The sequence below is a fragment of the Salmo salar genome, chromosome 01, assembly GCF_965601325.2.
Source record: "Salmo salar chromosome 01, fSalSal1, whole genome shotgun sequence".
Classification (NCBI taxonomy): Eukaryota; Metazoa; Chordata; class Actinopteri; order Salmoniformes; family Salmonidae; genus Salmo; species Salmo salar.
The window spans coordinates 18,332,887-18,393,834 of NC_138291.1; the positions used below are offsets into that span (position 1 = coordinate 18,332,887).

General features: G+C 44.2%; 2 protein-coding genes across 3 annotated transcripts in view; both read right to left on the minus strand.

The window, feature by feature from the left end:
- Positions 1 to 11,216, minus strand: part of LOC106569455 (GTPase IMAP family member 9-like) — a 13,655-nt gene extending 2,439 nt beyond the window's left edge. Inside the window, exons 1-2 of the mRNA XM_014140862.3 lie at positions 11,126 to 11,216; positions 2,139 to 2,222 (exon numbers count right to left, since the gene is read on the minus strand). Coding sequence (XP_013996337.3) covers positions 2,139 to 2,169 — 31 coding nt within the window. The 5' untranslated portion in view covers positions 2,170 to 2,222; positions 11,126 to 11,216. The remainder of the gene's footprint in view (positions 1 to 2,138; positions 2,223 to 11,125) is intronic.
- A 7,909-nt stretch (positions 11,217 to 19,125) lies between these two features.
- On the minus strand, positions 19,126 to 60,516 carry LOC106570052 (phosphatidate phosphatase LPIN1). Of its 2 annotated transcripts, none has more exons than XM_045714780.2 (21): positions 59,788 to 60,516; positions 54,492 to 54,692; positions 51,640 to 51,735; positions 39,227 to 39,540; positions 38,523 to 38,639; positions 36,556 to 36,648; positions 36,098 to 36,209; positions 35,325 to 35,691; positions 34,663 to 34,756; positions 32,561 to 32,748; positions 31,865 to 31,958; positions 31,511 to 31,580; positions 30,390 to 30,482; positions 30,135 to 30,202; positions 27,925 to 28,063; positions 27,549 to 27,697; positions 27,343 to 27,429; positions 26,609 to 26,761; positions 26,286 to 26,400; positions 25,951 to 26,054; positions 19,126 to 25,770 (listed from the first exon to the last, which is right to left on the minus strand). In XM_045714780.2, exons 2-21 carry the CDS (start codon positions 54,681 to 54,683, stop codon positions 25,509 to 25,511), a joined length of 2,907 nt encoding a protein of 968 aa, XP_045570736.2. In that variant the 5' UTR covers positions 54,684 to 54,692; positions 59,788 to 60,516; the 3' UTR covers positions 19,126 to 25,508. The 2 variants fall into 2 exon arrangements, with proteins under 2 accessions (XP_045570736.2, XP_045570734.2); XM_045714778.2 differs by having other exon boundaries at positions 36,098 to 36,212.
- Between the last annotated feature and the right edge of the window lie 432 nt (positions 60,517 to 60,948).

Consider the following 60,948-nt stretch of genomic DNA (forward strand, 5'->3'; position numbering starts at 1 on the left):
TTGAAAGAAAAGCACATTGGTCCATTAAAATAACATCAAATTGATCAGAAATACAGTGTAGACACTGTTAATGTTGTAAATGACTATTGTAGCTGGAAACGGCAGATTTTTTATGGAATATCTACATTGGCGTACAGAGGCGCATTATCAGCAACCATCACTCCTGTGTTCCAATGGCATGTTATGTTAGCTAATCCAAGTTTATCATTTTAAAAGGCTAACTGATCATTAGAAAATCATTTTGCAATTATGTTAGCACAGCTGAAAACTGTTGTTCTGATTAAAGAAGCAATAAAACTGTCCTTTAGACTAGTTGAGTATCTGGAGCATCAGCATTTGTGGGTTCGATTACAGGCTCAAAATGGCCAGAAACAAAGACCTTTCTTCTGATACTCGTCAGTCTATTCTTGTTCTGAGAATTGAAGGCTATTCCATGCGAGAAATTATCAAGAAACGGAATATCTCGTACAACGCTGTGTACTACTCTCTTCACAGAAGAGTTTGAGTGTCTAGTTTGTGTCTAGTTTGAGAAACCGACGCCTCACAAGTCCTCAACTGGAAACTTCATTAAATAGTACCCGCAAAACACCAGTCTCAACGTCAACAGTGAAGAGGTGACTCTGGGATGCTGACCTAGGCAGATGAGAACAAAATTGAATATTTGTCCTGAACGCAAAACAATGTCTGGCGAAAATCCAATACATCTTTCCACCCAAAGAACACCATGCCTACAGTAAATCACAGTGGTGGCAGCATCCTTTTGTGGGGGTGTTTCTCTTCAGCAGGGACAGGAGCACTTGTCAGGATAGAAGGGAAAATGAACAGTGCAAAATACCCACAGAGTCTTGAGGAGAACCTGCAGCCCTCTGCCACGAAGTTAAAAATAAGAAGATGGTTCACATTTCAACATAACAATGACCCAAAGCACACCGCCAAAGCAACTGTACAGTGGCTGAAGAACAAGAAGGTGAATTTCCTTGAGTGGCCTTGTCAGAGCCCCGACCTAAATCCCCTCGAGAATCAATGGAATGACTTGAAGAGTGCAGTCCATGAGCGGTCACCATGCAATTTGACTGAGCTTGAACAATTCTGAAAGGAAGAATTGGCAAATATTGCACAGTCTAGGTCTGAAAAGCTAGTAGACATATTCAAAGAGACTCATGCATGTAATTCAAGCAAAAGGTGGTTCCACTTGATATTGTGGGTTACTGTGTGTAAATAAAGCCGGAAAAAGTCTGATTTTATGTGTTTTCATTTCAGGCTGTAAGGCAACAAAAGGTGAACATTTTGAAAGGGGTGGTGACTTTCTATATCCACTGTAGACTTGGAATCACTGGCCACTTTAATAATGGAACACTAGTCACTTTAATAATGTTTACATATTGTTTACATACTGCTTTACTCATCTCATATGTATATACTGTATTCTATTGTAATGTATTTTAGTCAATGCCACTCCGACATTGCTCTATCTAATATTTATATATTTCTTAATTCCATTCTTTTACTTTTAGATTAGTGTGTATTGTTGTGAATTGTTAGATACTACTGCACTGTTGGAGTTAGGAACACAAGCATTTCGCCACACCCGCAATAACATCTGCTAAATATGTGTATGTGACCAATAAAATTTGATTTGATGTGATGTACTGCTACGAGGCCGGTTGGACGTTGGAGGCGGCTCATGGTAGAGAAATTAACATTACAATCTCTGGCAACAGCTCGGGTGGACATTCCTGCAGACAGCATGACAATTGCATGTGCCCTCAAATCTGTGGCATTTCTGTCTGTAATAAAGTCCTATTGTGGGGAAAAATTCATTCTGATTGGCTGGGCCTGGCTCCCCAGTGGTCTCCCCAGTCCCACCCATGACTGCGCCCCTGCTCATTCATGTCAATTCAATAGATTAGGGCCTAATTCATTTATTTAAATTGACTGACTTCCTTATGAACTGTAACTCAGTAAAATCATTGAAATTGTTGCATGTTGCGTTTATATTTTGTAAGCTGTTCTGGCTGGTGAAGCCCAATGTCCTATTGATATTTTCTTTATTTTGTCAGTTACATTTAGATAATTTGCATACAGGGTTATGATGGGTACAGATGAAAAATGATTTAGATTTAATTTGTAGAAATTACCTGACGACGTGTTTAATCCACTTGCAGCCATTGTGGCATCCTCAGACTCTCTTTCTCTCCTTCTTCTTCCCCCGTTATTCACTCCTGCAGTGGATCAGATAGAAAATAATTGACTTTCTCATGTTAAAAACACTTTGAGAACATAGGTGTCTAGTACATCATCATGAGGACACAGTAGTTTATCACACAGGAAGAGAGCCTACAGATTTGTCCTGTCACCTGTCAGCACATGACAGAAAATAAGGCATAGACTATTGTATATGAAGGGGCTTGTTTATCTGGCCCGGGTTACCTCGGTGGAAGGAGTTTGAACTGGGTGAAAAGTGATTGCATTCCTTTTGGAACTGGGCTGCCTCCCAGGCGTGAGCTCAATTCCCCACTCTGACCAATGGTGAAGTCCACTCAAAACAAATTGATGTAATTAAGCATGTTGAGTACTGAGTCAAATTCTGTGTTTTCACATGCAAAAGTGATTCCTTTTGATAAAAACACTTTATCTGCCTACCCAATGAAAATTAGTTTGAAAAATCAAACATTTATTTTATGGAAAAGAGATGTACGTTTCTAATTGAAGCACCTAGCTGCCTTTGTTAAGAACATGACCGAGTGGCGCGGATTACTGTTTGATTTGAGAAGGGCGCTCCTCCTTCACAGCTTTAAGCCTGATGACGTGACGGACCGTTGCCCGATTCAACCCGGGCCAGCGTTAATAGATCTCCCTCTATGACACAAGGCAGGGTGCTATATGGAGAGTCTACCTGGTGGTGAAATGTATGGGATTATATATCAATGACAGAACTCTACAAGCTTATATTTAGAATTCCCTGGTCGTACATTGAGATTCGTGGTTGCAAGCACGATTAGCAAATTCGTAATTACATATTGCAAGCTTGTATCATGATGTGTAAATAAATGTAACAATGGTTGCAAATTTATAACTTGACATTGGAATAAATTCAATAAGATTTACAAGCATACATTTTAAGAATCCATTTAGGACAATGAATATTCTGCTGTGAATCAAAAATACACTTGCATTTTGTATCAGTTCTATCAAGTACCAAGTGAAAACTTGTACATTTATAGACAGATTTGCAAGGTTGTAGAAAGATATGCGCACAGAAAAAAGTGGGTTGAACAGCTCTGGGGGAAGGACCTTTTACTCCTGACCAATCAGTTCCCTCTGCAAAAAACACAGCGAAGCATAGAGGGAGTTCGATTAAGATGACCTGCATTGCACTGGGCTATGGCCAGTGACGTGAACGGGCAAAATCTGTGAGGGTGGAGGGCCCTTCTCAAATGAACAGTAATCTGTTCCGCTCAGTCATGTCAACAAGGTAGCATGGTGCATTGTTCAGAAACATCTATTTTCCATAAAAGCGTTTTATCAAAAGCAATCACTTTTGCATGTGCAAACACATAATCCTACTCATTACTCCACATCCATCACTTTTGTTTTGAGCAGACTTCGATGTCGGCCAGAACGGGGCACCTGGTCCCAAAGAAACGTGAAAAAACGTGTTTCTTTACACACCACCCCTTGTTACTGTTGCCGAGCCCATCAAGGCCCTGATGATCCATTCATCGCTCTTTGTGTGTTAGCAAGGTTAGGGACACCTCCACACACAAAAAAACTGTGCTTTTAACATACAATTTTTTCAATGTACATGATTATATTGTGAATGTTAATTTATACAGTTTTTATTATTTCACAAGTCTTCATTGGGATTTGAACTCACAACCTCTTGGTTCACAACATTCCAATCTTCCTGCTATGCCCCCATGTCTGTGTCACTTAAGTTAATCTGACTATTCTTTCATCATTGATTTGATTTACTTATTTGAGCAATTTTACGGTTTTCTGTGTAGTTGTCTCATGTTGGTTGGGCATATTACTCTGTTTCAATGTTACTCCTTAAATTAGAAATCAAATCGTTTTTCTTTGGGAGAATGTTACTTTGGGACCATCAGGCAACATCTTAAAAACAAGCTGGGAACTAGACAAAAAACTCCAGGGGAATGTCCTATGTTTTAAATGTACTTGGACACAGGAATGTTCTTGCAACGTCCCATGGAACGTGTCTAGAACATTAATATCTTTATTCTGAGAACATGGCAACCATGTTGTGTATGTTTGGTGTTCATGGAATATTCTCCTAACCCTCAGAAAACAGGACACATGAATGTTCTTGCAACGTCCAATGAAACGTGTCTAGAACATTAATATTGGATATTGTAAGAACATGGTAACCACGTTCTGGGTAAATATGTTAAAATATGTTCTCAGGAGATTTTGCTAACATACTGTACATAGAATGTTTCCCTAACTAACAGAAAACTGGACACTGAAACATCAGGTCGAACATTACAAAAACATTCTCTCTCCCTATAATTGTTAACTGGGCATCCTCTGGAGACAAACAACTAACGTTGTTGTTGAGGCAGGAAGGCAACTTTAGGGATCATGGTGGAAGTGCATAGTCACGGGAAGTAGGGGCGCTGAGGGTGCTGCAGCAACCCCACCTGAAAATTCTGAAGTCAACAAAACCACAGTCCAATTGTACAGCGGCATTACCAGTGTTAACATATGGGTATATTTCCTTTAGAAGTCCATTCCTAATTGTATCATGAAGATCACGCCTAGCTTGTGTGTGTGTGCGCTAATGTGTGTTGGTGACCAAGAGCCAATAAAACTCTGGATATAGTTACAGCCTGTAGCGAGTCAGAATCGTAACAATCAGCATTAAGTGCTAGGGGGTGAGGGCATTCACACAGCTCAAACGAGCTCCAGCTCGCCGTTTTTTCATCCACAAACCACTACAATGCAAAAACTGTAAAGGATTTGGCAATGTTGCAAATGTTTGTACACGGATGGAGTATATTGAAAATCGATGTGAAGAAGGTCAGTGTTGCAACTGTGGTGGGGATCATGATCCAGAGTTCTTGGAGTGCCCTGTAAGGTAGCTACAGAATGTAACAGTGGATAATGTGATTTAACCAAAACATTTTGGTATCCATTATACTGTTTGGTGTAGCCCTTGATCATGAGTCTCAGTTCCATTACATTACACACAAGAGTCATTGGAAGAAGGCGTCTTCTGTACAGGGGAGTTTGTTAAACCTCTCTGGGGTAGGGGGCAGTATTTTGAAGTTTGGATGACAAACGTGCCCAAAGTAAATTGCCTGTTACTCAGGCCCAGAAGCTAGGATATGCATATAACTGGAACCATTAGATAGAAAACACTGACATTTCTAAAACTTTTCAAATATTGTCTGTGGGTATAACAAAACTGATTTGGCAGGCAAAAACTCGAGGTCAATCCATCCAGGAAATATATATATATATATATATATATTTTTTTTTTTAGGTCATTGGACTTTTCTATGATTTTCTATGGAGAAAGTCAAATTATTAGGACCCAGGTTGCAGTTCCTATGGCTTCCACTAGATGTCAACAGTCTTTAGAAATTGTTTCATGCTTGTTTTCTGAAAAATGAAGAAGTAGTCGTATTCTTTCTAAGTGTCACTCAGAAGGACTCTATTCTTTTGGTGCGCGTGAATGAGTGCGCTTTCCTGGTTCTTTTTCCTCCGGTGTTGGACACAGTTTATTCCGTCTTAAATTTCAGAGATTATTTACATATTAGGGTACCTGAGGTTGGATTAGAAATGTTATTTGAATTGTTTGGACAATGTTTACAGGTAACTTTTTAGATTCGTTTGTAGGCATGTTGGGCGAGTTGGAACAGGTGGATTTCTGAATCAAACGCGCCAAATAAACTGACATTTTTAGGATATAAAGGACTTTATCGAACAAAAGGACCATTCATTGTGTAACTGGGACCCATTGGATTGCAAAAAGATGAACATCTTCAAAGGTAAGTGATTTATTTTAGCGCTATTTTTGAGTTTTGTGAAACCTGTGCAGGTTATGAATTTATGTTAATGCAGGACGTATGTGAGGCAAGTATTTTGCATTTGTGAAATTATTTTGATGTGATATGAAAGTAAAAGTCTTTAGGTTTCTATAACCGCATCTAATCAATTCACATTTAGACAGAGTATTTGGCTGTTTTGGCTGCCAGAGCAAGTCTACCTCAAAGTAAAATTAAAGGTCCTTGGACGTTAAGGAGTAATGGTAGGCTTGCACTAGCCACTGTGTAACTCAAATGAACTGATAGCTAACTAGCTAACTAACTTTACTTGGAGAACTCTTGCCCAATAAAGAACCTGAGTTATGTGTGGGGTCCTTGACATGGCATCAATGGTTCTTCAGAATACTAACAGGTTCCTGAAATGTATGGAAGCCTCCAGATGTGTCCCTTTCATAGCACACACAGCAAATTGGCCAGTGTAAACTAGTGTTGATTTTTCAGTGTAAGATTTCTAGTGTTGATTCAAGAGTTAAATTAACACCATAAAAGTTAAAATAACACTGTGGTAAAATAACCACAATGTTGGTGATAAAAACCAGAGTTGAACCAAAACCATGCCCATCATTATTATATTTCCCACCATGCTCTATTGCAGGTTTATTTTTAGAACTGTTTGTGTCAATATCTATGTTTGTGCATGCATATTGATTGATTCATGTTATGCTACTTAAATATAAATAATATAAATGTTTCTCAACTATTCCAATTTGTTACTTGGACTTATTGCACCTGTTACTGAAATGGTTGTTTCAGTTTAGATGTTTACGGTAGTCTACTATCTTCCCAACCCTGGCAGTCATTCTGAATGCAGGTTGCAGGTGAATAACAATTCAGAAAATTCCACTTTGGCTGGATTCCAATAGGAATTACACAAACTATGAGTTTCAGACCACTGTATTAGGGAAATACAGTACCAGTCATACAGTTTGGACACACCTACTCATTCAAGGGATATTCTTTATGGAATCATGTAGTAACCAAAATAGTGTTCAACAAATCAAAATATATTTTATACTTGAGATTCTTCAAAGTAGCCACGCTTTGACTTGATGATAGCTTCGCACACTCTTGGCAGTCTCTCAACCAGCTTCAACTGGAATGCTTTTCCAACAGTCTTGAAGGAATTCCCACATATGCTGAGCACTTGTTGGCTGCTTTTCCTTCACTCTGTGGTCCAACTCATCCAAAACATCTCAATTGGTTTGAGGTTGGGTGAATGTCGAGGCCATGTCATCTGATACAGCACTCCATCACTCTTCTTCTTGGCCAAATAGCCCTTACAAAGCCTGGAGGCATGTTGGGTCATTGTCCTGTTGAAAAACAAATGATAGTCCCACTAAGCCCAAACCAAATGGGATGGGGTATCGCTGCAGAATGCTGTGGTAGCCATGCTGGTTAAGTGTACCTTGAATTGTAAATAAATCACAGACATTGTCACAAGCAAAGCACCCCCACACCATCACACCTCCTCCGTGCTTCACAGTGGGAACCACACATGCAGAGATCATCTGTTCGCATCTCACAAAGACACGGCGGTTGGAACTCATCAGACAAAAGGACAGATTTCCACCGGTCTAATGTCCATTGCTCATGTTTCTTGGCACAAGCAAGTCTCTTCTTATTATTGGTGTCCTTTATTAGTGGTTTCTTTGCAGCAATTTGACCATGAAGGCCTGATTCACCCAGTCTCCTCTGAACAGTTGTTGTTGAGATGTGTCTGTTACTTGAACTCTGTGAAGCATTTATTTGGGCTTACATTTCTGAGGCTGGTAACTCCAATGTACTTATCCACTGCAGCAGAGGGAACTCTGGGTCTTCCTTTCCTGTGGCGGTCCTCATGAGAGCACGTTTCATCATTGCGCTTGATGGTTTTTGCGACTGCACTTGAAGAAACGTTCAAAGTTCTTGAAATTTTCCGGATTGACTGACCTTCATGTTTTAAAGTAATGATGGACTGTCGTTTCTCTTTGCTTATTTGAGCTGTTCTTGCCATAATATGGAGTTGGTATTTTACCAAATAGGGCTATCTTCCGTATACCACCCCTACCTTGTCATAACGCAACTGATTGGCTCAAATGCATCAAGAAGGAAATAAATTCCACAAATGAACTTTTAACAAGGCACACCTGTTAATTGAAAAGCATTCCAGGTGACTACCTCATGAAGCTGGTTGAGAGAATGCCAAGAGTGTGCAAAGCTGTCATCAAGGCAAACGGTGGCGACTTTGAAGAATCTCAAATATAAAATATATTTTGATTTGTTTAACAGTTTATTGGTTGCTACCCTTGAATGAGTTGTGTACAAACTTTTGACTAGTACTGCATTAATTTGTGGATGTCCATCATCCATTTCATATGATATGTTATTAATTTGCAAAACATAAAAATATGTTATACGCACACCCATCCATACCGACCAACCACCCTCCTTTAGTTTTTGCCTTAATTAACCATCTGTCCGATGTAACCATACCAAACGTGACATATCATACTAATTTGTGTGTCCCGGATCTACTTTTACTATACTAAATCTAGTCTATGTGTCAGCGATTGCTAGGAGTGGTGGTAGGAGTCAGGCGCAGAGAGCAGAGGTAAGGAAAAATGTGTTTATTCCTTAATACGAAAACGGTCGACGCCAACACAACCGGCGTGAATAACGAAGTGCCCAAATACAACGGGTCCACAGTACGCATATAAAACAACACATGCAGATCGCCAGCACATCCAACAAAAAAAGCACTTTGACGAAAATAATCCCACACAAACCTGGGCGGGCTAAACAGGCCTAAATAACCATAAATCAAGAGACACAAATAAGGAACAGGTGCAAACAATAAGACATACCAACCGAAAAGGAAAAAGGGATCAGCGGCGGCTAGTAGGCCGGCGACGACGACCGCCGAGCGCCGCCCGAGCAGGCAGGGGAGCCACCTTCGGTGGGATTCGTGACACTATGAGACAAAGCTGCCCCCCTACACACACTGCAGTGTGCCCTTTCCATTGCGCTGACACAGACCATATACACGACCATTCAAAAGTTTGGGGTCGTTTAAAAATGTCCTTGTTTTTGAAAGAAAAGCTAAAATTTTTGTCGATTAAATTGACATCAGAATGATCAGAAATACAGTGTAGACATTGTTAATGTTGTAAATGACTATTGTAGCCTGGAAACAGCAGATTTTTTTATGGAATATCTACATAGGCGTACAGAGGCCCATTATCAGCAACCATCACTCGTGTGTTCCAATGGTACATTGTGTTAGCTAATCCAGGTTTATCATTTTAAAATGCTAATTGATCATTAGAAAACACTTTTGCAATTATGTTAGCACAGCTGAAAACTGTTGTCCTGATTAAAGAAGCAATAAAACTGTCCTTCTTTAGACCAGTTGAGTATCTGGGTTCGATTACAGGCTCAAAATGGCCAGAAAAAAAATAACTTTCTTCCGAAACTCGTCAGTCTATTCTTGTTCTGAGAAATGAAGGCTAGTCCATGCAAGAAATTGCCAAGAAACTGAAGATCTCGCACAACGCTGTGTACTACTCCCTTCACAGAACAGCGCAAACTGTCTCTAACCAGAATAGAAAGAGGAGTGGGAGGCCCCGGTGCACAACTGAGCAAGAGGACAAGTACATTAGAGTGTCTAGTTTGAGAAACGGATGCCTCACAAGTCCTCAACTGGCAGCTTGATTAAATAGTACCCGCAAAATACCAGTCTCAACGTCAACAGTGAAAAAGTGACTCTTCATGATAAACTTGGATTAGCTAACACAATGTGCCATTGGAACACAGGAGTGATGGTTGCTGATAATGGGCCTCTGTACGCCTATGTAGATATTCCATAAAAACTCAGCCATTTCCAGGCTACAATAGTCATAAACAACATTAACGATGTCTACACGGTATTTCCGATCAATTTGATGTTATTTTAATGGACAAAATTTTTAGCTTTTCTTTAAAAAATAAGGACATTTCTTAGTGACCCTACATTTTTGAACGGTAGTGTATATTACCAAGTATTACCTCTGGGGTGTAAAGACATATGCAATCAAGACATCTTCATATTTTCATTTTTATAACTTTCACTTTGAAAATGTGGAGTATGTTGTGTAGATCTATAGGGAAAAAAGATATTTAATCCCTTTTAAGACGGTGCAAGTGGAGTGTAGACTTTCACTAGGCACTGTAATAGAAAATAATATTCAGTGCTGTCTAATTTGAGTATAATGTTGCCTTTTTCTTTTTATGTTTTCTATCCTCAGATATGAATGTCCCAAGAGACTGTTACGATGTTATTAAATGTTGTGTACAAAAATACAGTTATCAAGATACAAGTAATGTACTAACACACCTGATTCAACCTAGGCTATTTCAAGTTTAGTCAGATGTGCTACTGTTGGGCTGGAACAGAATGCTGCTCACCCATTAGATCATGGATCAGTGAGCAGGGTTGGCCCGACTGAAATTATGCTTATCATCAGTAATAACAGGAGCATACTTCTCTATTATATTATTGTTGTTTGGACTAAGACAGGTATTCTCAGTAGGCTACATCTGCAAGATGTCCTGCCAATTGGCAATAGATGTCTAAACTGCATCTTCCCGACATTTCCTCATAGAAGATGGTGTGACGTTTAACTGAGACATCTCATTGGCTGAGCTAGCCAATCACCTGTTTACTTGTCGTGAATATTTTTATTGACAGGTATACACTCACACCATTCTGTTCACTCAATGTAATTCATTATAGGTCACACTTCAAATAAATCTGGAAACACTAAACAGCTGCTTTCATTTATATTCTCATCATTCCTAATGAAAACAATTAACAGGAGAATCTAATTCAATGTGGACGAAAAAAAATGTCCATTGCCAGGGAATGTATACAATGGGAAAGACACCGTCCTACATTGAGTGGAAATAGGGAACTAATGTATTTCGTTTATTTGTCTAAAATATATTTGATTGTTTTTTATAAAGATAATTGTCTGGAGATAATATTCTGCTGATTCCAACTAGAACAAAACTATAAAGAAAAATAATAGGTTACATACCTTTTATCACGCACAGGTCAGAAAACGACAGTGAAAGTAAAAATGCAGCTCTTTCCTCTGGAACCCCTCCTTCCTCTGGAGCCCGTCCTATCCAAACGTATGGCCAAATATGGAATGCCGTTTGGGTCTTAAAGCACGTGGTCAAAACGCGATCTTTTTAATGCTACATGTGTAAAGTAATCAGGTGCAGGCGCTAAATTAACGTCTTCACGCGCTAAATTAACGCCTACACGCGTCAAATAAGCGCATACAAATGTGCTTGCAGGCGGTTCAACATGTGCTAAATAAACGGCTGCAAGTGGTCCTGCACACATCAAGTTAACGCCTGCAGCTGCTAAATATACACATACGCTAATTTAACGCGTTCTGTAATATGCTAATTTTACTAGCCAATTTCCCTAGCTCCTCCTTTCACCCAGTTTTCAATAATCAGTGTAGTCAGTTTGATGCAACAACACCTCAATTGAAGATGGCGAGAAGAAACTTCCTTATCCGCTGCAGACCTGTCACGCCCTGACCTGAGAGAGCCGTTTTTCTCTGGTTAGGTCACGCTGCGCCTTGGTCTCCTAACGACGAATGTCACAAGACCCTAAATGACTGCACTCGGCTACTGCTCTCCGATAATCCTGGACTTGATGCCCTTGAGTCCACATTAACAAGGTTGAATATTTCTAAATACTATTATTAATCCTAAAGTTGATCCGCACACCCCGGCCATCGCCGCAGTGAACGGCGCAGTCTTGTAACATTTTTACAGCCCTGCTAACTACATAAAGGTGATTTATTGTCGAGGAGTACTGACGTGAAACATGTATTTTTTATTTTTAGGCATTTTTTTGTATTTTTAGGCTCGCTAGCCATAATAGCAATACCACCTAGCCTCAGCCACGCTAGCTCGCGATTAGCATGAAAACATTTACAAAACTCACAAAGCTCATTTGACCTAAGACAACCCTGTAAAAACTTTGCTAATATCTACAACATACCAGCTTTCCAACAGCACATATATTACTTTTGAATACCCTCTGAAATTGTAATATTTCATTTTAAGCCTATGATGTAGAAATTAACAACTTCAGAACCAGGAACGTTAACGTTAGTACTATGGCACTGTTTTAACAGGAATCGCAGTCCTATGGTCTCTACTTTCACAACTGTCGTCTTGCAGAAGGAAACCATGCAGAGGAGCCTTGACTGGGCTAGGGGGAGGCTGATAAATGTTGCTTCAGCAGATGCTCTCATTGCTCAAGTATCTCAGTTCATTCAGGAGATTCATTCCTCTGGCTGGCATGCACAACAAGGTAAGCAGCATTGTAGTGGGTGTGGTTGGGTTTACTGTTTTTTTTTTCACTCTTCCTTCTCCTGCTGCCCATTGTATTTGTTCTTGGTCAACATTTCTATTTATGTCCTGGCTTTAAAATCCAATATTATAAAAACATTACTTGGCCACAATTTATGACAGTTACTATAATTTAAAAGTGATTTTTGGAATGAGGGGGGTGGACGGTGTGACAATACACTAAGTAGCCTAAACGCAGTGTGTTATTGTTACAGCCAGTTCCGGTTACCGGGCTCCTCGGACATGGAGAGGAGCTAGAGGTGTACCTTGTCATGCCATCACTCAAGAGCAACTGAGGTTTCTGATGTCCTGTGCTTTCAGTGTGTTTCAGATAGCAGATATTCTACACGTGTCCCGATCAACACTCAAACGTCGTCTAAGGTCAGTTGTTCTTGGGCGTAATGCTATAAACTACAGACTTTAGATGCATGGTTTCCAGTTTCTTACCAATCAAACAATTTAGAATGACTACAGTCAAGACAGGACTTTAAAATGAATATGATATACATTACCTCATCCCTGTCCATTGTTACAATTTTTTTCCCAGACACTTCAATCTGTCACATGCACCATTATATTCTGACATGTCAGACTTGGCTCTGGATGAAAAGATTAAGGACTTGGTGGCTGGGAATGTCAAACTTGGACCGGAGGCTGTTCGAGCACAATTAAGGGCATTGGGAATCCGGGTGCAGAGACGCAGAGTGAGGGACAGCATGATTCGTGTTAACTCGAGGGCGGCTGCCCTCAGAACCATGTCGCAGAGGCTGCATAGGTCATACCGTGTTGCTGGACCAAACTCGTTATGGCACCTTGATGGAAACCACAAACTGATAAGGTAGATGTATCTTTGTGATAGACACAATTATCTATATCACTGGTGAGAAGTTGTAGATCTCAACTTGTTCATCAACAACTAACAGTTCAGTTTAGCAAGCAATGGCCCAATATGTCAATCATGTGGATAATTGTTTTATTGTGATTCTGCTACTTCTGTGCTCGATAGAATATCTGCATCATGAAATTAACAAACATCCTTATGAGGACATACTGAGGCAAAAACGGTTGGAACAAAGTATTTGTGCCCAAAAGTGAACAGGAGTCTGTCCTCTTGACTCACTAACTTGATTCATTAACATTGTTCCACATTTTGGATGTTAATTTAATATCTGGTCTGCTGCTTTGTTAGATGCTGCATCAGGTTCCTGCAGTATATAAGTGGTAAAAGAGGAGGGTGATGTTTGTGTATTTCATGTGTTCAGCTTTTGTATCAACCAGTGCTATGTTTTCTGATTTAGGTGGAGGATAGTCATACATGGTGGCATTGATGGGTACAGCCGCCTCGTTGTGTTTCTCCGTGCTTCCAGCAACAATCGCAGCAGTACTGTAATGGATTGCTTCGTGAATGCTGTCTCCAGATATGGCGTTCCCTCCAGAGTTAGGACGGACCATGGAGGCGAAAACAACACCGTCTGATTGTTGAATGTAATACATATTGAAAATATTATTTAGAAAATAGAGCTACATGCATCCTTAAAATGTCTTCTTGACCTACACATTGATTACATTCTATAGTGAGTGATGCATGCGGCTACCTTTTACATTCGTTCAAACATGTCAAATCTTTAGGACCTTTTTCAACCAGAGCTTCAATAATATAGAAGGCGGACGAATGCATTGACTTACTAAACGTTTTGGAACAAAAGGTTTCCCATGGGCGCCCGCGTCATAGTAGTAATAGCCCTCCCCCTGTGACCAACTTCCCAAGCCTCTCTTTGGGTCAGTTTCTACCATAGGAGACTCAAACCACTTTGTAAAGACTGTCGACATCTAGTGGAAGCCTTAGGAAGTGCTAAATGATTAATAAGTCCCTGTGTGTTTCAATGGCAAAGTTTTGAAGTGATTCCACACATCAGATTTCCATTTCCTGTTAGGATTTGTCTCAGGGTTTTGACTGCCATATGAGTTCTGTTATACTCACAGACACCATTCAAACAGTTTTATAAACTATAGAGTGTTTTCTATCCAAATATACTAATTATATGCATATTCTAGTTACTGGGCAGGAGTAGTAACCAGATTAAATCGGGTACGTCCTGACCAGTAAAAGCGGTTGTTGTCACAGGTGTTGTAAGGATTGGACCAAAATGCAGCAGGAATATGTATACTCATCTTTTTATTTAGAAGGAGAAACAAATACGTATACAAAAAAAGAACAAAACGAAACAGTCCTGTCAGGTGCACAAACACTAAAAAAAGGAACAACTACCCACAAACACCCCTCTTAAATAGGACCTTCAATTAGAAGCAACTAGGAGCAGCTGCTTCCAATTGAAGGTCAACCCCATTAACTAAACAGAACTAGATAAACATAGCCCAACAAACCCCGAAACTCTAAACAAACGCCACGCCCTGACCAAACTACAATAGAAACTGTCACATCCTGACCAGTAAAGAGGTTATTGTAGTTTGGTCAGGACGTGGCAGGGGTGTGTTTGTTTAGTGTTTTGGGGTTTGTTGGGCTATGTTCTTGTTAGTCTATGTTAGTTCTAGTATTTCTGTGGTGTTTATTGGGTTGACCTTCAATTAGAAGCAGCTGCTCCTCGTTGCTTCTAATTGAAGGTCCTATTTAAGAGGGGTGTTTTTTCTATGGGATTTGTGGGTAGTTATTTCCTGTTTTGTGTTCGTGCACCTGACCGGACTGTTTAGTGTCGTTATTTTTATATACGTGTTTTTTTTCTTTTCCTCCTTTAATAAAATAAGATGAGTTTACACGTTCCTGCTGCGTTTTGGTCTAATCCCTACGACACCCGTGACAGAACTACCCACCACCAACGGGCCAAGCAGCGGAGGAAGGAGCAGCAGCAGAGCTATAGGGAGTTTTGGACTTGGGAGCAGATACTAGCGGGAGGACCATGGGGGAAGGCTGAAGAGGACCGGGGACGCTATGCGGGAACACGGCTCGCAAGGAAGCCTGCGAGGCACCCCCAAGACAATTTTTTTTTTGGGGGGGGGGCACACGGGTAGTTTGGCTGGGCCAAGGGTGAGCCCTAAGCCAACTCCCCGTGCTTATTATGGGGGGCGTGTGGAGAGGAGAGCGCTGGTGTATGCGGAAGTGCGCACGATCTCGCCCATGCGCACGCACAGTCCGGTGCGAGCGATCCCAGCCCCTCGCAAGTGCTGTGCTAGAGTGGGCATCCAGCCTGGAAGGAGGATGCCTGCGCAGCACATCTGGCCTCCAGTGCGCCTCCTAGGCCCAGGCTACCCTACACCTGCTCTACGCACGGCAGCCATCAGGCCTCTGCACAGCCCAGTTCGCCCTGTGCCAGCACTCCGCTCGTGCAGGGCTACTATTACCATCCAGCCAGGACGGGGTGTGCTCCAGATCTCAAGGCCCGGTGTATCCAGTTCCTGCTCCTCGCACTTGCCCTGAGGTGCGTGTCTCTAGTCTGGCGCCTCCTAAGCCAGCACCAGGCCTCCAGTGCGTCCTGTTCCCGCTCCTCGCACTAGCCTTGGGGTGCGTGTCTCCAGTCTGGTACCTCCAGTACCAGCCCCACGCACTAGGCCTCCAGTGCATCAGTCCAGTTCGTCCTGCTTCTGCTCCTCGCACTAGCCCTGTGGTGTGAAATAGTCTGGTGCCTCCTAAGCCAGCCCCACGCATCAGGCATTCAGTGCGCAGCTCCAGTCTAGAGCTTCGGGCGACAGTGCCCCGTCTAGAGCTTCCAGAGTCGTCCTCCAGTCCGAGGTCTCCAGGGACGCGCCTGAGCCTTCAGCAGGGGTGGACAGGTTAGGTTGGGGACTAAGGCTTGAGCCACCTCCGTGGTAGGAGGATTGGGGAGGGGGGGTGTTGCACAAGAACCGTCAGTGACGGTGGCCACCCTCCCTTCCCTCCCCTGTAGTTTTGGGATTATTTTTTGTTGTGGGTTATCGTTTTGTTCGTTTTTGTTTCAGGTGCATCCAGGGTCTGCACCTTCGGGGGGGAGGGGGGGTGTACTGTCACGTCCTGACCAGTATAAGGGGTTATTTGTTATTGTAGTTTGGTCAGGGCGTGGCAGGGGGGTTTTATTTTTTTTGGGGTATTGTTCTATGTTTTGTATTTCTTTGTGTTAGCCTGTTATGGCTCTCAATCAGGAACAGCTGTACATCGTTGTTGCTGATTGGGAGTCATACTTAGGTAGCCCTTTTTTCACCTGTCTTTTGTGGGAAGTTGTTTTTGCACTGCTATGGTTAGCGTGCAATACTGTTTAGCTGTCGTTCGTTTTTGTGTAAATGTTCTAATAAGTATTATGAGCATTCACGTACCCGCTGCATTTTGGTCCAATCCTTACGACGGCCGTGACACAATTCCAACCCTCCTTTATCCGGGCTTTGGACCGGCAAAAGTGACCCAAAAGAGACATTCTGGCGGAATTCTATAGATTTTTTTTTTTTTTGTTTAGTCTTAATTTGGTTTGGTTTTTAACCTTATGGTCCACTTAGGAGCCTACAACAAGTCACAGTAAAACATGAACATTTTTAACCATTACATTTTTTTTGTATACAATCTAAATGGACCAAAAAGAGACAATAGAAAACTGGCAATGTGAGAAAATGATGGTAACTAGTCTTGCCCTAATTCAGGTTAATAGTTTTTTCCAGACCTCCACACACACCACACACACACACACACACACAGGCTGTGCTGGCTCACAGAAAGAGTGGGTCATCGTCATTTTGGTCGAGGCTCTCTATGGCAGGTTCAGCAACTGAGGGAGCTGACTTAACCTGTTGGGGGTAGGGGGCAGTATTGACACGGCCGGATAAAAAACGTACCCGATTTAATCTGGTTACTACTCCTGCCCAGTAACTAGAATATGCATATAATTATTGGCTTTGGATAGAAAACACCCTAAAGTTTCTAAAACTGTTTGAATGGTGTCTGTGAGTATAACAGAACTCATATGGCAGGCAAAAACCTGAAGATTTCATGCAGGAAGTGGCCTGTCTGACAAGGTGTCGTTCTTGTGTCTCCGGCGCGGCCCACGCTTGGATTGCGTCCTACCTGACAGGTCGCTCCTACCAGGTGGCGTGGCGAGAATCTGTCTCTGCACCATGCGTTCTCACCACTGGTGTCCCCCAGGGCTCTGTTCTAGGCCCTCTCCTATTCTCGCTATACACCAAGTCACTTGGCTCTGTCATATCCTCACATGGTCTCTCCTATCATTGCTATGCAGACGACACACAATTAATCTTCTCCTTTCCCCCTTCTGATAACCAGGCGGCGAATCGCATCTCTGCATGTCTGTCAGACATATCAGTGTGGATGACGGATCACCAGCTCAAGCTGAACCTCGGCAAGACGGAGCTGTTCTTCCTCCCGGGGAAGGACTGCCCGTTCCATGATCTCGCCATCACGGTTGACAACTCCCTTGTGTCCTCCTCCCAGAGTGCTAAGAACCTTGGCGTGATCCTGGACAACACCCTGTCGTTCTCCACTAACATCAAGGCGGTGACCCGATCCTGTAGGTTCATGCTCTACAACATTCGCAGAGTACGACCCTGCCTCACACAGGAAGCGGCGCAGGTCCTAATCCAGGCACTTGTCATCTCCCGTCTGGATTACTGCAACTCGCTGTTGGCTGGGCTCCCTGCCTGTGCCATTAAACCCCTACAACTCATCCAGAACGCCGCAGCCCGTCTGGTGTTCAACCTTCCCAAGTTCTCTCACGTCACCCCGCTCCTCCGCTCTCTCCACTGGCTTCCAGTTGAAGCTCGCATCCGCTACAAGACCATGGTGATTGCCTACGGAGCTGTGAAGGGAACGGCACCTCCATACCTTCAGGCTCTGATCAGGCCCTACACCCAAACAAGGGCACTCCGTTCATCCACCTCTGGCCTGCTCGCCTCCCTACCTCTGAGGAAGCACAGTTCCCGCTCAGCCCAGTCAAAACTGTTCGCTGCTCTGGCACCCCAATGGTGGAACAAGCTCCCTCACGACGCCAGGACAGCGGAGTCAATCACCACCTTCCGGAGACACCTGAAACCCCACCTCTTTAAGGAATACCTAGGATAGGATAAAGTAATCCTTCTAACCCCCCCCCCCCCCCCCCCCCTTAAAAGATTTAGATGCACTATTGTAAAGTGGTTGTTCCACTGGATATCATAAGGTGAATGCACCAATTTGTAAGTCGCTCTGGATAAGAGCGTCTGCTAAATGACTTAAATGTAAATGTTCTTCTTGTTTCTGTTTATTGAATGTACTATTAAAATGTACTATTAAAATTATAGACTGATCATTTCTTTGTAAGTGGGCAAACGTACAAAATCAGCAGTGGATCAAATACTTTTTTCCCCCACTATACATGGACAGCAATGGGGGTTAGTTCTGATACCATGGTATACATGGACAGTATGGGGGTTAGTTCTGATACCATGGTATACATGGACAGTAATACGTGTTAGTTCTGATACCATGGTATACATGGGCAGTAATAGGTGTTAGTTCTGATACCATGGTATACATGGGCAGTAATAGGTGTTAGTTCTGCTCTGCAGAGTGGAGTCATGTTACTTTTTAGTAATGTGGTCAGGAAAAACTCGTGAAACCAGATTAGTATTTCCTTAGTTTCAATCATGACATGTTCACTTCAGAGAGGAGATATGAGACACATGCACATCCATCAACAATCATCTTAACATTTATTGAAATAATTATTTTCAATATACAGTTATTTTTAAACCAGATTGTTTACCTATACAACATGACACCGTGCTAGAGTAATGGACTGTACATCTCAGAAACAAACTAAAGAAGGCAGACAACCAAGACATAAGACAAAATCACTTTGTTCATATGGATCTTTCACAGAAAGAACACAGTCAGTCTGCTTAACCAGAATACACAGTAGTAATTCAACATACTTGGACCAAATTGTGTGACAATACAGTAAGGAGACAAGAGGAACCAAAGACAACATCATATGCCTCCTTTCGCTCATCCTTCCATCCATCCATGCTTCCATCCATCCGTTACGGCTCCTCCAAATACCAAGACACCTCTTAGGTCGATGGTGAGTCCAACAGCTCACGTTAGTCTCTGTCTCAATATTCTGAAATACCTCTATTTCATTTAATCCTGGAAACCTGACCCATGACCAGAGGAATGGCAATGGATGTTTTAACCAGCCCATGAAAGACATCTAGCCAATAAATTCAAACGTATTGATATCAATATGGTCCATAGGGACAGTGAGAGTCTTCTGTCCTTCACAGTGATGTGATCAGGTTTGTATTGGTCATCAATATGATCAAACGAAAAAGAGAGAAATACCACAGTGTTAGTATTCATTCAGGTAGTACAGGACGTCTTGCATTTTGGGTGTTGAACTCATCCATCTATATAAAGGATAACATTGGAAATTGCCCCATATACACATTAGATACACATTACATGGCTGCCACTCCTAGAAACCTACTGCCACCTGCTCTGATAACAACAGAGATAAGATGGACTGACTGACGGTGCTTTTTGCTTTTAACCCTTTGAGGGGGTTTAGAATATTCAAGGATATTGGGCCTTCTAATGGCTGAAATTACAAGGAACATCAGTGTTGTAATTTATATAAGTTATTTGTATCTTAGTAATAGATTCTAGAATTCAGTAGAATATTGCATTTTTACTGTTGTAGAACTCCTCAATGGCTTTGCTTCAGTGGACACTATAGTCAATGCAAAATGTTGTTAACCATTTTAGATCAAACTACTGTAGTCCAGAAGCCAGCCAATGACTGACAAAATCAATGTTTCTGAATTAGATCACTAAAAAACATTGCATTATATACAAAAGTGAGAATAAACACCAATACTCTGTTCATATTCAATCATGTAAACAATATATACAATGAAATAAAATCAAAGGCCAAAGCTGCTTCTTAAAAATGATAGATAAATGAAATAGCTCATAAATTAGTAGGTTTCTCTTATCTCGCAGTTACAGAGTTTAAGATGATGGACAACCAAAGCAAATGACAGAATACGTTTTCTATTGTCTGCAACATAATACCCCCCCAAAAAGAGCTCAGTCACACCTGACTGATGTGACAGGACTAGAAGGCTATTCAGTGACCATAATGGTAGCCAAGACAATCTCTCTGCACAGCGCACGCAGTGAGAATATGATATGTTATATGTGTCATTGTCCATAGAAACAGAGTGAAACAACCTGAGTTTCCTTGCGTTGCTTATTATCAGAGTAATGCCAGTTTTAGATGGTCTATTCTGAAGTGTTAAATTAGCATTAAAGGACTATTGATGACTATGGGTGAGAGACATCAATGAGAGAGGAAACCCCCCTCTGTGCCTTGTTAATAAACTGAAGTGAAGAGCTACACTGGTTACCTGGTTTAGTTCAGCTGATCAGTAACATATTTACCTAACATAGAACATGACAAGAAACTGAAGAATAAAACCCTAATATGGAATGCTACTACAATCTTAGGAAAAAGGTGCTATCTAGAACCAAAAAGGGTTCTTCAGCTGTCCCCATAGGAGAACCCTTTGAAGAACCCCTTTTGGTTCTAGATAGAACCATTTTTGGTTTCAGGTACAACCCTCTGTGGGAAGGGTTCTACATGGAACCCAAAAGGAAACATGATTTAAAACTTCTTATAAACTGGGTGGTTTGAGCCCTGAATGCTGATTGGCTGACAGCCGTGGTATATCAGACCACGGGTATGACAAAACATTTTATTTTTACTGCTCTAATTACGTTGCTAACCAGTTTATAACAGCAATAAGGCACCTTGGGGGTTTGTGGTATATGGCCAATAAACCACGGGTAAGGGCTGTATCTGAGCTCTCCGCGTTGCGTAGTGCATAAGAACAGCCCTTGGCTATATACCACACCCCTTATTGCTTAATTATAATGACAAGTTTGGAGCTCACAGGTGAACTGCATTATCGTCATGTGCTATAATATTTTCATTGATAGTTAAAACCTCTTGAGGATACCGTAGGATAGGGGGCGCCACAGCGCATTTTGAAAAAAAATCGTTCCCATTTTCAACGGCCTACTAATCAAACTCAGAAGATAGGGCATGCATATACTTATTATATATGGATAGAAAACACTCTAAAGTTTCTAAAACTGTTTGAATGGTGTCTGTGAGTATAACAGAACTCATATGGCAGTCAAAACCCCGAGACCGATTGAAACAGGAAGTGTAATTCTGAATTGTGGACTCGACTTCATCACTTTGCCTATTAATCACACCGTGAGCAATGGTTCACTGAGCACTTCCTATTGCTTCCACTAGATGTCGCCAGTCCTTTCACAGTGGTTTGAGCCTTATAGAGTCAAAACTCAGTGAATGACACGAGTTTGAAATTGGTCACAGGGGATGGGCCATCACCATTATGACGCCGGCGGCCATGTCTGCCCCCACCTTTGGATACGGTTTTAAAGGCCATGACATCATCCCCCTCGAATCTTATTGGCTCTCTTGGTGTTAGAGGCCCTGAAGATTTATTTTATACAACGTTTGACATGTTTGAACGAACCTACATGCGCGAGCATTGCTTTTATTCTGAACTTCAGAGCTGCGCTTGGAGAGAGCCATAGGACGCGCTACCAACATCAGGCTAATGGAACGTGAAGTATGGACTTTTTGACCGAAAATACATCTGTTGTGGACCTGGGATGCTTTCTGATGAAGACAACTAAAGGTAGGCGATTATTGACAATATTATACAAGATGAGATGGTTCATGCTATTGCGTCCAAGATGGCGCCGAGCTCTGTATATTAGCTCATTTTCTGAGTATCGCATCTCCTTTTATCGCAAAGTGTGATTACCCAGTAAAGTTAATTTAAAATCTGGTATGACGGGTGTTCTCAAGAGATATTCATCTATAAATGTTAGATTGACAATATACATTTCAAAAATCGTTATAGTGTAGTAATTTATTGAAATGCAGCATTGTTTACCGGGACGCTTTTGAGGGGAAATAATGAAGTCAACGTCAGACAGAGATGTAAAATGCTGTTTTTATATATAAATATGACCTTTATTGAACAAAAGAATGCATGCATTGTATAACATGATGTCCTAGGGGTGCCATCTGATGAAGTTTGTAAAAGGTTAGTGCTGCATTTAGCTGTTTTTTGATTATATGTGATGCAAGTGGTTGGTCGGAAAATGGCTATGAAGCTGCTTTTTACGATGGACTCATCTAATATAATCTAATGATTTGCTTTTCCTGTAAAACCTTTTTGAAATCGGACGACGTGGGTCGATTCAGGAGAGGTGTATCTATAAAAAAAAAAAATATATATTATTTATTTTTTTTTTAAATTATGATTTTTTTTTAATGCTAATTGGCGATATGATTTTTCGCTGGATTTTGATCCCGCTAACGGGATCAGATGCTGAAGAGGTTTTAATAATAATATTGTATTGCTGAGCATTTATTACATTAGCGCTTAAAATGTATGTGAACATTAGATCTGAATATGTAGGAGAACATTACATCTGAAAATGTAGGAGAACATTAGATCTGAAAATGTAGGAAAACATTAGATCTGAAAATGTAGGAGATTCAATCAAAAGCAATGTCATTAATCAGACAACGTTATCTGGGTGAAACTCAGCTGTTTCAATGATAGGCTCTACTTCACAGTGATTTTTCCAGGTAGACTGTACTTCACAGGTTTTTTTCCAGGTAGACTACTTCACAGTGATTTTCCCAGGTAGTCTGTACTTCACAGTGATTTTTTTCAGGTAGACTACATCACGGTGAATTTTTCAGGTAGACTGTACATCACAGTGATTTTTCCAGGTAGACTGTACTTCAGTGATTTTTCCCAGTAGGCTGTACTTTTATCAGTTGTCTGGTTACCCAAACTCCTTGCTCTGGCTAAACACTACGCAACGCCGTTAGTTTCTTCTCTGCAATGAGTCTGGATCTGAGTAACTTCCTGACAATTTCTAGAACTCAATCACATTTTAACCATTCTGATTGGTCCCAGAAACCGATGGGTTGGGTCAGAGCCAGAACACACGTGGGTAAAGCGGTGTTTTAAAAATGTGTCATTGGCTTTGATACTCTGATTGTTTAGAGATGATCCAATCGCTGATTACTTTGTTTTGTACAACACCCCGCATTTTGACGTCACCACAAATGATTTCAACGATGGCAGTCTCAGACTGAAGTATGTAGCGAACATAGAGCAGAGGAAGAATTCAGATTGAGTCGTCAGGCAACTGAATCAGTGCTTCTTTTATCTAAAAGTAGTACCTACAGTGGCTTGCGAAAGTAATCCCCCCCTTGGCATTAATCCTATTTTGTTGCCATACAACCTGGAATTAAAATAGATTTTTGGGGGGTTTGTATCATTTGATTTACACAACATGCCTACCACTTTGAAGATGCCAAATATTTTTCATTGTGAAATAAACAAGAAATAAGACAAAAAAACTGAACTTGAGCGTGCATAACTATTCACCCTAAGCAGTATGCTTAGGGTCATTGTCCTGCTGGAAGGTGAACCTCAGTCCCAGTCTCAAATCTCTGGAAGACTGAAACAGGTGTCCCTCAAGAATTTCCCTGTATTTAGCGCTATCCATCATTCCTTCAATTCTGACCAGTTTCCCAGTCCCTGCAGATGAAAAACATCCTCACAGCATGATGCTGCCACTACTATGCTTCACTGTGGGGATGATGTTCTCGGGGTGATGAGAGATGTTGGGTTTGCGCCAGACATAGTGTTTTAATTGATGGCCAAAGAGCGCAATTTTAGTCTGACCAGAGTACCTTCTTTCATATGTTTGGGGAGTCTCCCACATGCCTTTTGGCGAACAGCAAACATGTTTGCTTATTTTTTTTTAAGCAATGGCTTTTTTTCTGGCCACTCTTCCGTCAAGCCCAGCTCTGTGGAGTGTATGGCTTAAAGTGGTTCTATGGACAGATACTCCAATCTCCGCTATGGAGCTTTGCAGCTCCTTCAGGCTTATCTTTGGTCTCTTTGTTGCCTCTCTGATTAATGCCCTCCTTGCCTGGCCCGTGAGTTTTGGTTGGCGGCCCTCTCTTGGCAGGTTTGTTGTGGTGCCATATCCTTTCCATTCTTTAATAATGGATTTAATGGTGCTCAGTGGGATGTTCAAAATTTCAGATATTTTTTTATAACCCAACCCTAATCTGTACTTCTCCACAACTTCGTCCCTGACCTGTTTGGAGAGCTCCTTGGTCTTCATGGTGCCGCTTGCTTGGTGGTGCCCCTTGATTAGTGGTGTTGCAGACTCTGGGGCCTTTCAGAACAGGTGTATATATACTGAGATCATGTGACAGATCATGTGACACTTAGATTGCACACAGGTGGACTTTATTTAACTAATTATGTGACTTCTAAAGGTAATTGGTTGCACCAGATCTTATTTAGGGGCTTCATAGCACACGTTTCAGTTTTTTTTTTTTTTTTTTATATTTTGAAATAAGTAATTTTTTTCATTTCACTTCACCAATTTGGACTATTTTGTGTATGTCCATTACATGAAATCCAAATAAAAATCTATTTAAATTGCAGGTTGTAATGCAACAAAATAGGAAAAACGCCAAGGGGGGTGAATACATTTGCAAGGCACTGTATTTCACCTGATGAACAGTAAGCTCTGTATGACTAGGCTAGGTATTGTACCTATTTCACCTGATGAACAGTAAGCCGTGTATGAGTAGACTAGGTATTGTACCTATTTCACCTGATGAACAGTAGGCCGTGTATGAGTAGACTAGGTAATGCAGAGAAAACAACACTGAAGAGTAAAACATAAATATAAATGATGACTACATATAAATACCACTCAGTGCTAACATGCCTGTTGTAGCAAGTACACTTTGACTAGTGCAAGGTCTGCCTCTGCATAGCTGTGTGTGTGTGTGTGTGTGGCATTAGAGCAGATACATGCTTCTTGCATTTGCATGCCTGCATCATCATGAGTTTGAGCGTTGTCTCTCCCTTCCATGATTGCACACAGCTCACTCCTGGGGTGGTCTGATGTGGTGTGGGGTCTCCTCAGCTGTTGTCCAGGGGCTGGTCGGCGCTGTGGACTTGGCTGGTCTGGGCTGTGGACTTGGGGCTGTGGACCTGTGGGTGGTCTGGGCTGTGGACCTGGTCAGGGATGTGGACTTGGGGCTGGTCTGGGCTGTGGACCTGGGGCAGCTGTTCTCTCCAGTAGGTGAATTGGCTGAAGGTGTCAGGGCAGGAGACGTCAGAGACGTGGCCTCTGATCAACAGGGGAAAGACGTGGTCCACCACCTCACACAGACCACCATACCTGGCAGGGACACAAACAGAAACATAATTCACTTCATTGTTCATAGACAGACACAAAGACAGAGAGAGGATGAGAGAGCTACTGAGGGAGAGAGAAACAGAGACAGACAAACACAGATGAAGAAAGATACGAGGGAGAAAGATAGAGGGATGAAGAGAAAGAGAGAGATGTCTGACTTACGATGAGATGTTGGTCTTAGCGTGTTCCTGTATCAGCTCTCCCTTGGGGTTGACTGTGAAGATCCTGTTTAGGGGAACGCCCACCTCCTTATAGGAATACACATCCTAAACAACAACAACAACAACAACTTTAACAACAACCGACATACTATCCAAAAACACGCATACAACACCAACTGCAACAGTAGCAAACAGAATATTCAGGTTGCAAAAAGCCTTTTGGCTGAATCTGTCCCATTTACAGATCGGTTAATTACTGTGCATGATTCCAGTCAAATGAATCTAAAAAGTAGCCTAAGGTAATGTGTGCGGTGATGGAGGGAACAAGGCTCTCACCGTGGCTCTGTTGCCAAAGGCTGCGTAGAAAGGCTCAGTGTTGGGGTAGAACAGCTGCTTGATGTCAGTCAGACACTGGATCTTAAACCTCTCAGGCTTCTTCTCTATCACCTCCCTACAGGAAGGACAAGAAGGACGGGACAGGATGGATGGGATGGCATCATCGTTATACAATACAGGGATAGCTAGTTCTATTACATCAGCGGCTGTACATTGTTACATTTGATTGTTCACTTTTGTGTTTGACTCTTTGATTCTGCTCTGTTTATTTTTACGATGATGATGGTGATGAACGATGGTGTATGAGCGTATGTGTTCCTCACCTGTGCAGAGCTGAGAACAGACTGCTGGGGCTGAGTAGGACAGGTCCAATAGGCAGCATGGTTCCTCTCTCGTTGACCCAGTGTAGATACCCCCTAGTCATATCAGCCATACCTATGGCCCTCGCTGAGCAGTACATAAACTTATAACCATTCCTGAAAGAGAGAGAGAGAGAGGGATAGAGAGAGAAACAAATCGTATTTTGATAAACTCCCATATCTACTGGGTGAAATACCAAAGTGTGACATCACAGCAGCAAGATTTGTGACCTGTTGCCACAAGAAATGAGCAACCAGTGAAGAACAAACACCATTGTAAATACAACCCATATTTATGTTTATTTATTTTCCCTTTTGTAATTTAACTATTTGCACATCGTTACAACCCTGTATATAGACATAATATGACATATGTTTCCCATGCCAATAAAGCCCTTGAATTGAATTCAATTGAATTGAAAGATAGAAGGATAGGTAGAGCAAGAGAATGAGATTGAATTATTCTACTGTCTCAGTGTTTTCTAAGAGCGATGGAGGGAACGGTAGTTTAACTAATGAGCGTCAGGGACAGGGCTGCCTTCATGAGGGTGCAATGTACTAACCTTGAAGATTGAAACACCATGAATAAAGTTGATATGATTCATTGATCTTACATTGAGCCCTATTCTAAATGTGACCTAGGTTTCACTACTGTAATGCTCATCTATAGTTATTGAATTACTCTTGTGGGAACTCACTGGCTGACTCGGTGGTAGAGGCGGGCAATGCCCTGATGGGTCCAGTCTTTACCCAGCGTGGGAAGAATGTGGCCCAGGGTGTCTGACCTGAAGGAGAGGACACACACACACACACACACACACACACACAAACTCATTAGACTACCATTAACAGTGATATAACATGACCACACACAATTGCCAATAAAACTCATGCACACACACACCTGGTGATGGTGCCATCAATGTCTGAGATGATGATCTTGTCGTCCCAGCTCCAGAGGTAGATGGTGCCCTGGCAGCGGCAGGTGCCCTGGTACTGAGTGGTCACACTGAACACCACCTCATTAGGACCCACCTTCAACTGCAGACTGGCCTGAGGACACAAAGACTACATTACCCATACACCCTCTAATGCTAACCCTGCTACTGAGTGGTTCAACTGCAGACTGGCCTGAGGACATAAAGACTACATTACCCATATAGACTAACTCTAACCCTGCTACTGAGTGGTTCAACTGCAGACTGGCCTGAGGACTACATTAGCCAGACACACTGAACACAACGTCGCCAGATAAAGAGATGGGAAGTATTGTATCTCACCAGCTGCTCTGGGGTCAGTCTGAGGGTCTTCCTGTAGCACACACTACCGGGTGTGAGAAGGGGCTCGGCCTTGCAGGATTCCAAGCCCTGATTGGACAATCTGTGGTCCTCATCGCTGGAGGAAGACTCCTCCTTCATTCTGTCATGACAACAGTTCAGCTATAAATACATTTTTTACTTTATAATCAGAATATAAACACAATATAAAACATGTAGTATACATGACTTTATTACCAGAATATAAACACAATATAAAACATGTAGTATACATGACTTTATAACCAGAATATAAACACAATATAAAACATGTAGTATACATGACTTTATAACCAGAATATAAACACAATATAAAACATGTAGTATACAGTGAGGGAAAAAAGTATTGATCCCCTGCTGATTTTGTACGTTTGCCCACTGACAAAGAAATGATCAGTCTATAATTTTAATGGTAGGTTTATTTGAACAGTGAGAGACAGAATAACAACAAAAAAATCCAGAAAAACACATGTCAAAAATGTTATAAATTGATTTGCATTTTAATGAGGGAAATAAGTATTTGACTCCTCTGCAAAACATGACTTAGTACTTGGTGGCAAAACCCTTGTTGGCAATCACAGAGGTCAGACGTTTCTTGTTGTTGGCCACCAGGTTTGCACACATCTCAGGAGGGATTTTGTCCCACTCCTCTTTGCAGATCTTCTCCAAGTCATTAAGGTTTCGAGGCTGATGTTTGGTAACTCGAACCTTCAGCTCCCTCCACAGATTGTCTATGGGATTAAGGTCTGGAGACTGGCTAGGCCACTCCAGGACCTTAATGTGCTTCTTCTTGAGCAACTCCTTTGTTGCCTTGGCCGTGTGTTTTGGGTCATTGTCATGCTGGAATACCCATCCACGACCCATTTTAAATGCCCTGGCTGAGGGAAGGAGGTTCTCACCCAAGATTTGACGGTACATGGCCCCGTCCATCGTCCCTTTGATGCGGTGAAGTTGTCCTGTCCCCTTAGCAGAAAAACACCCCCAAAGCATAATGTTTCCACCTCCATGTTTGACAGTGGGGATGGTGTTCTTGGGGTCATAGGCAGCATTCCTCCTCCTCCAAACATGGCAAGTTGAGTTGATGCCAAAGAGCTCCACTTTCACCCAGTTGTCCTCTGAATCATTCAGATGTTCAGACGGGCATGTATATGTGCTTTCTTGAGCAGGGGGACCTTGCTTGCGCTACAGGATTTCAGTCCTTCACGGCGTAGTGTGTTACCAATTGTTTTCTTGGTGACTATGGTCCCAGCTGCCTTGAGATCATTGACAAGATCCTCCCATGTAGTTCTGGGCTGATTCCTCACCGTTCTCATGATCATTGCAACTCCACGAGGTGAGATCTTGCATGGAGCCCCAGGCCGAGGGAGATTGACAGTTCTTTTGTGTTTCTTCCATTTGCGAATAATCGCACCAACTGTTGTCACCTTCTCACCAAGCTGCTTGGCGATAGTCTTGTAGCCCATTCCAGCCTTGTGTAGGTCTACAATCTTGTCACTGACATCCTTGGAGAGCTCTTTGGTCTTGGCCATGGTGGAGAGTTTGGAATCTGATTGATTGATTACTTCAGTGGACAGATGTCTTTTATACAGGTAACAAACTGAGATTAGGAGCACTCCCTTTAAGAGTGTGCTCCTAATCTCAGCTCGTTACCTGTATAAAAGACACCTGGGAGCCAGAAATCTTTCTGATTGAGAGGGCGTCAAATACTTATTTCCCTCATTAAAATGCAAATCAATTTATAACATTTTTGACATGCGTTTTTCTGGCTTTTTTTGTTGTTATTCTGTCTCTCACTGTTCAAATAAACCTACCATTAAAATTATAGACTGATCATTTCTTTGTCAGTGGGCAAACGTACAAAATCAGCAGGGGATCAAATGCCTTTTTCCCTCACTGTACATGACACAATATAAAACATGTAGTATACATGACTTTATAACTACAATATAAACACAATATAAAACATGTAGTATACATTTTTAGGGGTGGTTTCCCGGACACATTTTAAACCTAGTCCTTCACAAAAAAACAAACTCAAAGGAAGTTCATGAAACCAACCCTTTCTGTATAACATATATGAGGATCTGTAAACTACGGTATATAAACGTGTATTCAAAATAATGTAATTATATTGCACATTATAAGCTTTTCTGGTGTTAGAGAAGTGTAGTTACCCGTTGACTGAAGCCATGCTGAGAGAGGTCTCACCCTCATCTCCAACTCCTGTCTCAGACACTGAGTCCTGGGGACAAACAACCAGTCACACACTCATACAACAACCAGGACATTCTAACAAATATAATACGCCAGTCAACTAGGCCTCCAATACTGTAACTTCTGCAGAAGTTTCCTAGTTATAGTTATGTTATAGAAGTTTGTTCAGGAGGTGTGTGTTACAGAGGTGTGTGTATTTGAGCTGAGGTGTGTACCGATTTGGAGTCGCTGTTCCTGCTGCGCCATGAGAACCACCAGCGGCCTCCTTTCTTGGGCATCTTCTCCTTCATGATGTTCTCCACTGAGGCCTGAAGCAAACGCACACAATTCCTGACCAAAAACCGCAACGCAACAAAACCACTGAAATGCAAAAACACAAGAGATACAACAACCCAAATGCAAAAACACAAGAGATACAACAACCCAAATGCAAAAACGTGAAGCTCGTGTCATATGACTGGATGATGGCGATCTAAGGAAGCGAGGCAGCGACAAAGGGAGGGAGACAGAGGAAAAACACACAAAGAGACGTACAGACAGACAGATATGCTATACCCAAAAGGCAGACAGACAGACAGACAGACAGACATGCTATACCCAACAGGCAGACAGACAGATATGCTATACCCAACAGACAGACAGACAGACAGACATGCTATACCCAACAGGCAGACAGACAGACAGACATATAGATATGCTATACCCAACAACAGACAGACAAACAGACAGACAGACATACTATACCAGACAGACAGACAGACAGACAGACAGACAGACAGACAGACAGACAGACAGACAGACAGACAGACAGACAGACAGACAGACAGACAGACAGACAGACAGACAGACAGAGGAAACTGAAGGGACCCACAGGGCTGGAGCTGAACAGACTGGGTAAACAGTCGGAGAAGAGGCCAAAGGCAGAGGACACATAACTCAGACAGGAGTACTGAAGACACATAGGGGCCGGATGGGAGGTGAGATGGAGGAAGAACAAATGGAACAACAAAGGGGAAAAAGACTTGAGTGTGAGGACGATGTGGTTAAGGAGAATGCTTTTCAGTGTGCAGGAAGTTCAAACGAGACAGAGGATGTCGGAATTCATACAAAAACAAAACCAGACACAGAACTGGGCCCCAGATTTAGCAGGTAAATGGGTTACATTTGGACTGCTTGTTTTACATTGTCATACGATTAATGTGACATATGATAAACCTCAGGTAAAACCACTCAGGTACAGTGCACTATATTTGAGATCAGCATATATTCTCGTCTACCAGCCGTGTAGCCCAGATGCTATGCTAACGGAATGTTGCTAATGTTGTGGAGGTCTTACCATTGGCAGGGGCTTCTGATACACCTGCATAGCCAGCATCAGAGGGGCTGCTGTAGTCCAGTTATAGTACCTGGAGGAGAAAACACAGACATATGATCACTGTTGAATCTCGTTTCTACATTTCTTATCAGAAGTACTATATTTGACAGCACACAAAGGGTGTTCAGTGGTATGTTCTGTACATTACATACTTTCCTGTCAGGGATGTGGTCAGGACAACATATAAAATCGGGATTTTGTCTATGGAATAGATAAGATATATGAATGGAGGATAGTGTGTCCTGATTAATCAACAAAAATCACATCCCTGCCATCTTCACTGCTATGATGCAGAGTTAGAGGTATTTTACATACTTGGTTCCTATCTTGACCACCAGGTTGGGATCGTCAATGATGGAGGGGTTCTCAGTGAACTGCTGGTAAGAGATGGCTCTCTCCTCAAACTGTTCTATTGAGACACACAGACAGGAGAGGGTTAATATAACTGTTCTGTAGAGACACACAGACAGGAGAGGGTTAATATAACTGTTCTGTAGAGACACACAGACAGGAGAGGGTTAATATAACTGTTCTGTAGAGACACACAGACAGGAGAGGGTTAATATAACTGTTCTGCAGAGACACACAGACAGGAGAGGGTTAATATAACTGTTCTGTAGAGACACACAGACAGGAGAGGGTTAATATAACTGTTCTGTAGAGACACACAGACAGGAGAGGGTTAATATAACTGTTCTGTAGAGACACACAGACAGGAGAGGGTTAATATAACTGTTCTGTAGAGACACACAGACAGGAGAGGGTTAATATAACTGTTCTGCAGAGACACACAGACAGGAGAGGGTTAATATAACTGTTCTGTAGAGGCACACAGACAGGAGAGGGTTAATATAACTGTTCTGTAGAGACACAGACAGGAGAGGGTTAATATAACTGTTCTGTAGAGACACAGAAAGTTGTTCCCTTCCATCTGATCTCACACCAATTAGTGGATCTGAGCAGCAAATAGATGTAGCTACAATTTGCACAGTATTGAGATGCAGCCCCTACCTCTTGTGATCTCTCTGTTGTCAGTGAGACCTCCACACAGGGAGATGGCGATGTTGGGCATGTTTCCCAGCTGGTCAGAGTAGCTGTCCACGCCGCTGTCCATCCCACTGCTGCCCACCGACTGAGGGGATTGGTTGGCACTCCACACTCCCGTTTCCAAGCCTCCTCTCACCGAACCGGCCCCGTCACTAAGGAACAGGGTCATAGGGTCAGGAGTGTAGGACAACTCTGTGTGTAGGACAGGATAGGTGAGTGTGTGTATGTGTGTGCGTAACAGGTGTGTGTTTGTTACTGGTGTGTGTGTGTGTGTGTGTGTGTTGAGTGTGTGTCATTGGAGACCGGCTCAATCGAATGGCTGGAATGGAGTAAAAATATGTGGTTTTCATATGTTTGATACCATTCCATTTATTCCATTCCAGCCATTAAAATGAGCCCGTCCACCTATAGCTCCTCCCACCAGCCTCCTCTGATGTGTGTGTGTAATTGGTGTGTACAGTGCATTCAGAAAGTATTTAGACCCCTTGACTTTTTTCCACATTTTGTTATGTTACAGCCTTATTCTAAAATGTATTAAATCGTTTTTTTCAATCATCAATCTACACACAATACCCCATAATGACAAAGCAAAAACAGGTTTTTAGAAAATAAAAATCACATTTACATAAGTATTCAGACCCTTTACTCAGTACTTTGTTGAAGCACCTTTGAAAGAAATTACAGCCTCGAGTCTTCTTGGGTATGATGCTACAAGCTTGGGACACCTGTATTTGGGGAGTTTCTCCCATTCTTCTCTGCAGATCCTCTCAAGCTCTGTCAGGTTGGATGGGAGAGTCGCTGCACAGCTATTTTCAGGTCTCTCCATAGATGTTCGATCGGGTTCAAGTCCGGGCTCTGGCTGGGCCACTCAAGGACATTCAGAGACTTGTCCCGAAGCCACTCCTGCGTTGTCTTGGCTGTGTGCTTAGGGTCGTTGTCATGTTGGAAGGTGAACCTTTGCCCCATTCTGAGGTCCTGAGCGCTCTGGAGCAGGTTTTCATCAAGGATCTCTCTGTACTTTGCTCTGTTCATCTTTCTCTTGATCCTGACTAGTCTCCCAGTCCCTGCTGCTGAAAAACATCCCCACAGCATGATGCTGCCACCACCATGCTTCACCGTAGGGATGGTGCCAGGTTTCCTCCAGACGTGATGCTTGGCATTCAGTCCAAAAGTTCAATCTTGGTTTCATCAGACAAGAGAATCTTGTTTCTCATGGTCTGAGAGTCCTTTAGGTGCCTTTTGGCAAACTCCAAGTGGACTGTCATGTGCCTTTTACTGAGGTGTGGCTTCCGTCTGGCCACTCTACCATAAAGGCCTGATTGGTAGAGTGCTGCACAGATGGTTGTCCTTCTGGAAGTTCCTCCCATCTCCACAGAAGAACTCTGGACCTCTGTCAGAGAGACCATCAGGTTCTTGGTCACCTCCCTGACCAAGGCCCTCCTCCCCCGATTGCTCATTTTGACTCCTCTAGGAAGAGACTCCTCTAGGAAGAGTCTTGGTGGTTCCAAACTTTTTCCATTTAGGAATGATAGAGGCCACTGTGTTCTTGGAGACAAACATTTTTTGGTACCCTTCCCCAGATCTGTGCCTTGACACAATCCTGTCTCTGAGCTCTACGGACAATTCCTTCAACATCATGGCTTGGTTTTTTCTCTGACATGCACTGTCAACTGTTTGACCTTATATAGACAGGTGTGTGCCTTTTCCAAATCATGTCCAATCAATTGAATTTACCACAGGTGGACTCCAATCAAGTTGTAGAAACATCTCAAGGATGATCAATGAAAACAGAATGCACCTGAACTCAATTTCATGTCTCATAGCAAAGGGTCTGAATATTTCTGTTTAGAATTTTTTATACATTTGCAAAAATGTCTAAAAACCCATTTTGACTTTGTCATTATGGAATATTGTTTGTAGATTGATAAGGGATTAAAAAACAAGGCTGTAACGTAACAAAATGTGGAAAAAGGGAAGGGGTCTGAATTCTTTCCGAATGCACTGTATGTGTGTGAGACAGGTGTGCATGTAAGTGTGAGCGTGTGTGTAAGTTACAGTTGTGTTACCTTTTGGGGAAGTAGAGAGCGGCCACATCTGGCTCCAGCTCAGTGATGTCATCGAGGTAGATTCCATCAGAGCCCAGGTGGTGGCTCCTCTTGTCTACAGGTACAGCGTCACACGTTACCATGGATACAATGACTGACAAGGCATTACTTTCATTCATTAAGTTGATATGAAACTAATGGCTGAGGCATTCATATCTACAGACGTGTGTGCACACATTTTACATATGGGAGGCCCGGGGAATCAAACCCACAACCCTGGCATTGCAAGCGCCATGCTCTACCAACTGAGCGCCATACTCTACCAATTGAGCTCCATGCTCTACCAACTGAGCTCCATGCTCTACCAATTGAGCTCCACGCTCTACCAACTGAGCTCCACGCTCTACCAACTGAGCTCCATGCTCTACCACCTGAGCTCCACGCTCTACCAACTGAGCTCCACGCTCTACCAACTGAGCTCCACGCTCTACCAACTGAGCTCCACGCTCTACCACCTGAGCTCCACGCTCTACCACCTGAGCTCCACGCTCTACCACCTGAGCTCCACGCTCTACCACCTGAGCTCCATGCTCTACCAACTGAGTCATACAGGACACCCTAACCCTGAATGTGACACTGAAATAAACCAGATCATTACAGAAGCAGACTTGTAAGCTGCGTACCTTTCTTCTTAGATGGGGAGTCTGTGTGTCTGACCGTGTTGTCCCTATGGCCCCCCTCATCCAGTTCTGACAGCATTCTGGAGGCCACCAGTCCCTCCTCCTCTCTACAGGCTGCCCATACTGCCTCCATGTCTCCTCCAGGCCAAGACCCGGCCCCAGACCCAGCCCCAGCTGTGTTGCCCTCGGGCTGGGGAACGAACACGGTGAGGGACGGGGGGCCGCTCTTTTTTTGGCTCTGGGACTGGTTCTGATCAGAGGGGCCACCGTCTCCAGTGATGGTTCTGAAGTGTGTGCTGTCACACACAGGGATGGTGACAGGGGACATCCTCAAAGAATCTTGCATCTGGAACGGAGGGAAGAAGGAGGGCTAGAGGAAGAGAGAGAGAGAGGGAAAGAGAGAGAGGTGCAAGAAGAGAGAGAGCAGGACAGAGCAAGGGAGGGGAGTAAGGGTGAAGATGGGAGAAGAGAGAGAGAGATAGAGGAGAGATGTGTGGTTAGCGTGAGTGCAAGTGTATTAGCGTGTCCTCAGCAGCTCTCATGGAAGATGATTAAAGAGATTAAAGTCGGCAAACATCAGTCCTGATTTCTGGATCCATGTGTGGACATAATGCCTCCCTTTTTGTGTCCTTTCTTTCTTGTTCTGTCTCTCTGAATCTGTCTCCCCTCCCTATATCCCTCCCTCCCTTCCTTCCCTCTCTCTCTCCTTCCCTCTCTCCCTCCCACCCTTCAACCCCTCACGCCGTCCCTCCCCACCTCCCTCCCTCTCTCTGTACCTTGGCAGCTTGTGGCAGCTCTCCCCAGGCCCACATCATCTCAGGGTTGTCTTTGCTCTGATTGGTCAGCTCTGAGTCACTCTTCGGAGTGGAGGGGCTGGAGCCGCCTGGGCTGCTTGGTAAACAAGTCACATAGAGAGATGTGATTGGTTGAGCCAGTACTACACTGATTCATGGACATCAACAATACAGTACAAAGTCTCTGCTGGTTCGCATGGTTTTAGACTATAATGTAGTTGGTCTAAAATTAAACAAAGGATCACTTTTAAGCCTTAATGAAGCTATACTAATAAGTGAGATTGGATGGTGAGATAAAAAAAAATCTATTTGATTCGATTTTTATCACATGCGCCGAATACAACAGGTGTAGACTTTACAGTGAAATGCTTGCTTCCGAACCTTTCCCAACGATGCAGAGTTTAAACAATAATAATACAAAATAAAATAGTATAACTTACCTGATCGGAGAAGGGAAGAGAGAAGTCTGCTGTGGACAGGAGATGGACAGACCACCGCTAGGAGGGATAGACAGAGTATGTTCTATCAGAGGACTGGAGGGAGAGAGAGATGGGGATGGAGAGAGAGATGCGGGTAGGGAGGGAGAGAGCGATGGGGATGGAGAGAGAGATGCGGGTAGGGAGGGAGAGAGAGATGGGGATGGGGATGGAGAGAGAGATGCGGGTAGGGAGGGAGAGAGCGATGGGGATGGAGAGAGAGATGCGGGTAGGGAGGGAGAGAGAGATGGGGATGGGGAGGGAGAGAGAGATGGGGTTAGGGAGGGAGAGAGATGAGGAAGGGAGAGATGGGGATGGGGAGGGAGAGAGAGATGGGGATGGAGAGGGAGAGAGAGATGGGGATGGGGTAGGGAGGGAGAGAGAGATGGGGATGGGGGAGAGAGAGATGGTGGTAGGGAGGGAGAGAGAGATGGGGATGGTGGAGAGAGAGATGGGGATGGGAGGGAGAGAGAGATGGGGTAGGGAGGGAGAGAGAGATGGGGATGGGAGAGAGAGATGGGGGTAGGGAGGGAGAGAGAGATGGGGTAGGGAGGGAGAGATGGGGAGAGAGATGGGGATGGGGAGGGAGAGAGAGATGGGGGTAGGGAGGGAGAGAGAGATGGGGGTAGGGAGGGAGAGAGAGATGGGGAGGGAGAGAGAGATGGGGGTAGGGAGGGAGCGAGAGATGGGGATGGGGGAGAGAGAGATGGGGATGGGGGAGAGAGAGAGAGAGAGATGGGGATGGGGATGGGGGAGAGAGAGATGGGGTAGGGAGGGAGAGAGAGATGGGGATGGGGGAGAGAGAGATGGGGATGGGGAGAGAGAGATGGGGATGGGAGAGAGAGATGGGGTAGGGAGGGAGAGAGAGATGGGGATGGGGGAGAGAGAGATGGGGATGGGGAGAGAGAGATGGGGATGGGAGAGAGAGATGGGGTAGGGAGGGAGAGAGAGATGGGGATGGGGGAGAGAGAGATGGGGATGGGGGAGAGAGAGAGATGGGGATGGGGAGAGAGAGAGATGGGGATGGGGAGAGAGAGATAGGGTAGGGAGGGAGAGAGAGATGGGGATGGGGGAGAGAGAGATGGGGTAGGGAGGGAGAGAGAGATGGGGATGGGGAGAGAGAGATGGGGTAGGGAGGGAGAGAGAGATGGGGATGGGGGAGAGAGAGATGGGGTAGGGAGGGAGAGAGAGATGGGGATGGGGAGAGAGAGATGGGGATGGGGGAGAGAGAGATGGGGATGGGGGAGAGAGAGATGCGGTAGGGAAGGAGAGAGAGATGGGGATGGGGGAGAGAGAGATGGGGATGGGGGAGAGAGTGATGGGGATGGGGAGAGAGAGATGGGGTAGGGAGGGAGAGAGATGGGGATGGGGGAGAGAGAGATGGGGTAGGGAGGGAGAGAGAGATGGGGATGGGGGAGAGAGAGATGGGGATGGGGGAGAGAGAGATGGGGTAGGGAGGGAGAGAGAGATGGGGATGGGGGAGAGAGAGATGGGGATGGGGGAGAGAGAGATGGGGATGGGGGAGAGAGAGATGGGGTAGGGAGGGAGAGAGAGATGGGGATGGGGGAGAGAGAGATGGGGATGGAGGAGAGAGAGATGGGGTAGGGAGGGAGAGAGAGATGGGGATGGGGGAGAGAGAGATGGGGATGGGGGAGAGAGAGATGGGGTAGGGAGGGAGAGAGAGATGGGGATGGGGGAGAGACAGATACAGAGAGAACAACTGTAAGCCATACGCTGTTCTTTCATTCTACAAAGGCATCCGACAAGATCCTGCATGAGTACAACAACCAAACTGTTTATTATTCTGTTCTGTTCGATCTTGTGGGTGCATGTGTGTGTGTGTGTGTGTGTGTGTGTGTGTGTGTGTGTGTGTGTGTGTGTGTGTGTGTGTGTGTGTGTGTGTGTGTGTGTGTGGGCTCATGTGTATCTACCTCTGCGAGTGTGCCCAGTCTACGTCAGGGCGTGTGTATTTTGTGTTCTGGGTGTAGGTGCTGCTCAACACACTGGCTTTAGGCCCCTGCTCTTCATAGAGCTCTGGAGTAGAGGCCCTGAGACAGAGAGAGACAAAAATATATATATAGAGAGAGACAAAGATAGAGAGGGACACAGAGAGAGAGAGAGGAGAGAAAGACAAAGTGAGAGAGAGCGACAAAGAGAGAGAGAGAGAAAGACAAAGCGAGAGAGAGAGAGACATTAACAACAACAACACACACATCAGATGAATGAGAGAGAATAAGGAGGGTGCGACTGATAGGCCCCGTTCACCACGGTCATTACTCCACAGAGACAGAGAGCATTGTGGGAAAAGATGATTTACTGGAGCGTTTCCAATACGGAGGACACAGAGCTGGCATTCACACACACACACACACACACACACACACACACACACACACACACACACACATTAGACAGACACTGGTTACTTCAGGCTTGTTTACCCAGTCTCAGCCAGCACCCAACTAGCACAGGGATGCATGCGCGGGGGGATACACCGAAAAAAGGTCTCTTGCTGTTTTTCACACACACACACACACACACACACACACACACACACACACACACACACACACACACGCGCGTTGTACATGAGTGTAAATAGTGTTGATGTAAAGAATATATGAACTGTAATCACCTGGTGGCGTTGTTATCGTGCTCTTGCTCCTCATCAGTGCTCATATCGATGGTGAACATGTCCTCATCCTCTGAGTGCTCCTCACTCTCCTCCCGCCTCCCTCCTCCGCTCTCCCGCGCCTTCTTCCTCCTCTTCCTCCTCTTCTTCATCATCATCCCTCCTCCTCCTCCTATGGTCTGCTGGGAGCTCAGGGTCTGGACCGAGAGGGAGGTGGGGTCAGAGAGGCGAGACATGCCCTTCCCCAGCTGGGCTTCCATTAGCCCCGCCCCCTGGGATACAATAGGTGATGTTGCCAGGTAGGACGGAATCCCTTCCTTTTGGAGACAGGAAATAGAAAACAGGAGGTGAGGTCATGATGAAACATGAACGACTTGTTAAGTAATCAGCCATGGAAGTACATTTTGACCAAATATTATAAGATAGTATAACATATTCAGCTCTTCTAATCTTCAAGGTACACCAGGTGAGTAGACTGACTGGCCAATCAGTAACATGAATCAGCCAATGAACTATCAGATTCCGATAAGCAGTAGCATGTGAGCCCTCCAGGCCTGCAGTTGAATAGTCCTGACCTGCAGATACATGATGGCGCCGATGGAGATGGCAGCATCGCGACTAGCTCTTAAGCAACTCTGCAGTATTTTGTTTGTTTATGTACAATTATTTACGTTATTTGCTCAGGAATTGTTTGTTTTGAGTCATTACATACAGCCGGGAAGAACTATTGGATATTAGAGCGACGTCAACTTACCAGAACTACCAGCATTACAACCAGGATTACGACTTCCCTGGAGCGAATCTTTTGTTTGCTCTCCCCAGAGCAATTTAACTTATTCCAGATGCTGATCCAAAACAACACCAGCGCAGGAGAGGTACTCGGGGCGGTCTTCTGGTCTGACTTAGGAAGTGTGCACACCACCCACTGCTCCCGAGTATTTTACTCGCTAATGTCCAATACCTGGATAATATAATTGATGAGCTCAAGACGAGAGTTGCTTTTCAGAGAGACACCAGGGATTGTAACATGCTCAGCTTCACGGAAACATGGCTCTCTTGAGATATACTGTCTGACTCTATAAAGCCAGTTGGTTTCTCAGTACATCGCGCCGACAGGAACAAACATCTCTCCGGGAAGCAGAAAGGTGGAGGTATATGTTTTATGATTAACCTGTTTAGGATTGGGGGCAGTATTGACACGGCTGGATAAAAAACATACCCGATTTAATCTGGTTACCACTCCTACCCAGTAACTAGAATATGCATATACTTATTACATATGGATAGAAAACACCCTAAATTTTCTAAAACTGTTTGAATGGTGTCTGTGAGTATAACAGAACTCAAATGGCAGGTCAAAACCTGAGAGATTCCTTTACAGGAAGTGGCCTGTCTGACCATTTCTTGAACTTCTTTTCCATCTCTATCATTTACTAAGGATCTCTGCTCTAACGTGACACTTCCCACGTCGTCCATAGGCGCTCAGAGCCCGGGAAAAAACAGAATGTCGTCATTCCAGCCCCAGGCTGAAACACATTATCGCCTTTCTCAAGTGGCCGATCAAGGGACACTGGGCTTAGGCGCGTGACCCGACCGCCCCCGCCTTTGGGATTTTTTCCTCTGTTTGCCGAAAAGGAGATTCCCTGTCGGAATATTATCGCTTTTCTACGAGAAAAATGGCGTAAAAATTGATTTTAAACAGCGGTTGACATGCTTCGAAGTACGGTAATGGAATATTTAGAATTTTATTGTCACGAATTGCGCCATGCGCGCGACACTTCTTTACTATTTCGGATAGTGTCTGGAACGCACGAACAAAACGCCGCTATTCGGATATAACGATGGATTATTTTGGACCAAACCAACATTTGTTATTGAAGTAGCAGTCCTGGGTGTGCATTCTGACGAAGACAACAAAAGGTAATCAAACTTTTATAATAGTAAATATGATTATGGTGAGTGCTAAACTTGCCGGGTGTCTAAATAGCGAGCCCGTGATGCCTGGGCTATGTACTTAGAATATTGCAAAATGTGCTTTCACCAAAAAGCTATTTTAAAATCGGACATATCGAGTGCATAGAGGAGGTCTGTATCTATAATTCTTAAAATAATTGTTATGCTTTTTGTGAACGTTTATCGTGAGTAATTTAGTAAAATGTTAGCGAATTCCCCGGAAGTTTGCGGGGGGTATGCTAGTTCTGAACGTCACATGCTAATGTAAAAAGCTGGTTTTTGATATAAATATGAACTTGATTGAACAAAACATGCATGTATTGTATAACATAATGTCCTAGGGTTGTCATCTGATGAAGATCATCAAAGGTGAGTGCTGCATTTAGCTGTCCTCTGGGTTTTGGTGACATTATATGCTGGCTTGAAAAATGGGTGTCTGATTATTTCTGGCTTGGTACTCTGCTGACATAATCTAATGTTTTGCTTTCGTTGTAAAGCCTTTTTGAAATCGGACAGTGTGGTTAGATTAACGAGAGTCTTGTCTTTAAATAGCTGAAAAAAGTCATATGTTTGAGAAATTGAAGTAATAGGATTTTTAAGGTTTTGAAAATCGCGCCACAGGCTGCCAGTGGCTGTTACGTAGGTGGGACGAATTCGTCCCGCCTAGCCCAGAGAGGTTAACGACTTATGGTGTAACTGTGATAACATACAGGAACTCAAGTCCTTCTGTTCACCCGACCTAGAATATCTCACAATCAAATGCCGACCGTACTATCTCCAGAGAGAATTTTCATCAATAATAGCCACAGCGGTCTATATCCCCTCCAAGTGGATACCACGACGGCCCTCAAAGAACTTCACTGGACTTTATGCAAACTGGTAACCACATATCCTGAGGCTGCATTTATTTTAGCTGGGGATTTTACCAAACAAATTTGAGGAAAAGGCTCCCAAAAATCTATCAACATATTGATAGCTGTAATCGCGCTGCTAAAACCCTCGACCGTTGCTATACTACCTTCCAGAATGCATATAAGGCCCTCCCCCGCCCTCCAATCGGCAAATCGGACCACGATTCCATCTTGCTCCTCCCCTATAGGCAGAAACACAAACAGGAAGCACCCGTGGTGAGGACTATTCAATACTGGTCTGGCCAATCGGAATCTATGCTTCAAGATTGTTTTGATCACGCGGACTGGGATATGTTCAGAGTAGCTTCAGATAATAATATCGACACATATACTGATACGGTGAATGAGTTAATCAGGAAGTGTATAGGAGATGTTGTACCCACTGTGACTATTAAAACCTACCCCAACCAGAAACCATGGATAGATTGGAATATTCGCGCAAAACTGAAAGCGCAAACCACCGCATTTAACCAGGGCAAGAAGACTAGGAATATAGAAGAATACCCTAGACCCACTTCAATTTGCTTACCGCCCCAATAGATCCACAGACGATGCAATCGCCACCACACTGTACATTGCCCTGTCCCATCTGGACAAGAGGCATACCTATGTAAGAATGCTGTTCATTGACTATAGCTCAGCATTCAGCAACATAGTACCCTCCAAGCTAATCATTAAGCTCAAGGCCCTGCATCTGAACCCCGCCTTGTGCAACTGGGTCCTGTACTTCCTGACGGGTCGCCCGCAGGTGGTGAAGGTAGGAAACAACACCTCCTCTTCACTGATCCTCAACACTGGGGCCCCACAAGGGTGTGTGCTCAGCCCCCTCCTGTACACCCTGTTCACCCTCGACTGCGTGGCCATGCACGCCTCCAACTCAATCATCAAGTTTGCAGACGAAACAACAGTAGTGGGCTTGATTACCAGCAACGATGAGACAGCCTACAGGGAGGAGGTGAGGGCTCTGGGAGTGTGGTACCAGGAAAATAACCTCTCACTCAACGTCAACAAAACAAAGGAGATGATCGTGGACTTCAGGAAACAGCAGAGGGAGCACCCCCCTATCCACATCGACGGTACCGCAGTGGAGAAGGTGGAAAGCTTCAAGTTTCTCAGCATACACATCACTGACAAACGGAAATGGTCCACCCTCACAGACAGTGTGGTGAAGAAGGCGCAACAGTGCCTCTTCAACCTCAGGAGGCTAACGAAATGTGTCTTAACCTGTTGGGGCTAGGGGGCAGTATTTGCACGGCCGGATAAAAAACACACCCGATTTAAACTGGTTACTACTCTTGCCCAGAAATGAGAATATGCATATAATTAGTAGATTTGGATAGAAAACACTCTAATGTTTCTAAAACTGTTTGAATGGTGTCTGTGAGTATAACATAACTCATATGTCAGGCCAAAACCTGATAAGATTCCATACAGGAAGTGCCCTGTCTGACAATTTGTTGTCCTTCTGTTGCATCTCTATCGAAAATACAGCATCTGTGCTGTAACGTGACATTTTCTAAGGCTTCCATTGGCTCTCTAAAGCCGCCAGAAAGTGGAATGGGGTGTCTGCTGTCTCTGGGCAAAGAACAGCAGGAGAGTTTGTAAGTGGTCAGCCTGGGGACAGTGAGACTGAGATGCGCGTTCACGAGACTACTCCATTTTTTTCTTTCAGCCTTTGAATGAATACAACGTTGCCCGGTTGGAATATTATCGCTATTTCACGAGAAAAATAGCATAAAAATTGATTTTAAACAGCGTTTGACATGCTTCTAAGTACGGTATTGAAATATTTTGAATTTTTTTGGTCACGAAATGCACTCGCGCGTTACCCTCGGATAGTGACCTGAACGCACAAACAAAACGGAGCTATTTGAATATAACTATGGATTATTTGGAACCAAAACAACATTTGTTGTTGAAGTAGAAGTCCTGGGAGTGCATTCTGACGAAGAACAGCAAAGGTAATCCAATTTTTCTAATAGTAATTCTGAGTTTAGTGAGCCCCAAACTTGGTGGGTGTCAAAATAGCTAGCTGTGATGGCCGAGCTATGTACTCAGAATATTGCAAAATGTGCTTTCGCCGAAAAGCTATTTTAAAATCTGACACCGCGATTGCATAAAGGAGTTCTGTATCTATAAATCCTAAAATAATTGTTGTGTATTTTGTGAACGTTTATCATGAGTAATTTAGTAAATTCACCGGAAGTTTTCGGTGGGTATGCTAGTTCTGAACATCACATGCTAATGTAAAAAGCTGTTTTTGGATATAAATATGAACTTGATTGAACAAAACATGCATGTATTGTATAACATAATGTCCTAGGAGTGTCATCTGATGAAGATCATCAAAGGTTAGTGCTGCATTTAGCTGTGGTTTTGGTTTTTGTGACATATATGCTTGCTTTAAAAATAGCTGTGTGATTATTTTTGGCAGGGTACTCTCCTGACATAATCTAATGTTTTGCTTTCGCTGTAAAGCCTTTTTGAAATCGGACAATGTGGTTAGATTAACGAGAGTCTTGTCTTTAAAATGGTGTAAAATAGTCATATGTTTGAGAAATTGAAGTTATAGCATTTTTGAGGTATTTGTATTTCGCGCCACGCGATTCCACTGGCTGTTGACTAGGGTGGGACGCTAGCCCAGACAGGTTAACACCTAAAACCCTCACAAAATTTTACAGATGCACAATTGAGAGCATCCTGTCGGGCTGTATCACCGCCTGGTACGGCAACTGAACCACCCACAAACGCAAAGCTCACCAGAGGGTGGTGCGGTCTGCCCAACGGATTATCGGGGGCAAACTTCCCGCCCTCTTGGACACCTACAGCACGCAATGCCATAGGAAGGCCAAAAAGATCATCAAGGACATCAACCACCCGAGCCACTGCCTGTTCACCCCAATATCATCCAGAAGGCGAGGTCAGTACAGGTGCATCAAAGCTGGGACCGAGAGACTGAAAAACAGCTTCTATCTCAAGGCCATCATACTGTTAAACAGCCATCACTAGCACATTAGAGGCTGCTGCCTATAGACATGGATTAGGAATGGATCACTAGCCACTTTAATAATGTTCCGTATCCAGCATTACTCATGTCATATGTATAAACTGCACTCCACACTATTCTATGGTATCTTAGTCACTTTTAAATTGTGTTTACATATTGCATCACCCATTTCATATGTATATACTGTATTGTATTCTATACTACACCACTGATTGTTAAACAGCCATCTCCAGCACATCAGAGGCTGCTGCCTATAGACAGAGATTAGGAATCACTGACCACTTTAAGGAAATGAAATACTAGCCACTTTAATAATGTCTCTGTATCCAGCATTACTCATCTCATATGTATAAACTGTACTCTATACTATTCTACGGTATCTTAGTCACTTTAAATGTTTGTAAATATTGCATCACCCATCTCATGTGTATATACTGTATTCTATACTATTCTACAGTATCTTAATCATTTAATGTTTACATATTGTGCATTACTCATCTCATATGTATATACTGTACTCTATACTATGCCACTGTATCTTAGTCCAATGCCGCTCTGACATATATGTATATATATTCTTAATTCATTCCTACTTAGATGTACGTGTATTTTGGGTATATGTTGTGAAACTGTTAGATATTACTGCACTGTCAGAGCTAGAAACACAAGCATTTCACTACACCTGCAATAACATCTGTATGTGACCAATAAAATGTGATTTGATTGGATGTGTAGTAAGCTAGGCACCCTCCAATACTGTCTGAATAGGAGGTCTATCCCTGTGAGGGATCTAGGGGTTTAGGAACACACACAGGTGGTAAAGATTTCCTCTGCTAAGGAAATACACTAGGAACACATGTGGTGTGTGTGTGTGTGTGTGTGTGTGTGTGTGTGTGTGTGTGTGTGTGTGTGTGTGTGCGTGCGTGCGTGCGTGCGTGCGTGCGTGCGTGCGTGCGTGCGTGCGTGCGTGCGTGCGTGCGTGCGGTAGCAGGAAGCCTAGCAGCCAGTAACAGAAAGGTTGCTGGTTTGAATACCCACGCTGACAAGGTGAAACATCTGTTGATGTGCCCTTTAGAAAGGCACTTAACCCTAATTATCTCCAGGGGAGCAGTACTACTATAGCTGATCCTGTAAAACAACACACTTCACTGCACCTATCTATGGCTGATCCTGTAAAACAACACACTTCACTGCACCTATCTATGGCTGATCCTGTAAAACAACACACTTCACTGCACCTATCTATGGCTGATCCTGTAAAACAACACACTTCACTGCACCTATCTATGGCTGACCCTGTAAAACAACACACTTCACTGCACCTATCTATGGCTGATCCTGTAAAACAACACACTTCACTGCACCTATCTATGGCTGACCCTGTAAAACAACACACTTCACTGCACCTATCTATGGCTGATCCTGTAAAACAACACACTTCACTGCACCTATCTATGGCTGATCTGTAAAACAACACACTTCACTGCACCTATCTATGGCTGATCCTGTAAGACAACACACTTCACTGCACCTATCTATGGCTGACCCTGTAAAACAACACACTTCACTGCACCTATCTATGGCTGACCCTGTAAAACAACACACTTCACTGCACCTATCTATGGCTGACCCTGTAAAACAACACACTTCACTGCACCTATCTATGGCTGATCCTGTAAAACAACACACTTCACTGCACCTATCTATGGCTGATCCTGTAAAACAACACACTTCACTGCACCTATCTATGGCTGATCCTGTAAAACAACACACTTCACTGCACCTATCTATGGCTGACCCTGTAAAACAACACACTTCACTGCACCTATCTATGGCTGACCCTGTAAAACAACACACTTCACTGCACCTATCTATGGCTGACCCTGTAAAACAACACACTTCACTGCACCTATCTGGTGTTCGTGACAATAAAACTGTGTGTATGTTAGGGGCGGGCAACTCGATTCAACCGCGGGACGATTTTTGCCAGAGCGGATGGTTGAGGGGCAGGAACATAATTATACAAATGTGTACACTGCAACTGACCACAACTAAGCCCCAGAAGAGATTTTATTGGAAAATAACAATAAGTTCATCCCTTGATTACATTGAGACCTACAGTCTGTGAATACATGAACAGATTCTCTGAATTAAACTCGTTTTCACCCTCAACATTCTCTATATCTATATATACTGAACAAAAATGTAAACGCAACATGTAAAGTGTTGGTCCCATGTTTCATGAGCTGAAATAAAAGATCCCAGAAATGTTCCCTATGCACAAAAAGCTTATTTCCATAAAATGTTGTGCAGAAATTTGTTTACATCCCTGTTAGTGAGCATTCATCCACCTGACAGGTGTGGCATATCAAGAAGCTGATTAAACAGCATGATCATTACACAGGTGCACTTAAGAATGATGGAGGCCACTGCGTTCTTGGGGACCTTCAATGCTGCAGACATTTTTTGGAACCGTTCCCCAGATCTGTGCCTCGACACAATCCTGTCTCAGAGCTCTATGAACAATTCCTTCGACCTCATGGCTTTGTTTTTGCTCTGACATGCACTGTCAACTGTGGGACCTTACATTGACAGGTATGTGCCTTTCCAAATCATGTCCAATCAATTGAATTTACCACAGTTGGACTCTATTCAAGTTGTAGAAACATCTCAAGGATGATCATTGGAAACAGGATGCACCTGAGCTCAATTTCGAGTCTCATAGCAAAGGGTCTGAATACTTATGTAAATAAGGTATTTCTGTTTTTATACATTTGCAAAATGTTCTTAAAACTTGTTTTTGTTTTGTCATTATGGGGTATTGTGTGTACATTGATGAGAAATTAATTGTATTTAATCAATTTTAGAATAAGGCTGTAGTGTAACCAAATGTGGAAAACGGGAAGGGGTCTGAACACCTTCCGAATGCGCTCACAATTTAAGAACCTGAGGCATACTGCAATGACTATCAAACTGCACGACACACTGACACACACATGTCTACACACAAGGCCACATGCAGTCATATGCACATGCCCACAGAAAAGCTAATAGCAGACCAAATAAATGGCTGTACGGACAGACATATTAGCAGCCAGCGCTCTGGACACAAGATGTCAGGTCACATCACTCATCTTAACATCCTGAAACCTACATCATCATTATGTCATGCATATTCATGATGCCCAGTCCACATGGGTTTATAACACACGTGAATCAGGGAGAGGACATACCCCTGAAAGTGTGTGTTTGTGGTGTGTGTGTGTGTGTGTGTGTGTGGTGTGTGTGTGTGTGTGTGTGTGTGTGTGTGCTGTGCAGCGGAATGTAGAAAAGGGAATTTTCTGTCCATAAATAGGGTTGTTATTTTTGTCTGGGTCAAAGAGGAGGATTAATCCCAGAGGAGAAACAAGATCTCACAGTACAACCAAAACACACACTGTAAACTGAAGAACTCACTGGACGTGGAAAAGATATACAGCCACTGTCAGGAACAGCTCAATAGTGATACTTAGAACATGTTTCTGCATGAAATCCCTTGGTTGTTAGAGGGGAATAGACTAGTACAGGGTGGACGAGAGGAGGGGAGGGTGAGAGAAGAGGGGGGAGTAAGGAAAGAGGAGACATGAGAGGAAAGGAAAGGTGCCGTTGTAGCAGGGTGGAGAGGAGAGGAGAGAAGAGGAGAGGTGAGAGAGGATGTAGCAGGAAAGTGGGGTGGAGGGAGGAATGGGAGTCCGACTCAGACAGTCACGACAGCCCAGTTAATCTAAACTCCAGATTCTAACAGCTCTGGTTTAATCCCTCACTGGATAAAAGACCAATCATCATCCCTCCATTTATCATCATTCTTCTCCTTCTTCTTCTTCTTCTTCTTCTACCTCACCATTATTCATTCTCTCTTCTCCTCTCCTTTCCCATCTTCTCTTCTCTTCTCCTTTCCCATCTTCTCTTCTCCTCTCTTATCTTCTCTTCTCCTCTCCTCTTCTCCTCTCCTATCTTCTCTTCTCCCCTCCCCTCCCCTCCCCTCCCCTCCTGTGTGATGTTATTACTAAGGCCTGAGAGCTCGGTGTAGCAGTTATTCTGAGAGCTCAGAGAGCCACATACTAGATGAATAATAGAGTGACACTAAGAGTGAGGTAGTTAACTTATAAAAACACAATCTGTAGACTTTACATCAAACATAACTGTTCAATTGGGCATTTCCCCTTACTAATGGTTATGAATTGAGTTTACATTTGCTGATCCTAGTAAATGTCATTATCATAGGATTATTTATAGGACTCTATTATAGAATCTATGAGATCTATTACAGGATTCTTTCTCGCCTCCTGTCGCCTAAAATGGTATCTCAAAGTTCACACTAGCACACTATTTAGTATGCATGGCTTAGGTGTATGCATAGCGAGTGCATCACTTCATACTAAGCAGTGTGAGATCACATCACTGGGATTGAGTTTCTATCTTAAATCTTTTGGCCATGACCCCTGATTGATTCTTCCTGGTTCTTGGCCAGGCTGTGTGTGTGTGTGTGTGTGTGTGTGTGTGTGTGTGTGTGTGTGTGTGTGTGTGTGTGTGTGTGTGTGTGTGTGTGTGTGTGTGCGTCCTCATTGTTTGTTTCCAGGGAACACCGCTCACATTACTGAACATGCACCAAGTCAGTTCACTAGGCTACAGTCTTAGAAAAAAAAAGGTTATATTTATACCTAAAATGTCTCTTTGGCTGTCCCCATAGGAGAACCCTTTGAAAAATCATTTTTGGTTCTAGGTAGAACCCTTTACACAGAGTTCTACATGGAACCCAAAATTGTTCTACCTGGAACCAAAAAGGGTTCTACCTGGAACCAAAAAGGGTTCTACCTGGAACCAAAAATGGTTCTACCTGGATCCAAAAAGGGTACTCTTATGGGGGCAGCCGAAAAACCCTTTTGGAACCCTTTTTTTTAAGCGTGTACTTTTTCTACTCTCTCTCTCTCTCTCCTCTCTCTCTCTCTCTCTCTCTCTCTCTCTCTCTCTCTCTCTCTCTCTCTCTCTCTCTCTCTCTCTCTCTCTCTCTCTCTCTCTCTCTCAATTTAATTCAATAAAATGTCAATTCAATTCAATGCAAAGGGCTTTACTGGCATGGGAAACATACGTTTACATTGCCAATGTCACGACTTCCCCCGAAGTCGGTCCCTCTCTTTGTTCGAGCAGCGTTCGGCGGTCGACGTCACCGGCCTTCTAGCCATCGCCGATCCACTTTTCATTTTCCATTTGTTTGTCTTTGTCTTACACACCTGGTTTCACTCCCCCAATTACCTGTTCATTATTTAACCCTCTGTTCCCCCATGTTTGTTTGTGAGTGATTGTTTCTATGTAGGTAGGTCCGTTATTGCGGGCTGTTTTTGTATTGGATTTATTAATTATTGAGTAAAATAAGTTTATTTACTCTTATCTGCTGTCCTGCGCCTGACTCCTATACACCAGCTACACATAGACCTCTTGACAGCCAAAGCACATCTTGTCTCTCTGTTTTCTCTCTGTTCTCTCTCTCTTCTCTCTCTGTTCACACTCTCTGTTCACACTCTCTGTTCTCTCTCTCTGTTCTCTCTCTCTGTTCTCTCTCTCTGTTCTCTCTCTCTGTTCACACTCTCTGTTCACACTCTCTGTTTTCTCTCTGTTTTCTCTCTGTTCTCTCTCTTTTCTCTCTCTTTTCTCTCTGTTCTCTCTCTCTGTTCACACTCTGTTTTCTCTCTGTTCTCTCTCTTCTCTCTCTGTTCTCTCTCTCTGTTCTCTCTCTCTGTTCACACTCTCTGTTCACACTCTCTGTTTTCTCTCTGTTTTCTCTCTGTTCTCTCTCTTCTCTCTCTGTTCTCTCTCTCTGTTCACACTCTGTTTTCTCTCTGTTCTCTCTCTCTGTTCTCTCTCTCTGTTCTCTCTCTGTTCTCTCTCTGTTCTCTCTCTGTTCTCTCTCTGTTTTCTCTCTCTGTTTTCTCTCTGTTCACACTCTGTTCACACTCTGTTTTCTCTCTGTTCTCTCTCTCTGTTCTCTCTCTGTTCTCTCTCTCTGTTCTCTCTCTCTGTTCTCTCTCTGTTCTCTCTCTGTTCTCTCTCTGTTCTCTCTCTGTTCTCTCTCTCTGTTTTCTCTCTCTGTTCACACTCTGTTCACACTCTGTTCACACTCTGTTCACACTCTCTGTTCTCTCTCTCTGTTTTCTCTCTCTGTTTTCTCTCTCTGTTCACACTCTGTTCACACTCTCTGTTCTCTCTCTGTTCTCTCTCTGTTCTCTCTCTCTGTTCACACTCTCTGTTCTCTCTCTGTTCTCTCTCTGTCTCTTTAAGTTTTGTGTGACATTCAGCACATGTTGTCCTGTGAACAATATGGTTTCAGGGGCCATGGTTGAGTGTGTGTGTGTGTGTGTGTGTGTGTGTGTGTGTGTGTGTGTGTGTGTGTGTGTGTGTGTGTGTGTGTGTGTGTGTGTGTGTGTGTGTGTGTGTGTGTGTGTGTGTGTGTGTGTGTGTGTGTGTGTGTGTTGGTGTGTGCATGTGTTTGTGGTTGTGTGTGTACATACCAGTGTGTTCTCTGTCTCCTTGACGAAAAAGGCCTCTCCGTTCTCCCCCAGCTTCATTTGTAGACTCACAGGCTCTCCATTGATCTCTATGTCCACCTGAGACACAGATGACACCAACCGTCACTATACCTTCCAATCTCACTCCATCCATCCCTCTCTCTTTCCTCTGCTCTACCCTCCATCCATCCCTCTCTTTCCTCTGCTCTACCCTCCATCCATCCCTCTCTTTCCTCTGCTCTACCCTCCATCCATCCCTCTCTTTCCTCTGCTCTACCCTCCATCCCTCTCTCTTTCCTCTGCTCTACCCTCCATCCATCCCTCTCTCTTTCCTCTGCTCTACCCTCCATCCCTCTCTCTTTCCTCTGCTCTACCCTCTATCCCTCTCTCTTTCCTCTGCTCTACCCTCCATCCCTCTCTCTTTCCTCTGCTCTACCCTCCATCCCCCTCTCTCTTTCCTCTGCTCTACCCTCCATCCCCCCTCTCTCTTTCCTCTGCTCTACCCTCCATCCCTCTCTCTCTTTCCTCTGCTCTACCCTCTATCCCTCTCTCTTTCCTCTGCTCTACCCTCTATCCCTCTCTCTTTCCTCTGCTCTACCCTCCATCCCTCTCTTTCCTCTGCTCTACCCTCTATCCCTCTCTCTTTCCTCTGCTCTACCCTCCATCCCTCTCTTTCCTCTGCTCTACCCTCTATCCCTCTCTCTTTCCTCTGCTCTACCCTCCATCCCCTCTCTCTTTCCTCTGCTCTACCCTCCATCCCTCTCTCTTTCCTCTGCTCTACCCTCCATCCCCTCTCTCTTTCCTCTGCTCTACCCTCCATCCCTCTCTCCCTTTCCTCTGTTCTACCCTCCATCCCTCTCTCTCTTTCCTCTGCTCTACCCTCCATCCCTCTCTCTCTTTCCTCTGCTCTACCCTCTATCCCTCTCTCTTTCCTCTGCTCTACCCTCCATCCCTCTCTCTCTTTCCTCTGCTCTACCCTCCATCCCTCTCTCTCTTTCCTCTGCTCTACCCTCCATCCCTCTCTCTCTTTCCTCTGCTCTACCCTCCATCCATCCCTCTCTTTCCTCTGCTCTACCCTCCATCCCTCTCTCTTTCCTCTGCTCTACCCTCCATCCCTCTCTCTCTTTCCTCTGCTCTACCCTCCATCCATCCCTCTCTTTCCTCTGCTCTACCCTCCATCCATCCCTCTCTTTCCTCTGCTCTACCCTCCATCCCTCTCTCTCTTTCCTCTGCTCTACCCTCCATCCCTCTCTCTTTCCTCTGCTCTACCCTCCATCCATCCCTCTCTCTTTCCTCTGCTCTACCCTCCATCCCTCTCTTTCCTCTGCTCTACCCTCCATCCCCTCTCTCTTTCCTCTGCTCTACCCTCCATCCCCTCTCTCTTTCCTCTGCTCTACCCTCCATCCCTCTCTCTCTTTCCTCTGCTCTACCCTCCATCACCCTCTCTCTTTCCTCTGCTCTACCCTCCATCCATCCCTCTCTTTCCTCTGCTCTACCCTCCATCCCTCTCTCTTTCCTCTGCTCTACCCTCTATCCCTCTCTCTTTCCTCTGCTCTACCCTCCATCCCTCTCTCTCTTTCCTCTGCTCTACCCTCCATCCCTCTCTCTCTTTCCTCTGCTCTACCCTCCATCCATCCCTCTCTTTCCTCTGCTCTACCCTCCATCCATCCCTCTCTTTCCTCTGCTCTACCCTCCATCCCTCTCTTTCCTCTGCTCTACCCTCCATCCATCCCTCTCTCTCTTTCCTCTGCTCTACCCTCCATCCCCTCTCTCTTTCCTCTGCACTACCCTCCATCCCTCTCTCTTTCCTTTGCTCTACCCTCCATCCATCCCTCTCTTTCCTCTGCTCTACCCTCCATCCCTCTCTCTCTTTCCTCTGCTCTACCCTCCATCCCTCTCTCTCTTTCCTCTGCTCTACCCTCCATCCCTCTCTCTTTCCTCTGCTCTACCCTCCATCCCTCTCTCTTTCCTCTGCTCTACCCTCCATCCCTCTCTCTCTTTCCTCTGCTCTACCCTCCATCCCTCTCTCTTTCCTCTGCTCTACCCTCCATCACCTCTCTCTTTCCTCTGCTCTACCCTCCATCCCTCTCTCTTTCCTCTGCTCTACCCTCTATCCCTCTCTCTTTCCTCTGCTCTACCCTCCATCCCTCTCTCTCTTTCCTCTGCTCTACCCTCCATCCCTCTCTCTCTTTCCTCTGCTCTACCCTCCATCCATCCCTCTCTTTCCTCTGCTCTACCCTCCATCCATCCCTCTCTTTCCTCTGCTCTACCCTCCATCCCTCTCTCGTTCCTCTGCTCTACCCTCCATCCCTCTCTCTTTCCTCTGCTCTACCCTCCATCCCTCTCTCTTTCCTCTGCTCTACCCTCCATCCCTCTCTCTTTCCTCTGCTCTACCCTCTATCCCTCTCTCTTTCCTTTGCTCTACCCTCTATCCCTCTCTCTTTCCTTTGCTCTACCCTCTATCTCTCTTTGTATTCGTACTACGCTATCTCCATCTCCACCCCTCCAATCTACCATCATCTGTCTCTCCCATCTACCCCTCCTTCTCTATTTGTTTCTTTCCATGTTTCTCTCTTCTCTCTACAATAAATATTTCTCTCAGCAACTCATTGTCCATTCTGTCTGTGTCAGCTCAGGTCAAGGACAACTACAGGTATACGTGGCAGAAAAATGAATGATTCATTTATCTCTCTCCCTTCATCCCCTTTTCTCCCTCTCTCTTTCTGTGTGCTAATTTCCATATAAACTGAGCCATGATGACCCTCCCTCCTTCCAGTACTGTAAGCACCCTCTTCTACCCAATGCTCCTTTACCCAGACCCCCCCACCGCACACAGCCTCCCTGTGTCCTCTCACCACTTTCTCACGGGAGCGCAGCACGCCCATCTTGCCGAAGCGAACGTGGAAGGGCGAGCACTGCAGGGTGCCGTCGGGCTGACGCACCACGATGACATCGATGCAGCCCGACAGGGTGGCCGGGTTCAGGCCCCGGTACAGCTCCTTCACCTGCACAAACACCTGGCCTGCCAACTGGCCCACGTAGTTCATGGTCTGAGACTGAGGGGGTTAGAGGGTGGAGGGCACAGGGATGAGGGGAGAGAGTTGGGGACAGGGATGAGGGGAGGGAGGAGAGGGATGAGGGGAGAGGGATGGGGTGAGGAGAGGGGGAAAGGAAGGGGGAGGGATGAGGGGGAGAGGGATAGGAGGGAGAGAGAGAGAAAGAAAGAGAGAGAGAAAGAAACTAAATATTTAATTTCCCAAACGCTTGAGAGGCAATCTGATGATGATTCTTGATGATCGTGTGGAGTGATGAGGGCATATCAATAGAATCTAGATGACATTACGATACACCAGACTGATGTTATTGCCTGGATGGATCAGCCCAGATTTCTCTCTGACTCTCTAACTGTGATTAACATTCCTCTCTGATCGCCTGTCCTCAATCCCCGCACATCAAGTCTTTATAAGGCTTTTTACTCATACATTTGTCACATAGTGCTGAACAGCAACCAACTGGGCCTCCAAAGCCCCACTGCTCTGTGCAGCAGAAACAAAGGAATAGGGCTGGAATTGCATAATACGGTGCCTGCAATAAACACACTGACATTCAAACACATGCCTGCTCTCTGCATATCACACACACACATATATACACACACACAGACACACAGACACATGCACGAACACGCTTGGTGCCCAGTGCGCTCTACTGCGCTGGCATCTGAATGGGGATGAATCTACATGCCATGCCAGTCTCTCAGTCACAGAGAAGGCAGCACCACTAACACCTTCTGACTCGAACCAACAGGGCCCAGGGGAGGGAGAGGAAACCCTTTCACTGGAAGCCCAATGTGAACAAAGTTACGATTCAGACCTAACTATTCAGTAACAGTACAAAAGACAGAGACAAAATGTGCACTATCCTGTATTGCAAAAGTCTTAACCACAACCCTACAATTATTTTTGGTAAAATCTTTTGGTAAAATGGCCCTAACAATGCAACACAGTGAGAGGAAGAAGAAGGCTTGCTTTGTTGGCTGTAAACTCTCTTGATATCCCCCTGTTTCTGCTGAGTCAGGGACACACACACACACGTGCCTAGACAGATGGCTTAATAACCTGCTAACAGGATGTTACTTCTCCTGACTCATGATCGTTATTTCTTAACCCCCATCAGTTACCCGGTTCAGAGAGGGCTATCTACTGGAATGTACTGACATATTCACCCACAGAGAGACAGACCTACTGATCGTTTTCTCCATGCCTGGACACCTGATACTACTGTATATTAGGGCTGGGCGATATGACGATATATATCGTGTGACGATAGAAAAACGTCTATCGTTTTATATTATGCTCTATCGTTTATTTTGTTGTGTCGCAAACCGTACTCTTTCCGGCAATATTTTTTGGCAATTGAACGACGCTTTGCGTTCTTGCACATGTACGGTGTGGAAGGAAATTTGTAACACAAACAAACATGGAAGAGAGTGAACGTGACAAAGAGCACAGAGACACGGAGCTTGTACCTAAAATAGGGGCAACTTCGGTCGCATGGACGTGGTTTGGGTATGAAAAGTCTGACACGGACCAGAAAACCGTCCACTGCAAAATATGCCGCAGGCCAGTCCCAACAACAGGCTCAAACACCACTAACCTCTTTTACCACCTATGCAAAAATCATGTGAAACAGTACAGAGAGAGTCTAACGGATGAGACCCCAAAAAGTACAGTCGAGTGCTCAAAACTGACCCTCGACTCAGACGTTGAAGAGGCTTTTTCCCGCGGTACACCATATGGTAAACCACGAAGATGGAAGGAGATAACAGCTGCCGTTACGACTTACATCTGCAAAGACATGGGCCCAAATTACACGGTGGAGAAACAGGGGTTTCGTGAGTTGGTGCTAACACTCAAGCCAAGGTACCAAATGTAAATTGATATGTGACATGTATTAATTCCAAAATAATATGCAAAACAGGCAAGCCCCCAAATATATATATATATATATATATATATATATATATATATATATATATTTTAGGCCTATATTTATTTTGTTTGCAACTATAGTTGAAGTGTTTTCTATTTACCTTTTTAGATTTTATACATTCATATTTTATATTTTGTTACATGCTTAATTGAACATTTGCACAGGTTCTAAATAAAATAAATAATCAAATATGAGTAATTACATTTTTATTTGTTGAGTATAATTCAAAATGTAATAAGAAATATGCCTTGACATGTGGTCATTTTATGTACTCTATTTATTCATTGAATTTACAGAAAATGTGCTATATCGTGATATGTACCGTTATCGGGATATGAAATGACCTATATCAGGATATGAGATTGTGGCCATATCTCCCAGTCCTACTGTATATGTTCAAGGAGGAATAGACAATAGAATATATTGAGGTAAAGTATGGATGTTTGAATCTATGAATCCTGTTTTTCATGTTGTCATTTTCAGATGTATTTTCTCATATTGTATTCCATTCTGAAAATAACCAGTTTAATCTTTGCACTTGATTACACAGTACATACCTGACTAACATACTTAAACAGTATGCAAACAATGGAAGCATAAAGTCTCTCTCTCCCTCTCTCTCTTTCTTGCCCTCTCTCCCATCATGCCCCACCTCTCTCTCCCTCTCTCCCATCATGCCCCACCTCTCTCTCCCTCTCTCTCCTCACGCCCCACCTCTCTCTCTCTCCCTCTCCCTCTCTCTCATCATGCCCCACCTCTCTCTCCCATCATGCCCCACCTCTCTCTCCCTCTCTCTCCTCATGCACCACCTCTCTCTCCTCATGCCCCACCTCTCTCTCTCTCCCTCTCTCTCCTCATACCCCACCTCTCTCTCCTCATGCACCACCTCTCTCTCCTCATGCCCCACCTCTCTCTCCTCATGCCCCACCTCTCTCTCCCTCTCTCGTCTTGCCCCACCTCTCTCTCCTCATACCCCACCTCTCTCTCCTCATGCCCCACCTCTCTCTCCCATCACGCCCCACCTCTCTCTCCTCATGCCCCACCTCTCTCTCCCTCTCTCATGACGCCCCACCTCTCTCTCGTCATGCCCCACTCTCTCTCCTCATGCCCCACCTTTCTCTCGCTCTCTCTCCCCATGCCCCACCTCTCTCTCCTCATGCCCGACCTCTCTCTCCTCATGCCCCACCTCTCTCTCCTCATGCCCCATCTCTCTCTCCTCATGCCCCACCTCTCTCTCCTCATGCCCCACCCCTGTCGCCCTCTCTCTCCTCATGCCCCACCTCTCTCTCCTCATGCCCCACCTCTCTCTCCCCATGCCCCGCCTCTCTCTCCCTCTCTCTCCTCATGCCCCACCTCTCTCTCCTCATGCCCCGCCTCTCTCTCTCGTTCTGTCTCCTCATGCCCCTCCTCTCTCTCCTCATGCCCCACCTCTCTCTCGTTCTCTCTCGTCATGCCCCACCTCTCTCTCGCTCTCTCTCGTCATGCCCCACCTCTCTCTCGTTCTCTCTCGTCATGCCCCACCTCTCTCTCGTTCTCTCTCGTCATGCCCCACCTCTCTCTCGTTCTCTCTCGTCATGCCCCACCTCTCTCTCGTTCTCTCTCGTCATGCCCCACCTCTCTCTCTTGTTCTCTCTCCTCATGCCCCTCTCTCTTGTTCTCTCTCGTCATTCCCCACCACTCTCTCTCGTTCTCTCTCCTCATGCCCCTCTCTCTTGTTCTCTCTCGTCATGCCCCACCTCTCTCTCGTTCTCTCCCAATTCCCCACCTCTCTCTCTCTTGTTCTCTCTCGTCATGCCCCACCTCTCTCTCCTCATGCCCCACCTCTCTCTTCTCATACCCCATCTCTCTTTTCTCATGCCCCGCCTCTCTCTCCCTCTCTCCCTCTCTCCTCATGCCCCACCTCTCTCTTCTCATGCCCCACCTCTTTCCTCATGCTCCACCTCTCTCTCCCTCAATGTGACAACACTACAGAGCCGTGGCATTTCAGAACAATTACATAATTACCCCACCCCCCACTGCCGCACTCCCGACACATTCTGCCATCCCTACTAATACAAACACAAGGCCACTTGTTAAAGGAACTCATTCAGATGAAAAGTTTCCTCCACTCCCCCCTCAAGGACATAAACATACTTCCTGGTTTACAACCAATCACAAGATACTCACAATATAGGCCCAGGGTTAGGGTTAATAAAAGAAAACTACACAAACCCTAGATCAGGCGTAACTTAATCCTACTCCACAATGTAAGACACATGTCACAGTAGTACCATTACATCCTAGTGACACTCAGATTAGAGGTGAGGTTTAGGTGCCCATTCACTGACAGCCAGGTCGGGGAGAAAGGTAACCTTTAATACAGTCACTCCTTTCATAGGATTAGTCAATAACTGCATTAACTGTACCTAGTTTATCATCTTATCTCACCTAACAGACACCACACATGCACAGAAGCATGCACACACACATAAACATGCACACACACAACAACATTCCCATTTGCTGAGGATCTTATTGATATACTAGAAGTATACACACACTGGTTGAATCAACATTGTTTCCACGTCATTTAAATGAAATGATGTAGAACCAACATGGAATAGATGTTGAATTGATGACTGCCCATTGGGTTATGACATAACGCTGCCAAATGAATGGGCAGTGCGAACACATTCAGGTGGTCACATTTGTCCAACACGGGCCCTCATCAACGGCATGTATTCCAAATATGTTTCAGATATATTTTCATTATATGCCACTGGAATAATTGTTAGCTATGCTGATGCATAATGTTCTGCAGCAGAAGACAGGCATGACCTGATATAAATTGCTGTTTCAAACACCGCACAGGCAGAATCTTTCACATTCTGACCAGTTTACAACGCCTAAATAACGACTTTGTGAAAACGATCTGTTGTTGTGTTTATGTCCATAGCCTATTTCAGTCTCCATTGTATCATATGAATATAACTGAAATCTCAACATGCACCCCTTAGCATAATGCCTGACAATTGCTTCAAAAACAAACTAGGCTAATCACAATCCAAGCAGAGATGATCTGGGTGCAGCTATCCGTTGATAACAAATTATAGACCACAGAAATATTAAGAATATCATATTGATAGATAGCTTAAAATTCACAAACATATTCATACATACATTATTGACGATGATTTGTCACTTCAGGGTCTTGTCGTCATACAAATACCTTCCGTTGTATAGGTAAAGCTGTTTTTCTTTTTCCAATTCACTATTACATTGCAATAGCGAACAGAACCTTTCCCGACATTTGATCTGCGGTTTGGCGGTGTGTTAAAGCGCTGAGATGATAATCCTGTCACTGAAGAGAGAGAAAAACACCCTACACTCACTCCGCTGGTGACATATCACGTTATAAACCCTCACCAGGACCAATGAGAGATCAGACCACCCATAACAGTGAGAAGAGTACAACTGCAGCCCGCAATTCGGGGTGTTCCTGCATGTGGACTTTCCTGCATGTGGACTTTCCTGCATCTGCAGGAACCCGTCATTATATTTCTATTGTCATTCTGTAAACTATGACTCCAGTACATCGGCGGAATGCAGGGGCGCTCCACTACAGTGGATAGCGGTAATGCATCATAACTGCAGATAAACCCTACATAAAAAATATCTAGTTAGCAACGAGTGGCGGGGACGACCAGTAGACAGCGTGTCCTTCATCCCCGCCTGTCTGGCAGTTTATCCCAGCAGGCGGGAGGGACACCGTGTGTTAGCTAACTACGGTGTGCTGTACTAGCAGGGGGCGACCGGTAGACTGTGTCCTTCGCACCCGCCTGACGGGCATTGTTTTCCCGCAGTTCTGTTAACGATAGTGAGGGCAGGTGTTCGGCAGGCGGGGGCGAAGCACACTGTGTACCGGTGTCAATCTCACGAGCTAGTTTAGAGGACTCTGGTATAGGCCCCTACTGTGTTTGCGAACATTGCCGCACGAGGGCGATGCGGGCAAATTGGTGACAGAACAAGGGGGAGTTGTTATAGAACTGCAGAAAAAAGCCTCTATTCACATGCTGCTTATGAACGCATTTCACACTACTTTTGCATTATAATTCGATTTTAAGGCTCGTATGAATGTCCTGCTTAATGTTTGTGTCATCATCGCAAATCAACTGCATTATACGTAAAAAAAATTTTTAAAAACACTTCAACTTCAACCAGTAAAATGGCTATTTGTCTAGCTTTTGCTACAGCCTATAGTAGGCGGTGTCGATAAAACTCAGATAATACTTTATGCAGGAATGCCCCGACTTGCGGGCTGCAGTTGCACACTATCAATAG

Excerpts from the sequence above, each read along its gene's own strand:
- LOC106570052 (XM_045714778.2), bottom strand. The coding sequence starts at position 54,683 with ATGAACTACGTGGGCCAGTTGGCAGGCCAGGTGTTTGTGCAGGTGAAG. Across the intron at positions 32,749-34,662 it reads GCTCTCTACTTCCCCAAAAG|TGACGGGGCCGGTTCGGTGA; the intron begins GTAACACAACTG and ends CCTGTTCCTTAG. Across the intron at positions 26,762-27,342 it reads CTCTACCACCGAGTCAGCCA|GAATGGTTATAAGTTTATGT; the intron begins GTGAGTTCCCAC and ends TCTCTCTTTCAG.